At 39.6% G+C, this 72089-nt stretch overlaps 2 protein-coding genes and 2 pseudogenes across 2 annotated transcripts in view; 2 read left to right on the forward strand and 2 right to left on the reverse strand.

The window, feature by feature from the left end:
- The window catches only part of LOC121442769 (zinc finger protein 431-like), a 13166-nt gene extending 11612 nt beyond the window's left edge, over positions 1-1554 (forward strand). Inside the window, exon 4 of the mRNA XM_041644385.1 lies at positions 81-1554. Within this exon, the coding sequence (XP_041500319.1) occupies positions 81-1554 (1474 nt within the window). The remainder of the gene's footprint in view (positions 1-80) is intronic.
- An 8665-nt stretch (positions 1555-10219) lies between these two features.
- On the reverse strand, positions 10220-11496 carry LOC121442759 (annotated as a pseudogene).
- A 222-nt stretch (positions 11497-11718) lies between these two features.
- LOC121442770 (zinc finger protein 120-like) lies at positions 11719-40418 on the reverse strand. Its single transcript, XM_041644386.1, has 6 exons — positions 40412-40418; positions 33230-33356; positions 32969-33029; positions 31091-31812; positions 16554-16617; positions 11719-11866 (listed from the first exon to the last, which is right to left on the reverse strand). The coding sequence occupies exons 1-6, from the start codon at positions 40412-40414 to the stop codon at positions 11719-11721; spliced, it is 1125 nt and encodes a 374-aa protein (XP_041500320.1). The 5' UTR covers positions 40415-40418.
- Positions 40419-47275: 6857 nt separating this feature from the next.
- Positions 47276-58882, forward strand: LOC121442771 (annotated as a pseudogene).
- The last annotated feature ends 13207 nt before the right edge of the window (positions 58883-72089 follow it).

Here is a 72089-nt window from a genome sequence, read left to right on the forward strand (position 1 = left end):
TTAAAACATCAAATTGGAGAGAAATTTTCAGGATGTTCTCACTGTGATAAAGCCTTGTCTTATGACACTCACCTTCTAAGGAATGAAAAAACACATACCAGAGAAAAATGCTGTGAAATTAAGCAATGTGGTAAAGCCTTTGATTATCACAGTCATCATCAAATGCATGAAAGAACACACACTGGAGAGAAACCCTATGAATATAGTCAAGATGATAGAGACTTAGTTCTTTATGAAACTCATCACAGTCATAAAAGAACACAAAATAAAGAAAAATCAAATGAATTTAATCTGCTTGGTAAGGCGTTTGCTGATCACAGTCATCTTCAAAGGCATAAAAGAACACATACTGGAGAGAAACCCTATGAATGTAGTCAGTGTGGTAAATACTTTGCATGTCTGGATTGTTTTCAATTGCATGAAAGAACACATACTGGAGAAAAACCCAATGAATGTAATCAGTGTGGTAAGGCCTTTGCTCAACGTGGTAGTCTTCAAAAGCATAAAAAAACACATACTGGAGAGAAACCCTATGCATGTAATCAGTGTGGTAAGGACTTTGCTGAAAAGAGTACTCTTCAAAAGCATAAAAGAACACACACTGGAGAGAAACCCTATGAATGGAATCAGTGTGGTAAGGCATTTGCTCAACACAGTCATCTTCAAAGGCATAAAAAAAGACATACTGGAGGGAAACCCTATGCATGTAATCAGTGTGGTAAGGCCTTTGCTGAAAATAGTACTCTTCAAAAGCATAAAAGAGCACACACTGGAGAGAAACCCTATGGATGTAATCAGTGTGGTAAGGCCTTTGCTCAACGTGGTAATCTTCAAATGCATAAAAGAATACATACGGGAGAGAAACCCTATGAATGTAATCAGTGTGGTAAGGCCTTTTCACGTCATAGTTACCTTCAATACCATAAAAGAGCACATACTGGAAAGAAACCCTATGAATGTAATCAGTGTGGTAAGGCCTTTGCTCAACGTGGTAATCTTCAAATGCATAAAAGAATACATACGGGAGAGAAACCCTATGAATGTAATCAGTGTGCTAAGGCCTTTGCTGAAAATAGTACTCTTCAAAAGCATAAAAGAACACACACTGGAGAGAAACCCTATGAATGTAATCAGTGTGGTAAGGCCGTTGCACGTCATAGTTACTTTCAATACCATAAAAGAGCACATACTGGAGAGAAACCCTATGAATGTAATCAGTGTGGTAAGGCCTTTGCTCAACGTGGTACTCTTGAAATACATAAAAGAATACATACTGGAGAGGAACCCTATGAATGTAATCAGTGTGGTAAGGCCTTTGCACGTCACAGTCACCTTCAAAGGCATAAAAGAACACATACTGGAGAGAAACCCTATGAATGTAATCAGTGTGGTAAGGCCTTTGCACGTCACCGTCATCTTCAAAGGCATAAAAGAACACATACTGGAGAGAAACCCTATGAATGTAATCAGTGTGGTAAGGCCTTTGCACGTCACAGTCATCTTCAAAGGCATAAAAGAACACATACTGGAGAGAAACCCTTTGAATGTAATTAATGAGGTAAGGTCTTTTCTCACAACTGTGCTCTTCAAAATCATAAAAGAACACATAATGGAGAGAAACCCTATGAATGCCAGCAATGTGGTAAGGACTTTGCATGTCACAATCATCTTCAATTGCATAAAAGAACACATACTGGATAGATACATGTGAATGGAATCTGTCCTGAATCCTATTTCCCAATCATCTCCAAATATGTAAAATAAGACATCCTATAGAGAAACTCTGAGTTTAATATGTGTGTTCTTTAAAAACATGAGAAAAATCATACTGTAGTGATACTCTTTGAAAATCAGTGTCAGAATGTTTGTGCTTCATATAGGAGTAAGACTTTTTGTGTGTAATCAATCTGATTAAGTTTGTGGTGCATATTACCATAATCTTTGGACCTGAGGAAAAAACTGAGGGCTTATTGTAAATTATTCTTTAAACAAAAACAGTTATTGTATAGAAAAGAATTTTATAGTGTCAAAAATTTGTTCAAGCATCATGATACCTCTTATTATTTTAGTTTGAAGTAGCAAACTAATGGACAAACATTTTATGAAGCATTATTGGTTGGAGAAAGGGTATTCAAAGAAACATACATTGGTCCTGAAACCAGAGCCAAAAGAAAGTACCTTGTCTCTGAATCTAGAAGTAGTTAAAGAAACAACATCTCTCTGAAAACAGCCCAGCATTAAAAGGGGCCAGTAAACACACACTATTTGGCTCTCAAATCAGATCCATAAAAACAAACTCTATCCTTGTCCAACTGAGCACAAAAGCAACGAATCCCTCGGCATAAAATCAAGCCATCCCTGAGCTTTTTCAGGATCAGGGATTGAAATCCAGCAAAATCCCACCATCAAAATCTCCTTTGCTCTCTGTTATTAAGAAGTCCTATTTGAGCCATATGCTCATTCAGTATGCAGCTGTCCCTTCCACACTTTGCAGAGGTATTCATACTCATGTTTTCTTCCTTCTCAAATAAATCTGATTCAAGATTTATGTGAATACCTCTTTTACTGGAATGTTTCAGAAACTCCTGGAGTTGAGCCAATATACAATTGATGCCTCTGTTTGGGAACTAGTTCAGAAGATGACAGAGGAATTGGACATATACTATGAAATATTCCCTTGGGAATGGAGGAGATCAGCACCAGATATTTCTACTGGGAAACTTTCTTTTTTTTGGTTTTTGTTTTTTTTTTCTTCTGTTTTTTGAGACTGGGTTTCTCTGTAGCTTTGGGGCCTGTCCTTGAACTAGCTCTTGTAGACCAGGCTGGTCTCTAACTCACAGAGATAGATCCACCTGCCTCTGCCTCCCAAGTGCTGGGATTAAAGCTGTACACCACCACTGCCCAGCCTGGAAAACTTTCTTAGAAGAATTAATTTCTTTTACTTCAAGTCAATGTTCACTTTTTCTTTACATGAACCAATTTATTGTGTAAGTAAGCTGTACAATGATTCTCAGCTCCTCTTTTACAGAAATGAATGAATGTTTACAGGAGGAAAGTGTTCATGAGTGAAAAACTGTCTTAAAAGTTGTGTTCATTTTAGTTATGTGATGTTTGTGTGTGTCTCTTGTGTGTATTTGAATGTGCATTCTGTATCCACATAAAGATAATACCTTGGATATTATTGCAGAAGAAATTACTGGAAGCTGTCAAACATCTGACATTAGTTCTCACCTAGGCATGACTCTAGTGCCTCATATATTTTTAGTCTATTTATATCTTTTTGAAATCTGGAAATAGGAACACACTCTTAGAAAAAAGAAAGTTCAATTCATGACAACAATTGGTTAATTTCTTTCACAGTTTTCTTTAGCTTTAAGTAAAAATTTTTTATCATAACCTTGAAGGAAGTAAATTACATACCATGGTTAATCAAGACTGGTGGAGATCATTGCATTGTGGTTTCTACATTGAAATATTTGAAGTATGTACTAAAGTGAGCTATTTGTGTGGCAAATCCATTTAGTGAATTCTATTTTGTAGTCTTTATATTACTTCTATGGATTTTGTTCATCTTTTATTGTGCCTTTACCAAGTGATGGGTATTTTTTTGCTATAATGTATAGAATGGTAAACCCATCATACTTGTTTCCCATTGGTTATTGAAGTGTCAGGCCATGTGGGAACATACTTTTTGAGTAAATCTTTTGGGTTGTTTCTGGATTAGATTTTTATCTTTTCAGGAATTCCCTTCAGCTTTTGTTTGTTATTAATCCTAGCTTGGATATCAATAAAAATTCAGAGTTAATTTTGAACTCATGGTGCTCATATGTCTGCCCCCTGTATACAAGTCCAAGGGTCGATGATAAACTCCAAATGTGTGTGGTTTTTCAATAGAATTTGACAATATTCACATTAAAATGACTGATAAAATAAATAATAAGAAACATGAAATACCTTATGTGTATTCAAAGAAGTATTTTCATTCATGTTTTATAGATGTAATAAAGTAGTATAATCAGCAATCAACTGTTTATCTGACACCATAATTAATGTTCTTTTCTTTTAAATTTTTTTGATCTTTATTGAGCTCTACATTTTTTGCTGCTCCCCTCCTGCCTCCTCCCTTCCCTTCAATACTCTCACAAGGACCAATCCTCCCAATTTACTCTGGAGATCTTGTCTTTTTCTAATTCGCATGTTTATTAGAACTTTGTATGCCTCTTTAGTGTCCTCATCTTGTCTAAGTTCTCTGGTGCTGTGATTTGTAGGCTGGTTTTCTTTGCTTTATGATTAAAACCCACTTAATGACTAAGTACATGTGATAATTGTCTTCTGTGTCTGGGTCACCTCACTCAAAATGATGTTTTCTAGCTCCATCCATTTTTCTGGAAAGTTCAAGATGTAATCGAGGTTGGGATTCTAGTCTTGCCCATAAGAGTCCTTTCCCACTGAGTCATCTCATTGGTGCTCAAATTCTTCTAATTGAAGTTGAGTCTTATTTTCTTTTCAAATTGTAAATGCAATTTCATACAAGAATAGAGGACCATGGGAAAATTTGAATAGTCAGTCTGCTATGCATGTGAAAATATTCTTACCAGCACAGATTTTTTTAATTTCTTCACTCTGAGAACAAGACATGTATTTATATTTTCTCAAAACCAAAATTACATGCCAAAAAGTTGCATCATTTATTAAAGTTCATTGCCTCTAAGTCTGATAACCTGGCTTCCATATCTTGTTTACCCTAATACTCTTACAAATTTTTTCATATTTGCTGACTTCATCAGTTTTTATACACACTCCTACATCATCTCATTCACAAACAATTTTTAAACGAAAGGAAGTGTCTTTCAGTGTATTTGCAGTCAAATGACTCCCTAGGTTTAAGGACTAAAACTCACAAAGTGGAAGTAGATCATAGACCCCTGTTAATTTTCCTATCTGTGCTACATGCTCATCATGTTGCAGGTGTATTCACAAAAACACACTTCAAATATTTTTTTTAAAATATTTATTTATTTATTATGTATACAATATTCTGTCTGTATGCCTGAAGGCCAGAAGAGGGCGCCAGACCTCTTTACAGATGGTCGTGAGCCACCATGTGGTTGCTGGGAATTGAACTCAGGACCTTTGGAAGAGCAGGCAATGCTCTTAACCACTGAACAATCTCTCCAGCACCACTTCAAACATTTTTAAATGGATGGAATTGACAATGCAATAACAATGACTCATTTTGAACATATGAAATTATTTGGCCATTTAAATTATACAATTTGAAGAAATATTGTTATTTATCAATACAATGATGTTCCCTTTTAAGTCTTTCATTATGTTTTTTTTTTTTTTACTCAATAAGTCCTTTACAAACATTTCAGCTCAACATAGAGGTGCATGGCTCTAATCACAGAACACAGGAGTGTGGGTGGGTCCAATCTCAGTGAGTTTGACGCCAGCTTGTTCCACATAATGCATACCTGGCATCAATGGCTATGTGGACATATCCTATCTCAAAAAGATCACAAAAGACAAAGACTCCCAAATTATGGAAGTTCTCCTAATAAAATCTGCCTGGAGTCAGACTGATTTCAACCAACCTTTTAAATATTCCCTCACCTAACGAGAACTGTCTTAACAATGAAAATATGAAGCAATATACAAATTTCATTCACATTCCATCCATTGAATCTTTGACAACCATCTCGAGTGGACTTTATCCTTCAAGTGATGAGAGACAGAAGGAACAGTGTGACTACTCTCCCTTAAGAATTATGACACATGTGGGACCTGGAGAGTTGTCTCAGGAGTACTGCTCCTCTTGGGTACCCAAGTTTGACTCATAGCACCATATCTGATTGGACAGAACTCCCTGTAATTGGAGGTCCTGGAAATGGGTGCATTCTTCTGGCCTCTTAGGGTACAAAATGTACAAATACTGAAAAGATAGATCTGTATTTGATTCTATATTTTAAATAGGTTTTCTTCATGTGTCTGTTACCTTAAAAAGGAATGAAATTCAATCTAGATGTAGGAATTTGACCAGTGAGTGTAGCAAGTGTATCTCAGGTACTAGTGATGACCAGAAGACAGTGTCTACTCTCCTGGGACTGGAGGTACAGACAGTTGTGAGCTGTCTTATGGATGCTGAGTATCAAAGATTCTCTGGATGAGTCGCCAATGATCTAAGAGCTGAGCCTTCTTTTCAGCCTCCTGAACATGTCATTTATAACAGTAAGGTATAAAAGGCTGATCTAAGTTCATCTTAACTCATCCTTGGCCCAGAAGAAATAAAGGACTGATAGTATTGGAAACTAACTTAGTCTTTGTTCTTTTTTTGTCTTTGTTCTTAAAGAATTCCTGAGCCCAAATGTTACTCAACTGAGGGAAAAATACAAAACAAATAATCAGGAAACAAGCTGAAAATGTAAGTCTTTAAAAGATAGTTGGTGGCTGGGCGATGGTGGCACACTCCTTTAATCCCAGCAGTCGGGAGGCAGAGGCAGGCAGATCACTGTGAGTTCGAGACCAGCTTGGTCTACAGAGCTAGTTCCAGGACAGGCTCCAAAGCTACAGAGAAACCCTGCCTCGAAAAAAAAATCAAAAATAAATAAATAAATAAATAAAAATAGTTGGCTATTTAACCAAAGCAATTGGCCATAATTGGAACATAAAGACTGACTTCTCAGGTGTACTTTTGCTTGAGTTCATTCTACAAGGTTGTGAATGAATCATTCTTGGCTGGCCAGAAAAAGCAATCATGTTGTTATTTATTGGTGGCACCTACTAATGACAGTAAACACATCAATTTTATATTCAAAGTTCAAAATTTTCTCTTATCCTGATTTTTGTTTATAGACCATAATCAATCATCATGCATTTAAATAACTCAAAATTCTGAACTATCAAGAAAGAACTAAAAATGGGGAAAATACCATTCTGCAGTAGAAGTCAGCAATCATATCTCTGAACTCAGAACATTATGGTAAATTTCTGTATGATATAGTGCACAATAGCAAAGGAGATCAGTGTACTGACTAAGAAAGGACATTTCTGTGAAGGTGTTGAAGATAATTCCCAATAATGCTGTCTAGAAATTATTCAAGATGCAGTCATGTCGAGTTAAAGACCAAAGGTGGTCTTCAGCCACAAACACATGACCTTAACACCTGAGCGTGTCTGTCCTGGAGAATCAAGTCAGGGCTCCACACATTCTTTGATTTTTTTTTTTTTTTGCAGAAATACAGGTGTATAACCAGCAGGTTCATAACCTAGGCTCTCAGGTCAGCAAGAGAAAGAAGATACCGTATGAGTAAACTTGATGTCTCTTTATTTATTTATTTATTTATTTATTTATTGGGGATTTTCGAGACAGGGTTTCTCTGTGTCTTTGGAGCCTGTCCTGGAACTAGCTCTGTAGACCAGGCTGGTCTCGAACTCACAGAGATCTGCCTGCCTCGGCCTCCCAAGTTGATGTCTCTTTAAAGAACTCCCTGTTTTCTGCAAATGCTGATTTAGAAAGCCATCTGTAATAGGAGGCGAGCCTCTGATCACAGATCTCCAGCATAGCCCACCAAATAAAGGCAGTTACCGAGAAGCTGCATTTGTCTATGTAGTTTTGTGTTTAGATTCCTTTTCCAAGGTATTTCAGATTTTATCTGAAAATTTTGGCCACACATTGGAATGCCATTTTTATTTTTTTTACTTTAAAAATTATACCTTTAATTATAGAATATTGTTAGGATAATACAGCCATAGACAAGACACTAGGATAACTTACCAATACCAAAGGGATCCGCTCTCCACAACCACAGAACACAGGCACAGAGTGTCTGGGTATGTGCAGGAACAGCCAGGGGCCTGCAAACAGCAGGCATGCAAACAGTATTGGTGAAGTGTGACAAAGGCATGACTTCCACAGAGCTCAGCACTGGGAGTGGGCCGCGGATGACTGCAGGAGGGAGGGCACTCAGCTGGTGCAGACAGGTATGGGGAGATGGGAAGGCAATCAGAGACCCTCCCTGAGCCTTTCGTCTACAAGGCAAAAGCAGCAAATGGCACACTAGCAAAACCTTTAGGCTGGAGGTGGTGTTGCAGGGCTGGGGGGATGGGGACCGGGTAGAGAAAGGGGTAAAATGAAGTTGGATCAGAGGTGCTGTCTTCTAAAAGCTACTCCCAAGCAGACACTTACAATGACTCAACCAAGTCATTGGCTACATACAGATGCCATATCTGAGTTTAGTTACCAAGAATACATAAGTCACCTAACGGTTAAAATGTGAATACCCACAGCAGGCTAGATGTCGTACAGAATAGAAACCACGTGCCTGCCCCAAGTTCATGCTCAAATGGGAGGGGCCAATCGGAGTGCTTTTCATTTGGTAGCTTTTGAGGCTGTCACTAGTGAATGACACGGTAGGTGTCACCCAGCTTCACTCACAATGACTCTGTAGTGAAAGCACTAAATGCCAAATCCCAAAGAACTTCAACAAAAAATTTTTTTGTTTTTTCCAAGACAAGGACTCTCTGTGTAGCCCTGGCTGTCCTGGAACTCTATCCTGTAAACCAGGCTGGCCTTGAACTCACAGAGATCTGCCAGCCTCTGCCTTCCAAGTGCTGGGATTAAAGGCATGTGCCACCCCCAATCCCCACCCCTGCAAAAAAAAAAGGTTTCTTGAAAAAAAAAACATGTTAACATTTGCAAGTCTGCACTAAGCACCATAAAATGCACTGGGCCCCATCCCCTTCCATCCCCAGGGGACGGAGTAAGCACCAATATCAGGGCTACTCATAATTCCTGCCTGGGCTGAGATAAAGAGAACTGAGGTACTGGGCGACACTGGGCAACTCTCACTGTAACTCTTTGTACCTGGAGGCGGGAAACACACTCCTCTTTAGGCTTATTCATTTCTTCTGATGAGGCCAAAGAGGTTTCATCACAGGAGAAGATAACTCAGTCTGAGAAAGGGCAAAGGACCTAACTGTCCAGTCATTGTCTCACAACTGATGGACACATACGAGCAAGAGTTTAGTTCTGTACAAAACCAAGCCTTACAGGAGAGTGCACGCCTGCGCACCAGTGTTCAAATTCTTTCCCATAACACAAGAAAAGTAAAGGAATTCTCTCACATGGAGTATGCCTACAGTTCTATCTTATGGTCTACATCACGTAAGAACATGCTGATTCTTAGGAATTCGGTCTCTGCTATTAGAATACACACTTCACTATACATACACATTCCTTTAAGCGAGCTATGATAAAGACTGGGGCGTGGCCCTATCAAACCCTAGAGTTAGCAGTACAAGGGCGAGTGACCTAACTGTTAAAGTTAGATGGCAAAGGACACAGAAAGGACTGTCGCTCCCTGGGAAGGGCTCGGTGCTCCCTTCCCTGAAGGAGTCAACCCACTTCTACTCCTTCCATCATCACCTGCGGTCCTGTCCTTTCCTAAAGGCAGTTTCCACACTGCGATCTCTAAAGTGATTTCTGAAGACAATTCATAAACCTGATTAATGACAGCATCAATGGGTATCTCTTGCTAAGGTCACCACCATCCAAGGGCCCTTGGTCCTCAACCTTGTACCCTTCTCCTTTCACACTGTGTCTTCGGGTAGCTTTCAAAAGCGTGCAAGCTATATACAAGTGAGAAACAAGGGAAGTGATTCAGTCACTGCTTTCAGCGTGCAGAATCCTGTGCACAAGAAGGCAAGGTACCAATATGAGCTACTCAAGGAAAAAGCCCTTTGGAAGGGAAGTGCATGAGCCCGGCCACTGCGGTGTGTGAACAGTGGCTACCCAGGACAAGTCCGCATGCCTTCTTCCAGAGCAGCTGCGGCCACCCTAGTCCAGTTCTACATTCCCACTACAGTCTTTTGGGGCCAAAGATACGAGAGGAAAAAACAACTTTTTAAAAACCTACTCCATTTCCAGGACTAAGCATCCACCAGCATCTTGTCCTATGGTCTTCAGCTTTCAAGTTACTAGGAACGGGGGCTGCTTCTGATGAAGCGATTCTTGTAATAAAACCAGTGAAGAAAACTAACTATTTTGGAGAAGGGGAAAACTTCCCCAACGCTGTGGGTCGGAATTTCAAAGGGGTCGTATTCTACCATGTTTGAAAACGTGGCCAACAATAAGGAAAGTCAATCTAAAGGAAGCTCACTGATATCAAATCAAATATAACTACCTCCACGAGTCATTTCTTACTCAGGAATATAGGACTTAGTCGGTATGGACTCTGTTGTGTTTAATAAGAGCTGAGCTCCGGCTGAAACTCTTGTCACACTTGGTACATTCGTAAGGCTTCACTCCCCTGTGAACTCTTTGATGGGTGATGAGGTTGGAGCTTTGTGTAAACCCCTTTCCACACTGCACACACTCGTAGGGCTTTTCTCCCGTGTGAGTCCTCTGGTGCTTAATGAGATCTGACCTCTCCCCGAAGCTTCGCCAGCACTCGTTACACTCATAGGGCTTCTCCCCGGTGTGAATTTTCTGGTGTGTGATCAGATGGGAGCTGTGGCTGAAGCTTTTCCCACAGGCCATGCACTCGTAGGGCTTCTCTCCCCTGTGCCTCTGCTGGTGCTGGACCAAGTGCGAGATGCGGCTGAAGTTCTCCCCGCACTCGTTGCAGTGGTACGGCTTTTCCCCGGTGTGGATTGTCTGGTGCTGAATGAGGTGAGAGCTCCTTCCAAAGCTCTTCCCCCACTCGTTGCCGTCATAGGGTCGCTCGCCCGTGTGTGTTCTCTGATGCTGGATAAGGTGGGAGCTGCGGCTGAAGCCCTTGCCGCATTTGTAACACTTGTAGGGTCTGTGTCCCGTGTGCGCTTTTGGTGTCGATTGAGGTCTGAAATCTGACTGAAGGCCTCCCCACACTGAGAACTGTAGTAAAAAGAGCAGCGGGGCTGCGTTCCCAGCACCCCGGCAGCCTGCTTATGCCCCGAAATAATTACACGGACACTGTATTCTTTTAATCACTGCTTGGCCCATTTCTATCTAGCCTCTTCTAGGCTAACTCTCGCACCTGGACTAGCCCATTTCTAATATTCTATGTAGCACAGCTAGGTGCGCTTACCGGGAAGATTCTAGCCTACGTCCATCCTGGGTCTGAGCTTCATCACATCCATCTTCCCGGGAGCTGGGAGCATGGCGTCTCTCTGAGGCGTCTGCTCTTGAGAGGAGAGCTGTGGAGTCTGAGCTCACTTCCTCTTACTCCCTGCGTTCTGTTATGTTTACTCCTCTCACCTATCTTCTAACCAATGAGAGCCAAGCAGTTTCTTTTTATTTAACCAATGACCTTCCTCCATCAGAGAACATATGTGATAGCGGATGCCTGTGTGAACTTCTTTGTGGGCCAGCAGGTCAGTGACCTGCTGGAGAGGGTAGCTGACCCACTCCTCTGCAGTCAGCTCTCCCCACTGTCTTTCGGACCTGTCCCCACTTTCAAAGACTTCTTCGCTTTCCAGGTTCTTCTCAGCATCCCCAATAGGCTCTTCGGACATGGTCACAAACTCCACATCTTCACTAAGCTCTTCTTTCGGGTTTGTTTCGTTCTCGTTCCTGATCTGACAGTCCAGTGAGACAACATTTCCTTAATTCTCCTGCATCACGTCCCTGTAAAGGTCTCTTTGTGTAGGATCCAGAGGTCTCCATTCTTCCTGAGTGAGGTACATGGCCATATCTTCAAATGTCACAGGGGCCTGAAATCACACAATGCTTCCTCACTACTTAGCATCTAGGAGTTTAGTCCCAGCCTTTCTTCTTGAAATTAGAGACATGGTTAGAAATGTCGAGAAGGCATTGGCATTAAGTCTGATCTGGGACCCAGCCATGAGCAGGGTGGCTGCCATCTCAGGCTCAAACGTTCGTCTCCTGGGACAGAGAGCAGGAAAAGTAGCTAGTAGACAACGCTGAAGGAGAGGAAAAGCAGGGAGCGCTGCATGGCTAGAGGTCCTGCCCACTCCCTAGGGCTGGAGTTCAGGTCGCCACCAGGTATGCAGGAAGGGCCCAGGACTGGTCACTCTCCTCCTTCTCTGACCCCCGAGCGAGACCCGCTCTCCGCGTCTAGGTTAATACCAAGTACATGCAAGGCTAGAGTAAGGGAGGACAGCCCCTGGCTAGGTGCCCCCCAACTGGGGGTCAGGCGGATGCTATTAGACAGAGGCTTTCAACCCAGCCCTACAGAACGCCTCTGCTCTTCCCGAATGCCATTTTTAAACAGTCTTGTTGCGGGAGGTCCTCCCACTCCTCCAGCCTATCACCGCTGAGGTACCAGCCCACTGGGGCGTGGTTTCTCTCCCTTTAAAAAAGCGGCCACTTCCCTCTCCTCTCTCTCTTCACTTCCTGCTCCGCCTGTGACTAGACTCCTTTCCTGGTTGCGTAGAGGGCTGTTGCCTGGGACAGTGATCTGTAAGTTTTTTCCCCTTTAAATAAATACCACCCTAATAATCATAACCCCGAATTGGTGTGGCATTGTTTGTGACTTACGCCTTCACAGTCTTTTCTTTCCTACATACCAGTTCAAAGTAACTACATTAAGGCTTTTAATAATTGAAAATTCTTGACCAATATATCAGGCTTATTACTAACTACCTGTCACATTTTTAAGTTAACACATATTCTCCACATAGTAAAACATTTATTAGCGTGACACAATCTAGACATGCTCCCTCTGTCTCATGCCTATCTGCTGGCCAGTCATTGCTTTATTTAAGCAAATTGTGTGACAATTCTTCAGAGTATACAACAGAATAATCACCCCACCACAGATGTTCCTTGTACATGAGATTTGCTTTGCAAAATATTCAAAACCTGTCATGAAGCTGATATCTTTTTTACATCAGACCTACTCAAAGCTGAACATGTGTGTTACAAATATAAACCAGCATAAATAACCATAGAAAGACACAGTCAGAGCTAGCAATGAATTGTATGTACTATTGTATGAATTTGTATGTGCTATTGTACAACTGTGTGTGTATGTTTGGGCATTCTGTGTGTATATACTTGTGGAAATATAAGTATGTGATTGTATATATGTGTGTGTATATATTTGGAAGACAGAAGTGAATCTCTGGTTTCAGGCCTTTGATTTGATCAAACTTTTATTTTCTATTTCTTTTCAGATAGGGTCTCTGATTGCTTTGTAACTTTCCAAGTAGACTAGGCTAGCTGACCAACAAGCCCCAGGTACTCATTTGTCTCCATGTCCCTTTCCCATTACTAGTGTTAAAAGTCCTTGTGACTTTTTTCGTTTTCTCTTCAGCATGGATTCTTGGGCTCAAACTGAGTTCCTTCTTCTTACAAGAAAATCTCACCTGTCTTCTCAGGCCTCTCAACTACAGATATTCTGTCAGCATTGTTTAGTTTTGGTTTAGTTTGTCAGATAGTTCCATGTAGCCGTGAGATTGGACTCCAAGTGCTTTATCTCCCTACCTATCTATGTACCTATCAATCTGTCTTTCTAATTTTTTTGAGACAGTATCTCAAAGTGGAGCGCTCAAATTCTCCTACTCTAATTAATCAATAAATTCCAGGAATCTTCTTGTCTGCTTCTTCCCCTGACCTGGAATTACAGGCATAGGCATCCAGAACCTGACATTTTATTTGGGTGCTGGGAACCCAAAATCAGGTATCTAATTCTTGCACTACGGACTTTAACATCCCCCCATGCCCCACTGCGATCTCCTAGAAAGCAGATTATGAAAACAATGTGAACAGATGGATAGATGTTAGATAAACTGATGACACAGAATGGCTAGCAATTGTGAAGTCTAGCTTTAGTGCTTAGGAGTTCATTGCCATGGTTAGAGTTTGAAATTGAATTGAGCCCATAGTTCACATGCTTATTGACTTGTTTTTCCCAGATGGTGGTACCATTTGGGGTTAGTGTGATCTTTAGAGTATAGTTGGAGGAAGTAGGTCACTGGAGATGTGCCGTGCAAGTTATATATTTCCCTGGCCTTTCGTGTATTCCTTCTCTCTGCTTTCTAGTCCCCATGACATAAAGAAACTTCTCGGTAACCTTTCCAGTCATTGTGAATTTCTGCCTAATGGCACAGGACTAAACAACTGTGAACAGTTGTTCCCAGAAGAATGCCACACCTACACTGGGCCTTCTGCAAGAATAATCAATTGATTAGAACTTTTGTGATTCTGGAGAGGTTTGGATGATGTAGGTTTAGAGCATAATTATAGTTTATCTTAGATTATCTTTAGTCCCTTTAATAGTTATTTGTCTTAGCGTTCTATTTTCTGTACTAAGGGATTTTAAAGGACTTCTCAACAAAGTTATTGATTTGCAATATGCAGAAAAAGTAACTTTGGATATTGAAACCACATAATTAATACCAGATGATGTAGAATTGACTCCATTGTTTTTTCAGGTTCAAGATATAATCAGGAATAGGCTTTGTCTTATATATATATAGCACACATTAGATCCCATATGGGTCTGTCAGGTCCTCTAGCATAAGGAAATGTAGAAACTAAATAATTATTGTTTGGAAATGTGATGATGACATCAGAATTCATAAAAATATCATGTCAATAGCAGGATTGAAAAAGTTCTTTTCCAGGAGCTGGAGAGATGGCTCAGAGGTTAAGAGCATTGCCTGCTCTTCCAAAGGTCGTGATTTCAATTCCCAGCAACCACATGGTGGCTCACAACCATCTGGAATGAGGTCTGGTGCCCTCTTCTGGCCTGCCGGCATACACACAGACAGAACATTGTATACATAATAAATAAATAAATATTAAAAAAAAGAAAAAGTTCTTTTCTATTGCGTGGGAACAAGCTGTATAACAAACACCACTGTGTTTGAGAACTAACAGATGTCATGACTTTGTCTTTTTCTACTTCCCATGTATATTAGATTCATGTATGCCTCTTTAGGGTCCTCATGTTGTCTAGGTTCTCGGGAATTGTGAATTTTAGGCTTGTGTTTCTTCGCTTTATGTCTAAATGTTACTTATGAGTGAATACATACAATATTTCTTTCTGGGTCTGGGTTACCTCAATCAATATAGTGTGTTCTAGATCCATCCATTTGCCTGCAAATTTCAAGATGTCATTATTTTACTGTGAAGTACTCAGTTATGTAAATGTAGCCCCCTTTCCTTGTTCATTCTTGGGTCAAGGGACATATAAGTATTTTTCACTACCTGCTGCCTTGTGATTTGGATGTAGCGCTCTCAGCTCTTTCTTTAGTACCAAGTCTGCGTGCACACCACCATGCTACCTATTGAAGTGAGAAACCACAAAAGTGTATTTAACAATTTATTCAGGGTTCAAAGGAAAAATAAACTCAGAAATAGAGAACTAGGTAGATGCCACTGTTCTAGATGCTCCTGTCCTGTAATTCTCCCAAGAGCTATGATGACCAACAGCCAGGATTGCACCAGTTCTGACTAACAAAGAGAGAACATAAACTTCTACTCCCTTTTTTTGGTCATATTTACAGAGAAAAACATACCCATGGTAAGTCATGCCCAATTGTCATAGACTATCTAAAATATATCTCAGCTTGACCTTGAAAATATACCTAATATAACTACAAGATGGATTATAATTGATGACTACTAATTTATATTTCATGATATTCTAATTAGTTGATATAATAACTTTAAAGGCCTACACATTTGCATTGAATTGTTATATAAGGTATATAGGTACAATACTTTGATTGAGATTAAAAACAAATATATGTATATATATATATATAATTTTCTAACAAAACAACTGTAAATTTGTATCAATTTACAAAAATCTATATCAATATAAACTGAGATTACCCAAGCACCTCCCAAAAATAGACCATCCAAAGGAAATGCTTAACATTCCAACCATTTTAGATAGGATCACCTGCCAGCACACACTCACCAGGACACCCCTAGGCAAATGTCAACCAATCAGGGGTCCTGAACCTTAGAAACCCCTCACCCCCACCTTGACTACTATCAAAACCAAACTCTAACTCAGTTCAGAGCTCTCCAGTTATTCCAATACACAGGACATGCAGAGAGACCGAGTTTGCAAACTTGCATAAAATAAAGGCTCTTTGCTTTTATATATAGGACTTGATCTCCTTGTTGGCTTTTTGGAGACTGCATATTTGGGCATGACATATTTATGTATTTCAGCATACATATTTACCCACACTTAACAAGGATGAGGTTGGCAGGGAATTGTGGCAGGGATGGAATAAAGAAATAAAAAAAATGATGTATTTTCTTTTGATTAACAAATTTTAAAGATTAATTTTAAATTAAAAAGAGGGGCTAGATAGATGGCTCATCACTGGGTGTTTTCACAGAGGACCCTGATTCCATTCCTGGACCCTGCATGCTAGCACACCATTTGTTCTGATTCAAGTCCCAGGTATCTCATCCCTTCTTCTGCCCTCTGTAGGTACTGTGCATAGGCACATGCAAGCAAAACACTGTATAACTAAAGATTTCTTTAAGGTTAGAGAAAAGAAAAAATGAAATTCTCTACAGTGATGTCCTGACCCTGAGACAGACAGCAAGCCAGGTCTAGTTAAAATGGACTCCTTCTTACCTTGCATGGAAGCAGCTGTGGCCTTCTGTCTTGCCACCCTGCTCAGAGCAAAACCAGCTTTGCTCTGAGAGTAACAGAGATCATCATAACCGTTCATCCAAGAGCACTGTATAGAGGGCTTTTAGGTGACTTTTCCTTGAAGTTTTCTGGTTTTGTGTTCTCTATCTTTTGTGTCTGTGAGATATACGGTGTTGGTACAGTTATCTTTTAGATTGATCATCAAGATTGACAATCTACTTTTCACAATGTCATCTACTTGATTTTCAACTAAGACCTTATGGTAAAATATAAACATGCCAGAGTCAGTTCTTTCCATCATTTGTCTAATTTACGTATGTTCCTACAAGACTTCGTGCTAAGATTTCCTAAATATCTGTTTTTACATTGGAATCATGTTCACTAGTGGATTTGTTAATTTAGCATGCTTAAGAAAAGGGAGAACATATCATGAGTGTGTTCAGACATCCTAAGGAAAATCCCCATTCTTCCTTTGTTGAGGAAAAACACTGTTTTGAAAATAACTCCCTTGCACTTTGTGCCTCCAGCAAGAATAATTTTGTTTTCATTTCTTTTGTCTTGGCTGTAGAAATGGCTATTTTTGGTGGTCAAACTGACTACCTCTGGAATTAATCAATACACAAAGAATTAATTATACCTGAGGGAGATTTTACTTAAAGATTTTGGAATGGGAAAATCCTCCACTAATCTGGATAGCTTGAAATAATAGGACCCACCTTTAGCTGCTTGGTGGGCATGCACACCTTTAACACCTTGACACAGGAGCAAGAGGTGTGGGACCCTCACCCCTTCTTATCAAAGGGAAGAGAAGAAATTTCCTAGCAGAATGTTTTCTCAGGAAGATAGTGGAATTCCCCTCTCCCACCTGCAAGATTCCAAGCAGAAGGTCACCTAGGTCAGCCCAGCCAGCCACCTGGTACAGGCTGTTAAAGATGGCCTAACTCAAGGACAGTGGCCTTGCTCTAAGAACAAGGAGAAAGCTGACTTTACAGAATGGGAGGAAGCAAAAGTCCTTGTACCCATGCTAAGGCAACATCAAAGATTCTCTTTGTAGTTAAGGCTTTAAAAGCTTACCCCACAGAGGAGATACAACTCCTCTCTACCTTTCAGTAAGGGGGATGGAGATGAGTTCCAAACATGTTTGCATTATGCTGATTAAACCTTGCTTATTACAGACTGGACCTATCTGGTGGTCTCTCTCTGGTGGTCATAATCTGGGCACAACAAGAGGCACTGGGATTTTCTGAGTTTGAGACCAGTCTGGCCTACCGAATGAGTTCCACACCTACACAGAAAAATCCTGTCTTGAAATCACAAAAGCAAGAAAATCTGAATCAGCTGGGCGGTGGTGGCACACGCCTTTAATCCCAGCACTTGGGAGGCAGAGGCAGGCGGATCTCTGTGAGTTCTAGACCAGCCTGGTCTACAAGAGCTAGTTCCAGGAAAGGCTCCAAAACCACAGAGAAACCCTGTCTCGAAAAACCAAAAAAAAAAAAAAAAAAAAAAAAAAAGAAAATCTGAATCAAACAAGATTATGATCTAATTTTAACCTTCTCACCTTCTGGTAGCAGCAATTGCATATAAAGTATATTGAAGTAGAAAAGTCTCTTTTTTATCAACTTGCACTGGCTACCAAGCTCATTCCTTTAGTAGTACTAGAGACTACTTCTTTGAAATTTCGGTGAATACTTAAAATCATTTGAGACATCAAGCCTCATGGGCTGAACAACTACTGGATTCTTCACTTGATTTTTGGGAAAAGGCTGAGAAGCAATCTACGGAATTCTTTAATTGTCATTTTTAAGTAGCTATTTTTAGACAACCTGAAACACAGCTTGTGAAACATTCTACTAAGCCCACTTTTTTTTTTTTTTTTTTTTTTGGTTTTTTCGAGACAAGGTTTCTCTGTGGTTTTGGAGCCTGTCCTGGAACTAGCTCTGCAGACCAGGCTGGTCTCGAACTCACAGAGATCCGCCTGCCTCTGCCTCCCGAGTGCTGGGATTAAAGGCGTGCGCCACCACCGCCCGGCTAAATACATTTTTTAAAAAATGAATATTCCTAACATTTTGGAGGGTCCCGCCAAGCTAGGCCAGGCCCTTTCCACTTCACAGGCCATGTGTTGGAAGGCCCCTACTCTATAGTTTGAGCTCTCTACACCATGCTGACAACTGGCTTCTGGGCCACAGTGGCTGTGTCTTGATGAGTCCCTTTTCTTATCTATGCTATAGAGTTCTGGGGGACCCATTCATACTTATTTTTGTCGTTTTCGGATTCCCGCTGAAGTCATGAACTCACACCGGGAATTCGAGTCAGGTGGCAGTCAATCCCGTGGGATCAGGCTTGGCTGAGTTGGAGATCTGTCTGTCCTGGGACACCAGGCATCCAATATACAGTTGAGGACATGCTAAAATGGACGTAGGCCACGTGGTTGGGCATAGACTCTAAAATGGACACTTACAGTTCAAAGCCAGGTCTGTTGTTGCCCCTATGAGCCTCTTTCAAAGATCTTTTTAAATTGAGCTTGTCTGATACAAATAAACAGAGCTTACATATATATGTCCATGATTTTTGGCTTCTGCACTCTTGCCCCCCCTCCCCCACTTAGTAGCCAGTGTCTCTCAGCACCACAGTGCCAGAGGCACTGGCCCCTCTCCAACTCCCTGAAACCCACACTTCCCAACCCCTCCTGTGGAGCAACATTCTTTCCCCCTCCCTTTCCCAAGTCAGAGGTTCAAGGTCAATTTCAACCTTCCCCTCCCCCTCCCACCTCTCTGCACTCCTGGATCCCTTATGCACACTGGGCTAGTCTCTCCCCTGTTCCCTTTTCTCTTCCAAATCTATCAGGTAGAAAAGTAGCTGCTTTCCTTTTCTACTAATAATTCTGCTTCCTCAGTCAGAACCAGATATTAGGGAAAAAAAAGTTGAGGATGGTCCCCAAATTCCTATATGGGAATTGGTGAAAATGGCCTTTAAAGTTTTTAATGCCTGAGAGGAATCAGCTGAGTCTTCCCGACAGACAAAGCTACAACAATCTACAGGCCCAGGCCTTAGCAGCTGCCCTAAGATCACAGGAAGGGGGACAAGGGAAGCCAATCATAGGGCTGTATCAAGTGTGGCCTAAATGGTCTCGTGGCACGATATTGCACTACACCTGCTCCGAGGTTCTGCCCTATCTGCTAGCAACCTGGACACTGGAAATCACAATGCCACAATACAGACTTGTCCTTTATGCCAAGCCATGGAGGTCCGGCCTCATCACTCACTATCGGCAAGTGAAGCTGTGCCAGCCTTCAAATGTCTCAGCCTTGCAGAGGCTGCCCAGATTTGGTTTATCCCGTAACCTTCGCCTAGCCTAGGGTCATGATACAAGTCGCGGGTGAGTCCATTACTTTTATTCTCACTTGGGCCTTAAGTTTCCCTTACCAATTTTACGCTTTTACAGGATGGATAGGAGTGTTTTCAGTCTCCAGGGAAACAGCAGATGCGGTGGCTCAGGGTCATGGAGCTAGTGTCAGAAGCTCTCAACATCTCCTGGACAATGGGACTCATCAAACAACAACTAACCAAGCTCTTCACTGAACTCAGGTTATCTTGGCTCTCGCCTGAGGGCCACCCCACATTCCCCTACGGACCTGAGCTTTTTTGAGTTGCTTCATGGCAAGCCCTTTCTCCTTAACCATCACCTCCCAGTTCAAACTCCTCCACTGGTGGGGTACCTACTCTAAGGTACCTTCTCCATTCACATACTGGAAACAAACTAAATATCCCCCAACCAAAAAATGGACAAGGAAAATGTGGTACATTTATACAATGGAATACTACACAGCAGAAAATAACAATGTCTTGAATTTTGTGAGCAAATGCATCAAACTAGAAAACATCATTTTGAGTGAGGTAACCCAGATCCAGAAATAAAATTATCACACGCACTCACTCATAAGTGGTTTTTATGCATAAAACAAAGAAACACAGTCTACAAATCATAATTCCAGAGAGCCTCAACAACAATGAGGACCCTAAGAGAAATATACATGAGAAGTAGAAAAAGACAAATTCTGAGTAAATTGGGAGCATGGGGGTCTTGGGAGAGAGTCGAAGGGGAGGGGAGCAGAGAAAAATGCAGGGCTCAATAAAAATAGATTTAAAAAATGACCCTTCAATGCGTAGGCAAAATTTTCACATAAAATCTGAAATAACTTGGGAAAAGATTCTAAACACCCAAAAAGCATAGTCAAACACAGCTTCTTTGTAACTGCCTTTTTTGGTGGGCTGTGTTTGATAGCAGTGACCAGAGGCTTGTCCCCTTTAACAGAGGGCTTCCTGTCTCAGCATTGGTGACAGATAAGGCAGCTCTTTTAAGAGATCCTAATTTGGTGATTATGTGTCCTCTTTCTCCGCCTGACCTGAGGGCCCAGGCTATGATCCTGCTGGCTGCTCTCCCTGTATTTCTGTAATTGAAAGAATGTGTGGAGCCTGATTTGATTCTCTAAGACAGACTCTCTCTGGTGTGAAGGCCATTAATTTACAAGTGGCTGCTCTCCCTCTCTGGTCTTTTGTTCAATATGGCTGCCTCTTGAATAGTTTCTGGGCACCATTATGGGGAAGTACCTTCAAATCCTTTCCAGAAATGTCTTTTCTTAGTCAGTACACCGATCTATTTGGTTACATTCAGTATAACCTATTAAAATTTACCACAAAGTTCTGGGGCCAAAGATAGGATTGCTGACTTCTACTGTGGAATAGTATTTCTTTTTTTCTTTTTTTTAAAAATATTTATTTATTATGTATACAATATTCTGTCTGTATGCCTGAAGGCCAGAAGAGGGTGCCAGACCTCTTTACAGATGGTTGTGAGCCACCATGTGGTTGCTGGGAATTGAACTCAGGACCTTTGGAAGAGCAGGCAATGCTCTTAACCGCTGAGCCATCTCTCCAGCCCCTGGAATAGTATTTCTTGCACTTCTAATTTTGTGTCCAATTTATTGATAGTTCAAAATGATGAGTTAGTTAAATGCATGATGGATAAATAGTCTATAAATAAAAGAAAGGATAAAAGAAATTTTTGGCCGGGTGGTGGTGGCGCACGCCTTTAATCCCAGCACTCGGGAGGCAGAGGCAGGCGGATCTCTGTGGGTTCGAGGCCAGCCTGGTCTACAAGAGCTAGTGCCAGGACAGGCTCCAAAGCTACAGAGAAACCCTGTCTCAAAAAACTAAAAAAAAAAAAAAAAAAAAAAAAGAAATTTTTGATGTGTCAGCCTACAAAAGTGATTTCTTTACTGACACCGCAAGGTGGTGCCACCAATAAATGAAAACAATGTGGCTGTTCAGACTGGCCAATTATCAACCACCTACAACCTAGTGTGGCACATGAATGAATACGTGCATATATCCAAGAATATGTGCACATGAAAGAAATGATCTCACTGGTCTTCACAATGTGACATAAAGTGTACTTGTGCAGATAAAGACCTTCATTAAATTGAGGGAAGGGATTGAAGTAAGACAGCAAGATCTCCCAAAGGCTTACAAATCAGTTGGTAGTCTGAAATGACTGCATAAGAAAGCTTCCTTTGGAGTACTGCAGATGATTTAAAAGCAATCAGCTGGAACTTATTTGTTTCTTAAACATGTACCACCGGCAAATGTAATATCTTTGTACAAGTTCAGCAATGTGAGGGTTAAATCATGTCGGAACCAAACCCAAGGCCATTTTCTTGTGTTATCTTCTACTCGTTTGAATTGTGGAATATTATAGAGGTCACTGTTCATTTAATTCCAAAAGAATACTCTTGCTTCCCTCTAAGGAGAAATACTATTTGAGTAACTATTTAAGTAATATAAAAGCATGTGTAATGGTATTATGTATTGCTAGGCTAATTATATTTTAATCATTTATTAACTGATACATTAAAATATTAATTGTTTAAACAGTATACAAAGCATAAATGAAAGGATTACTGTTTAAGGTGGGTTATTTCAACAAAAGAAAACAAAGACTCAATGTATAAGATTAGCATATTTTTGTCAAACTATAATTATTGTCATTATTTAAATTCAAACAAAACAGGCATTCTGTTTCTTAACTTTGTTTTTACTTCATGTATAGTATAAATCATTGGCAAAAATTTCTCAAACTAACAAAATTAAGCAATTCCCTGCATTTTTACATTACAATAGCACATTTGCAGCTCATCTTTATAACAAACCTTGGGGGCTGGAGAGATGGCTCAGCGGTTAAGAGCATTGCCTGCTCTTCCAGAGGTCCTGAGTTCAATTCCCAGCAACCACATGGTGGCTCACAACCATCTGTAATGAGGTCTGGTGCCCTCTTCTGGTCTGTAGGCATACACACAGACAGAATATTGTATACATAATAAATAAATAAATAAATAAATATTTTAAAAAAAGAAACAAACCTTTCTACAAAAATCTTGATACTTTTGTTCTCCACATACTGACTAAATGAACATTAGAAAACTATTTAAAAGTGATTGCCGCAGCTAGATTTATTTTTTTCTGCCCCTCATTTTTCATTGCTGAAGCTCTCACTTCCATCTGATTTATGAGACTGCACTAGTTGATTAAAAGCAGATGGAAGAAATAGGTGGTTTGACATAGCCTAAGCTGTAATTACATTTTGTTTTATGATGAATGCAATACAGACTGTGACAGTACTTTAGGAGTGCCTGAGCTTTTTGACCATTGTTGTCATCATTCATTTTGGTTTAGCACAGTGACCTCATGCACAGCACTGTTCCTCTATATGCGAACATTTAGGTCATTTGTACATTTAAGCCACCACAGAAATACCTGCCATAAACATGAGAAGTATAGGAATACTTCTTCATTCTAATTTCAATAATATGCATAATATGCTGAGGAGATTGCTGTGATCTACAGTAATTTATGTCATTTTATGAGTACTCTGTATATTATGAAGACACATAAACACAGGAATATAAAGAGAATGTCTAGGCATTACAAGTCACTGTGTTTCCTATGGTAAAGGTGCTGGCCATGGGGGTGTATGTCCAAAAGCTCCAGAATACACACACTAAATATGTGTAATTTTCATCAACTCTAACAATACAACATGATGTCACTTAATTTTAGTTGATATCTGTGGGAAATCCCAACCTCCTGCTATCAGAGTCTATTTCCCATGATATTACACAATCTCATGTCACATTCAGATTCATTGTTAAATTGTGGAACGTGCATTATTTTCACTGTTTGTTTTCTCCATTACATAATACTGAGTGTAGAATCTTTTAGATGAAAATAAGAATGTATTCTTTGTCACTATCTTATACTGCAGTCTTCGTTCTATGTCTCTTTACACTATTTTCCAAATCCACACGCAAGAATGTTTAGAGTCCAGGGTGCATGATCAGCACATGAATGAACAGAACCACACTGTCTTATGAGCCATCAAACTCCCAGATCTGTCAGCTCAGCCAACCTGCTTTTCCTGTTCAGAAGGCAATGCACCACTACTTACCATGGCATGACTTATGGTCTCCCTCACATTTCCCCCAGAGCATCATAACTAGAGCACCATAAGAGGAGAAAGCAAGAATACCAAAATCTACTTCCCAATGGTGCCTCTTACAATCACCCTTCTGGGCCTCAGGAAAATAGCAGCTCCCCTACTAGATGAGCAGAGATCAAATGATTAGACTGCACAGGCTTTCCAGCTATGGCCTTAGACCCTAGGGGAAGACAGGAGTCTCATCAAGAAAGTTTGTATTTTAGTAGAAACTCTTGTCAGTCTCTCAGTGCACTTCCTGTTATTTTTCAAGATACAGTGTTCCTTGTGTGCATAATCTACTACACACTCAATGTTCAGTGCAGAATATCCTCTGCATAGTAACTCCTAAATCCTGATGCCAAACAAAGGTCATATTTAAACAGTAACTTCTGTTAAAGCAAAAAGAGGCCATGAATTAGAAAACAATGAAGAAGCTATGGAAGGGCTTAGAAGAAGGATGAAGCAGAGGGAAACTAAGCAATTGTTATCTCCAAAAACTTATTTTAAAAAGTTGAAATAGGGGGGCTGGAGAGATGGCTCAGTGGTTAAGAGCATTGCCTGCTCTTCCAAAGGTCCTGAGTTCAATTCCCGGCAACCACAAGGTGGCTCACAACCATTTGTAATGAGGTCTGATGCCCTCTTCTGGCCAGCAGACATAAACACAGACAGAATATTGTATACATAGCAAATAAATAAATAAATAAATATTTTTTTTAAAAAAAAGTTAAAATAGGTTTTATGGCCATGTGCCCTAGAGTTGAAACATTCATATTAGAGCACAAGTTTTAGCCATACATTTTCTCTCAAAATGTTCATCTTAAACCTGTAATATAAGAGTTCTTTTAGGCAGGCTCACAGCATTTTATCCAGGTCTATTTTGTTCACACTAGTGGACCTTCTGAAATTTGGTTCCATAATAAGTTCCATTCTTTACCTAAACTCTCAAGTCCCTGGTCTGTGTAATCTAGAAATGACAAGTCAGAACATTTATCAATTACAATATATTTTGTGTTTGTTCTAATAAATAAAGCTTGCCTGGAGATTAGAGGCTGGAGGTAACCACTATTGGATGACAGGATCTGACAGAAAGTGGTTCATGCTATTAATTCTAGCATTTGGGAGATAAAGACAGGAATATAAGGTGGGTGGAGACAGGATCTCATCCCCCATTTGGTCTGATGATTTGGAGAGGTAGAAAGTGAATTTGACTGCTGGTTGCTTCTCTCTTCTGACAGCTGTTCCCCAATATCTTCTCTGGGATTTTATTAACAATACTAATTAGGGCCATGCATCAAGCAATCATCTTAACTACTTATTTCTAAAGTGTACTACTTTCAAAAGATGGAAATATTTGTGCTCCTTTCTGTCTATAACTTTTTGTGCTTGGACTGCACATGGTTTAAAGTTGACCTTTAAATTCAGTTCTTACACAAGGGGGCACTCATTTACTGGTATATATTTTTTTCTAACTGACCAGATGAGGCACAGTGTTGAAGCAGTTGAAGGACTTTCTATCCGGTGCTGGGGAGCAGAAGGATAGTGAGTTCAATAAAATTCTCAACTGCATAGTGTAAGGCAAGCCTACTCTACAGGAGGCATTGCTCTAAACAGAAATAAATAATCAACATAACTTGTAAACACAAGAAAGAAATTCTTAATGACCTGGAAACAATGGGGGACAGAAAGAAATAAGAGATTAGAGCAAGGATAAATTTAAAGGAATTCAAATTTAAAAATTAAAACTCACAATTGTTTTTTTAAAAAAATATATAATTAAAAAAACATAGCTCTATTGACTTTCCAAAAGTTAAAATAATCCCTGCACTGAGGGAACGGCAGTAATAAGCTATTACTTCAGCCTGTGCTCATGTGTACCGTCAGCTGCTGAGACCTGTCAGCTGACACATGCAGTTACAGCGAATGGATGGAACAATGACAGCAAGGTTGAACACATCTGTATGAGAGTTCCTTCTTGCAAATTCCATATTCTTTGGCTCAATAAATCTTCTCACATTGTATACAGAAATCTGGTCTGACTTCATTTACATGACATGGATCAATACATGTTGGGAAAAAATAAAATCACATATCCATCATAATCATGTCTTCTTTCATAATGGTGACTCCACAACTGTTTGACTTCAGTGTTTCCCCTATAGTGTACACAGTAAACTATTCCACCTATTATGGTATGAAGGCAAAAATCATGCTCCACACACAAATCCTTTTTCTATTACTGAAATGGAAAGTTGACCATATGACTCAAATTTTTAATTGTATGACTAAGTGGTGAATGATTTGTTCAATCTAAAAATTTAGTTGGTTTAATCATGAGAACAAGGTCATTCCCCTGGGGAACAATGGAGTGGGATCAAGGGAACTTGATCCAAAATAAGAACTTTTGATTCAGAAACATTATTCTACAAACTGGAGATACTTATGTTCTAAAATTAATGCACCTTCCTCTGGATAAATTATTCCACAAAATTAAGTTTAATAAAAAAAAAATCTCTTTAAAAACTGCATGCACCTGGGGTGGTTAATTTTTAAAAGAGGAGCCAGCCTGGAAAAAAAATTTTGCATACCATATAAAATGTCATTTTTAAGTCTCTTTTGTGTTCAGACCCAAGGTTATACTCTGAACAATTTAAAAAGGAACAAGAGAACTTAGGCAGTGGTTGCACATGCCTTACTTCCAGCACTTTGGAAGCAGAGGCAGGTGGATCTCTGTGACTTCAAGGCCAGCCTGGTCTATAAGAGCTAGATCAGGACAGGATCTAAAGCTACAGAGAAATCCTGTCTTGAAAAACAAAACAAAACAAAACAAAAAACTAACAACAACAAAGAAAAAGGCACATCTAACCACTTAGGCAGATGGAGATTTACAGAGCAAAACTATCTTTTTGATCATGCATAATGATCAGAAATTCTAAAAGAACCAAGTCTAAGTTAGATTCTGGGACTGTCAATCTTTAGTTCTTCTGGGTCATGAAGGGTGATGAAAAGATAAACTTATTATATCAGCCTTTCCCACCTCACTATTATTAATGACATGCTCATGAGGCTGAAGACTCAGCATTTAGAACACTGGATACTCATCCACAGGGCCTAACATTGATACTACGTACCCACAGCTGTCTGTAACTCCAGACAGAGCATTAGACACCACCTTTTTATCACCACTGGTACCTGGGTTGTGGGGCTATAAACCAAACTCGGGTACCCAAGAGGAGCAGTACTTTGAGACAACTGTCCAGTTACCATATCTGTCATTATAATGTGGAAGGTGAAGGTGTCCCACTGTTCCTTCTGTGTCTTAGCACATAAATGCCCTCTAGATGGTTGTCAAAAGATTCAATGGATTGAATGTGAATGGAATATCTATATGCTTATGTTATTGTTATCAGTTTTTTTATGTGAGTAAAGATACTAAAAAGTTGGTTGAAATCAGTCTGAGTCCAGCCAGATTTTATTAGCAAAAGGTTATATTATTTGAGATAGGCTCTTTCTTTTAGAATTTTTGAGACAGGATACTTCCTCATAGCCATGGATGGCATGAATTTATGATGGGGAAGAAGCTGGCCTCACTATGATCAGGCCCACCAACACTCTGGTGTGCTATAATTATAGCCATACACCTGTAAGTCCAGTTGAAATATGTGTTTCTAAAGGACTTATCATTGAGTCAGAGAAAAAAATAATAAAATAAGATTTAAAAAGGAGCATCATTGTTTTGATGGATAGTAACTTTTCGCAAAATTCTATAATTTAAATGACCAAATCATTTCATATGTTCTCAATAACAGGTTATTTTCTTTGCATTGTTAATTACACCCATTTATAAATGTTTGAAGTGTGACTGTGTGAATACACCCGTGCCATGATGTGTATGTAGCACTGACAGGAACACCAACAGGGGTCTATGATCTACTTCTGCTTTGTGAGTTCTCGTGATTAAACCTTTGGAGTTATTTGACTGCACATGACCTCAATGGCACTTCTTGTGAAGTGAAGAAATATGAGAAAATTTGTTGAAGTATGGTGCATAACGCAGAGATAGAACCCAGGTCAGACATAGCAGCAATGAACTTTACTAAATGTGGCAATTTTCTGGTGTATAATTTTGGTTCTAAGAGTGTTATAAATAAATGCATAGTCCTCAAAACGAACAAATTTTCTTGTTGTAATATTTCTTCAAATTGAAATTGAGCACCACTGAAATGGCTCAGGGGGAAAGGACTGTTGTGTGTAAGACTAGAAACCTATCCTCAATTTCTATAGAACATCAAGCTGTGGTATTAGATACACAGTTGTTTGCTGATTCTCATACATTAGTACATCCATATCAGATAAATGAAAATCTTTGAATACACACATGAATTATTTAATGTTTCTTATAATTTCTTTTGTTAGTCATTTTAACATATACATTGTTAAATTCTCTTGAAAACCCAGCACATTGAAAGTTCATCATCTACCTCTGGACTAGTACTCAAGCAGAAGACAAATGAGCATCCTGAGTTCAAATGTATCCCTGAGTCATTACTGACATCCAAGGTAAGATGAACAACAAATAACAAAATCTCAAGGGAATTTGTGAAAAGATGAAAATCAAAACCAGAAACACAAACCACCACCCTTATGAGTAAATCATGATCAAACATGGCCTGGTATTTCATTAACCAATGGGAAAAATTATATGATGGAGGCTCCATTATATACATTACAGTAGAAAAATACCTATCACTAGGGACAGACAGAATAGAAGATAAACTAAAGTCATAGAAGTAATATAAGGGCTACAAAATAAACTTCACTAAATGGATTTGCCACATATACAGCACACGTTAGTGACTCCCTCAAATACTTTAAAATAGAAACCACAATACAATGATCTCCTCCATCTGTCTTGACTGAACGTGGTATGTAATTTACTTCTTTCAATGCTATGATAAAAAATATTTTTTCATGAAGCTGAAGAAATCGGTGATGTTTAATGTCATTAAAATTTTTTCATGAATAGGAATTTCTTCATGACTTCTTTCCTATTGCAGACTTAAAAGTGTTCTAAATAGAATTTAAACATTTATAGCACTAAGTCATGGTGAGGTGACTAAGAAATATTCATTCCCAAGACTAAGATCAGATTTTTAAAAGTTTGCTGTAATTCCTGGTATAAGAAGACCCAAAGTCTTAATTTTTTTTTTTCGAGACAGGGTTTCTCTGTGGTTTTGGAGCCTGTCCTGGAACTAGCTCTTGTAGACCAGGCTGGTCTTGAACTCACAGAGATTCGCCTGCCTCTGCCTCCCAAGTGCTGGGATTAAAGGCGTGCGCCACCACCACCCGGCCCAAAGTCTTAATTTTCTAAAGATACAAAATATCAATCCAAAAATTCTCTCTCTCATTCTCTCTCTCTCTCTCTCTCTCTCTCTCTCTCTCTCACACACACACACACACACACACACACACCACATAAAAACAATTAAAATATTTTTTTATATTTTTTCGAGACAGGGTTTGTCTGTAGCTTTTTTTTTTTTTGGTTCCTGTCCTGGAACTAGCTCTTCTAGACCAACCTGGCATCGAACTCACAGAGATCCGCCTGCCTCTGCCTCCCAAGTGCTGGGATTAAAGGCGTGCGCGACCATCGCCCGGCTTCATATAGGGTTTCTTAAAACCAGATCTCTTCTAAGGAGATTTTGAAGGTGGGAACTGGTCAGATTTCAATCCCTCTGCTTGAACAACCAGAGAGTTGGGCTGGATTTTGTGCTCAGAGATTGGTTGCTTTGGTGCTCATTTGAACAAGGGAAGAGTGTGTTTCTTTGGCTCTGGTTTGAGAGCCAAAGTGTGTTTCCTTCACTGGCTCTTTTTAACTTTTTGGCTCTGTTTTAGGGTGATGTTCTTATAACTAGCTCTAGATTCAGGGACAAAGTGTTTTCTCTTGGATCTCATTTCAATTACAGGGTGTGATTCTTTGACTGGCTGATTTTCCTGCCTGTAGGACTTCATAACTCCAAATAATATGTTTTTTCCATTAGTTTGCTGGTGCAAATAAACTAAAGTGTTATCATATTGAACAGATTATTGACACTATCAGCTTTTTTTCTACAGAATGAATGCTGTTAGTTATCTGACTGTAAATGTATAGGCTTAGGATCTTGAAAAACAATTTAGAATAAGCCCTCGGGTTGTTCTTCAGGTATCCAAAGGATATTGTAATTTGCAAAAGCTTTATCAGATTGATTACACACAAAAAGTTTTACTCCTGTATAAATTACAAAATATCACATTGAATTTATTCATAGAGTTTCACTGGAGTATGATTTTTGTAATGTTTTTGAAGTCTACATTCATCAAATTCACAGTTTCTATCCTGAATGGTTTAATGTATTTGGAGATTATTGTGACAAAGGATTTACCACACAGATCCAATTCATGGTTATTCTTCTGTATGTGTACAATCCTGCATTTGAAGATGAATAAGACATGAAAGGGCTTTATCACAGTGATTTCATTAATACTATTTCTTTTACTTTTAAGCCTTTGAAGATTACTGCAAAGGCATTACTACACTGAATACATCCATGGAGTTTCTCTCTTTTGTAGATTTGTTTATGTTTTTGAAGATCACTGTGCTGTGCAAAGCTCTTACCCCACTGATTACATTCAAAGAGTTCCTACCTAGGGTGAGATCTTTTATGCCTTTTAAGATTACTTAAAGCTGAAAATGCCTTACCACACTGATTACATTCATATGGTTTCTCTCCAGAATGTGTTCTTTTATGTTTTTGAAGACTACTGTGTTGGGCAAAGGCCTTACCACACTGACTACATTTACAGGGTTTATCTCCAGTATGTGTTCTTCCATGGGATTTAAGAGTATTATACTGAGCAAAGGTCTTACCACACTGATTACATTCATAGGGTTTCTCTCCAGTATGTGTTCTTTTATGGTTTTGAAGATTACTCTGATCTACAAATGTCTTACCACAATAATTACAATCATATGGTTTCTCTCCAGTATGTGATCTTTTATGTGTTTGAAGATTACTGTGTTGAGCAAAGGCCTTACCACACTGATTACATTCATAGGGTTTCTCTCCAGTATGTGTTCTTTCATGGTATTGAAGAGCAGTGTGCCATGCAAAGGCCTTACCACACTGATTACATTGATAGGGTTTCTCTCCAGTATGTGTTCTTTTATGGATTTGAACATTACTCTGACCTGCAAAGGCCTTACCACACTGATTACATTCATAGGGTTTCTCTCCAGTATGTGTTCTTTCATGGTATTGAAGAGCAGTGTGCCATGCAAAGGCCTTACCACACTGATTACATTGATAGGGTTTCTCTCCAGTATGTGTTCTTTTATGGATTTGAACATTACTCTGACCTGCAAAGGCCTTACCACACTGATTACATTCATATGGTTTCTCTCCAGTGTGTGTTCTTCCATGGTATTGAAGACCAGTGTACCATGCAAAGGCCTTACCACACTGATTACATTGATAGGGTTTCTCTCCAGTGTGTGTTCTTTTATGGTTTTGAAGATGACTCTGAGCTGCAAAGGCATTCCCACACTGATTACATTCATGGGATTTCTCTCCAGTATGTGTTCTTTCATTCCATTTAAGGTGACTGGCATGTGTGAAGGCTTCAGAACATTGAATATCTACTGAAAGTTTTTCTCCAGCTTGAATTCTTTCAATCCTGCAAAGATAATTGGCACATATAAAAACTTCACCATATTCAATACGCTGTTGTGGCTACACATTTGTATGAATTAATTTTATAATATGTTCCAATTATAAAGAGGATTCAGATACTAAGTTTTTATAACTGTGTCTAAACTCATGTTTTGCTCTTTAATTAGGCACTGTTTTGTCACTTGGAAGATACCTCCAATGGTCAATTCCTTTCTTTTATGGCTTACCTTTATACCTTCACAGAATCCAGAATCTTTTTTCTATATGATAATATATATATATATATATATATATATATATATATATATATGAAGAGAACTGGATAAACCCAGAGCTTTTATTTTCATAACTTCTCCTATACTGTGAATCATATTGCATATGCTATGTGGACTAGAACACTCAGAATTATTTGCACATTTCTAGAACTTATAGGGCTTTTTTGCAGTTTGAATTTGTTCATGTATTAACAATGAGGGTGGAAAACCAGTTACTTGTATACTTAATTAAAATTCAACAAGTATACTCAACATGGGGACTACCAGTTATCTAATTGTTCTTAGAGAGTGGTATCCTACATCTCTCCATATCCCTGTGCTAATACACTTGTATCAAGAGCAATGTATGGTATCCATAGTAAAGAAGAATTACAAATAAGAGATTTCCACATTGAATTCTCAGGGTTTGACCTGCTGTTCCTCACAATCTTGTGGTATAGATATCAAGGTTACTCGAAAACAACTGCCACTTGACTCAGCTCTAACTGCTTCTCTCACTAAAGTTAGTACAGTCACAAGAAATTACAAGTAATAAAAGATTTACTATGGGCTATTGGCTTAGTACAAAGTTTTACAGATATACTTATAATCTCTTCAATGTGTATACTTTTGTATTATGAGTAGCAAGAAAGAAATTTATTTGCAGATCTACAACAAAGCTCTCATGGTGCTATGCCTCAAAAGATGTTATCTTTTTAGCTATTGTTTTCTTGACTTCTTTCTTAAAAGAATGTCATTCAAATGCAATTCACATATATGAAATAGGGATTTGTGAGAATTTGATAAAACTGTACATGTTATCAGTATTGCTTTAAACTAAAACTTTTAAGACACATAAAAATTTCATCAGAGGCACATTGTTATCTGCTTGTATATGAAAATTACCTTTCAGGTCTTCTAGAAAATTGACAATGCTCTTCACTGTTAGGGTCTTCCCAATTACATCCTAAAATATAATGCCAGTAAATGTATGTTATATTATTGAAAATTGTGCAGTATTTAAGCTGTTATATGAAGGGACCCTTAGAACTATGTCTGCTCTATTCAACTAATTCTTATTCTTTCTAAATAAAATTACAGAATAACATCATTAACCAAGAAAAAATTATCCCCTTATTTTGAATCATGAAGGAAATTTAATTTCACCTATAGTAGCGAGGTTCCTGTAGGTCTCCAGCATCACATCTTTGTAGAGATTCTTCTGGGCAGGATCCAGCAAATTCCACTCTTCCTGACTGAAGCTGATATGCACATCATCATAGGTCACTGCCCTCTAAAATATTACATTCATGTGTATAAGAGAAGCATGATGGTGACAACATTGTAAATGCATACTTCTTTAACACTATAGTCATAAAATTCTGATGTTCCCCACTATTATTCCATGACAGAGACAGACACTTTTTTTAAAAAAAATATTTATTTACTTATTATGTATACAACATTCTGTCTATGTGTATGCCTGCAGGCCAGAAGAGGGCACCAGACCTCATTACAGATGGTTGTGATCCACCATGTTGTTGCTGGGAATTGAACTCAGTACCATTTGGAAGAACAGGCAATGCTCTTAACCTCTGAGCCATCTCTCCAGCTCCGAAGCAGACACTTTAGAAGGAAATTGAATAGAAGGGTCATGTCTGTTATTTTTGTACCCTTTGAATGGGATATCACCAACAAAAGAACTGTCTATTAATAAAGATAGTCAAGGAAACGGATCAACAGGAATCACGCAGAAAAATTGTATGAAGAAAATTGTATGAAGAAATACTAATTACAAAATAGAAAAAAATACGGTGGACAAACTGGGTATGTTGACTCATGCCTTTAAGCAAAACACTCATAAAGCAGAGGTGTGTAGATTTGTCTCTGAGATGAGTGCCAGCCAAGTCTATGAAATCATGTCCAGGACAGGTGGAAGTACACATTAAGACCCTGTCTCCATTGCAAAAATCAGTGAAACAGGGCTGTAAAGATGGCTTGGCAGTTTGGAGCACTGATCCTTCTTGCAGAGGTCCTGGGTTCAGTTCCCAGCAACCATATGGTGGCTCACAACCATCTGCAATGAGATCTGGTGCCCTCTTCTGGCCTGCAGGCAGACATATAGGCAGAACATTGTATATATATAATAATTAAATAAACCTTAAAAAATCAGTGAAATAAACAAATCACACAGAAAGAATTTAGAGCTGTGTACTGAAGTTCCTACAAAGAATTATACATTCACTCCAGTTCTGTGTTCATCTTCCAGACAGCTGAAGTGTCCTATTTTAAACTGCAATACCACAAACATTTTATGAAAAGGTACTTTATGTTTAAAATAATTATAAATGGAGAGATGAAAACATTAGCAATATAAATGTTGGGCATAACAAATTAACATAGTTCTGGAAATATGGCTGAGTACTACTGAGCTCTTCCTGGTCTTGAAAGAGGTGGGCACAATTGTCAGTACTTACATGGGGACCACAATTATTTATTATTCTAAGTTCAGGATTTCTGAGAAGCTTTGATCACTCTGATGACCAAGTACCCATATGGTACATATCCATGCAGACCCATAAAATAGTCAAATTGAGTGAAAAATTAAAAGCAAGCTAATCAAGCAGGAAGAAGTTCATGCACCGGCAATTCACTGACTCAGGATGCTCAGGCAGTATTAATGTCATGAATACATGGCATCCTGGGGATCAGAATGAAACCCTCTGTCAAATATAAAATTTAAGATATGTAAGAAGCTGAGCACAGCAGCATATGCTTGACATTTAAAAAGCCTACATTCAGGGTCATCATCCAACAACATAAAAACAAAGCCATGAATGAAGCCCCCCTCATTTTACTTTGAGGAATTTGGAGCCACACATCAAAGGTTACTCAGACAAGCAAACAAAACAATTAAAACTACAGGCTACAAAACTCCTTAGCCCTGAACAGCAACTGTTTCTTCTTTATTTTCTGTGATTTACAGATCAAGCCTATAATGATGATAAAAGCATTTCAGTGTAAGTGGGAAGTTGGCTGATTAATTCCAACTACAACACAGTAGACATAAAAGTCAGAAAATTAGTTAAGGATATTGAGACTCATCACATACAATGAGGAATTTCATCTTGAAAAGCCTTTTTTACTGAAGGTTTATAGGAAATTGAAAGGCCAGCAAGGAGAGAAACATGATCTTTTCTGGGAAATGTTCATTAAATTAAATGCATAGACTGGACCAAGAGAGTGACCCAGGAGAGCAGACCAAAAGAGCAGGCCAAGACAGAGGGCAAAGACACACCTCAGAGGTGTGGCTTTCTGAAACACAGAGTAGGCCAAGAACAGGTCTCAAAAACAAACTGGGTGGTGGCGCACGCCTTTAATCCCAGGCAGAGGCAGGCGGATCTCTGTGAGTTTGAGACCAGCTTGGTCTACAAGAGCTAGTTCCAAGACAGGCTCCAAAACCACAGTAAAACCCTGTCTCAAAAAAACCAAAAAAAAAAAAAAGAAAGAAAATGATTTCTAGTGTAACTTTGTGAGGATGATGAGGAAATGAAAATCCCCTTAAAGAAATTGAGGAAAACATAAGCAAAAGAATGGAAGACATCAATAAATTTCTCAAAGGGGCTGGAGAGATGGCTCAGAGGTTAAGAGCATTGCCTGCTCTTCCAAAGGACCCGAGTTCGATTCCCAGCAACCACATGGTGGCTCACAACCATCTGTAATGAGGGCTGGTGTCCTCTTCTGTCCTACAGACATATATGCAAACAGAATAGTGTGTCCATAATAAATAAATAAATAAATAAATAAATAAATTTCTCAAAGAAACCCAAGAAACCAAGAAAAAAAAAACAATATTTGATTGAAACAAGCAAATCTAGACTTGAAGACTGAAATAGAAGCAATAAAGAAACCACAGACAAAGGGAATGCTGTATATGGAAAATCTGGGTAAACAAATGGGATCCACAGTGAGAAGTGTAACAAACAGAATACAAGAGATAGAAGAGAGAATGTCAGGTGCTGAAGATTCTATAGAAGAAATCAAATCATTGGTCAAAGAAAACAATAAATCCAAAAATTCCTTACACAAAACATTATTTCTGGGACACCATGAAAAATCCAAACCTAAGAATAATAGGAATAGAAGAAAGAGAAGAACACTAACTCCAAAGCACAGAAAATATATTTAACAACAAAAAAAAATCATAGAAGGAAATGTTTCCAGCCCAAAAAAGGATACACCTATGACGGTATAAGAAGCTTAGGGAATACCAGATAGACTGGACAAAAAAAGTACCCCCAACATATAATGATCAAAATGCAAAACAGAAAATGAAGAAAGACTATTAAGAGCTGCAAAGCATAATGGCCAAGTACAATATGAAGCAGACATATCAGAATAACACCCAAATTCTTCATGGAAACTTTGAAAGCATGAAGGCCCTGGACAGATGTGCTGAGGACACTAAGAGACCATGGACACTACTCTACCCACCAAAGCTTCCAACCAGACTACTATACCCAGCAAAGCTTTCAACCACAATCAATGGAGAAAACAATGTATTCCATGACAAAACCAGATTTAAACAATACTTATCCTAACAAGTCCAGTCATACAGAAAGTACTAGAGGGACTTACCAAGGAAGCTAACTGTAAACACAGGAAACAGATAACCTTACATCTGCAAACACCAAAGAAGGCAAACATACAAACACTACTACTGAAACATAGCTGGAACTAGCAATCACTGGTCATTTATATCTCTTACTATCAATAGACCCAATTTGACTATAAAAAGGCACAAGCTGGGTTGGAGAGTTGGCTCAGAGGTTAAGAGCATTGCCTGCTCTTCCAAAGGTCCTGAGTTCAATTCCCAGCAACAACAGGGTGGCTTACAACCATCTGTAATGAGGTCTGGTGCCCTCTTCTAGCCTGCAGGCATACACACAGACAGAATATTGTATACATAATAAATAAATAAATATTTTTTTTAAAGGCACAAGCTTAGAGAATGGATCCGAAAGCAGGATCCATCACTTTGCTATATAAAGAAAACAAACCTAACCCTCAAAGACAAACATTGCCTAAGAGTAAAGTGTTGAGAAAAGTTTTTCAAATCATATGGACATAAGCAACACACAAGTATAGGTATCATAATAGTGAACAAAACAGACTGCAAAGTAAAGTCAATCAGAAAGATGGACACTTCATATTCATAACAGGAACCATCCTGAGCATCTATGCCCCGAATATAAGAACACCCACACATGTAAAAGAAACATTCCTAAAGCTTAAAATGCACATCAAATCCCACATCTTACTAGTAGGAGACTTCAACACCCTACTCTCCCCAATGAACAGGTCAATTAAACAGAAACATAACAGAAAAATGAGACAACTAACAGATTTCTTGACTTAAATGGACTCAACAGACATCTACAGAATATTCCACCCAAGCGCAAAATATAATTTCTTCTCAGCACCTCGTAGTATCTTCTCTAAAACGGACCACGATCATGGTAACAAGGCAACCCTTGACACACACACACACACACAAAATTGGAATAACCCCCTGGGTTTTATCAGATCACTATGTTTTAATGTTATAATTTAACAACAACACTAATCACAAAATTGAATAGTGGAAATTGAATAGTGCTCTATTAAACTACCCCTGGGTCAAGGAAGAAATAAACATATACTACAAAAAAAAAAAAAAGCTGGGGCTGGAGATATGGCTCAGTGGTTAAGAGCACTGACTGCTCTTCCAGAGGACCCGGGTTCAATTCCCAGCACCCACATGGCAGCTCACAACTGTCTGAAGATCCAGTTGAAGGGGATCTGACACCGTCACACCAATGCACATAAAATAAAGTTAAATAAAGCATAAAAATAAAAAATAAAAAAAAAAGCTGTTCTCCACAAAATTGAAAAGGTTAAACACATTTGGACAGGGTTAGTCAGCAAAATAAAATCAACCTAATGACAGCAGACAACTTATCCATCTGCTTTTGGCCAACTTTGATGAGACCTGATTTTGAAAATCGGGAGTTCCTGTCTACCACTATAATCCATCAATCTGTCCTTGAAACAGTGTCAGTTTTTCTTTTGCAATGGAGAAATTGTAGAAACTATGAACACTGTGGCTCCTGCCCCACTCACAAATCCAGGACAATTGGTGGAGTCAATGGTACCACTTCAGTTGCCACCACCATTGCAACCTCAGCTCATTCAACCACAATTGTGACAGATCCTCTTGCTATTATATAAACAGAATGTGATTGCAAACGGCCTGAAATTGGACAAAAGCAAATCTAGACATGCATGTTTCAGGGTTTAGTAGTATATTTCATTTTTCATAGAGATAATCCACATTCAAAATGATGAGACATTTTCTCTTTGAACAATGTGTATTACCTGTTAACTTACACTGCAAACCTAAAAATGTGGGAAGCATGACTGGAGAGGCCTAATTTTTATAAACAAATAATAGTTATAAAAATGCAAAGCTGCTGCTGCATACAGTACTATTGCAATCAGTCTATCAATCCTGTGATGATTTCTGTCATATTATATTGTGAATAAAATTGTTCTATAGAAATTAAATGATTTAAAACTCATATATGAAATGTTTAATGTTTCTGCCTGCTTTGTGGCTGGTTTTGTTATTTGATGTGCTAATTTGGGAACTTAATTCACATTCATGCAGTCTGTATAGATAACTAAAGCCCAGTTAAGTATTTTGTAATTTCAGGCTCCTATGTGGTTTGAAAGAAAGAAAGAAAATACATGTAACATATTTCACATTTCTGCACTTTCACCTTCTATGTAAATCTGTGGAAGATTTGATGAGGAGTAAATGAACCTATTTCTTCTACTCACATACCAAGGACACACTTGTGGTTAAAGTGAGTTGATAATGTGGTGTAAGGATGATTGTCCCCAACTCATTTCTTTGTGATCTCTAATGAAAAATACATTTTGTATATGGTTAATTCTGTAAACAGATGCATGTTTACAAGATCTATAATGGTCTTGTAATCTTAATCTAGTATATTTTAGATATTTTAACTTTTCCCTCTTGGGAAATACATTTAGTATAGTGTAGAAAAATACTTCATGACATTTTCATATAAGGTTAGGTAACTTTTCATACATAAACATGAAATTTGTTGTAGATAATTCTTTAAATGAAACATTTAATCTAGAAATCCAATTTAATATATTCCCCGAATCTATTTTTATATGACCAGTGAGAATATATCCCCAAAAATTCATTGCTAATCCAGCAATAAAAATAATTTGAGTACTGATAAATTTCTTGGAGTACATATATATAAAATCACAAAACTTGTATTCATTCTCTTCTGTGATATGTTGTTCTATAGTCCAGAATAGCTTTTGCACCATTTTTTAAACCAGTTTTCCCCTTTGATGTTGGTACCAGAGTTGCTATAAATGACTACTGCTTTAGGGGTTAAATATTTTGTTAGTGGAGATACAACCAAAACACTAAATTATGATAAAACTTTCTGACTGGATAATAGGTATATGTCACCTGGTGGCATATTGCAAATGTGGAAAAACTGTGTTTTCCTCAAATAGAAAACTGGAAGGTTAAGCGACATCAGGCCTTAAAGTAGGTTAGGAACCTGTAGAGCCTCCTTGAAAAGCTTGTTAGAGGTTTTTTTTTTTTTTTTTCATATGGGGATGTGCCTGGTGTCTGGTTTTAAATCAGTGGTGGCGTGGTGGCTTCTCTGTAGTAGTTTGGAGCTAAATATCTGGACAATCCAGTTGAACAAAGTGTGCCCTAGCATCCTAATCTCTAACAGCCCTGATTAAAACACATTTATTTTCTGGGTGATTTAGAGGCAGTCCTCCCTCAGCTAATTCTACTTTGTGAGACTGAACTATTTCCAAGGCATTGGAAACTCTTCTACGTTGCGGCTTAGAAGTGCAGCGCTGCCCAACAGGTGAGATGCCTTGATACCGTCCACATAGTTAAACACAAATGGAGATTGTGTGCAAAGGTTAATGGCAAAGTGCTCAATTTCAAGAAGATACTGGAGAAACTAGGCTTCTCTAAGTATGACATATTGAAGCTGACAAGAAAAAACATTTGTACACACAGTGCCCTGCTTCCAATTCTCTAAACAAATCAAGCCCAAGGAGCAAAGTTATACAGAGGCCTGTTCCTAGGTCTAAGAATTAACAAAGACCGCATGGGACTTCACAGCACAGGGAATCTGGCGGCAGGTACCCACACAGATCCCAGGAGGACGCACCATGCTGTCTCCCGCACCTCACCCTCGGCTCCTCCCCATCTGGAGACAGCATTCCCTCGCTCACCATGTTGTGGTTCCTCAGGTCGCCAAAGCTCTCAGCTCATCAATTTCCAGCACACGAAACCACTGAAAACAGCGTCTCTGCGAAGCCGACTTGGAACTTGGCTTCCCGGAAGAGCCCTGCACTGTTGCTGACTGGCAGGTCACCTGGACGGCCTGATTGGCTAGTGCAGTCTGAGTGACAAGCACACTGTCCACAGGGCTACAGTGTGCTTAAATACTCAGTACAGTGGTTCCTGACCATTCCTCTCACCCCATTCAAAGATCTTTTCTAGATAGGCCAAGGTAAGCATTTCAATAGCACTAGCCCTTGGCTACAAAACCAGACAATGTCACAATCTTTTTTTTTTTGTTGTTGTTTTTTTTGTTTTTTTTTTTTTTGTTTTGTTTTGTTTTTTCCAGACAGGGTTTCTCTGTGGCTTTGGAGCCTGTCCTGGAACTAGCTCTTGTAGACCAGGCTGGTCTCAAACTCACAGAGATCCACCTGCCTCTGCTTCCCGAGTACTGGGATTAAAGGCGTGCGCCACCATCGCCTGGCTGACAATGTCACAATCATGTACTCCATAGGAACTTTCCCTTTTTCCTCCAGGACACAATGTGGCTAGCTGGCTTGTACTATGCACTGTGCTTATCTAGGTTGGTGGAGTGATTTCCTGTCCCAGAGTGAAAAATATTAACAGCTGAAGAGAATTTTAAGGTCACGAAAGAAGATGATTGTCATGGTGTTGAAAGTGAGCACTGCCACCAAGCAGCTAAAGGTGGTCCTATCATCTCAAATTATACAGATTAATGGAGGTTTTCCCATTTAAAACCCTTTAGTAAAATCTCTCTCAGGCATAATCAATTTTTAGGTAATCCCAGAGGTAGTCAGTTTTACTACCCAAAATCACGATCTCAACAGCCAAGAGAGAAGAAATGAGAAAATATACTTGCCTGCAGGAGGCACAAAGTGCATGGGAGTTATTTTCAAAACAGTGTTTTTCGCCGGGCGGTGGTGGCGCACGCCTTTAATCCCAGCACTCGGGAGGCAGAGGCAGGCGGATCTCTGTGAGTTCGAGACCAGCCTGGTCTACAGAGCGTGTTCCAGGACAGGCTCCAAAGCCACAGAGAAACCCTGTCTCGAAAAAAAAAAAAAAAAAACAGTGTTTTTCCTCAACAAAGGAAGCATCGGGATTTTACTTAGGGAGTCTGAACATGCTCATGTAATGTTCTCTCTTTCTTTAAGCATGCTCACTTAACAAATCCACTTCTGAACATGATCACATTGTAAAAACAGATATTTTGGGGGCATTCTTACCTCAAAGTCATGTAGGAACATAAGTTATCACTGGTGCTTTAAATCTTAGCCATTCTGACTATTCTAAGATGCTATGTCAGAGTCATTTTGATTTACATTTTCATGATTACTAAGGATGTGGAACATTTCCTTAAGTGTCTCTTAGACTCTTGAGAATCTGCTGTTGAAATTTCTCTATTTAGATTTGTATCCTACTTTTATTTGGAATATTTGGAATTTGATGTCTAATATCTTGAGTAGTTTATATATTTTGGAGATCAGTCTTTTGTCTGCTCTGGGGTTGGGAAGATCTTTACCCATTCATTGTGATGCCTTTTTATCTTATTGACTGTGTCCTTTGCATTACAGAATTTTCTCAGTTTCAGAAGGTCCCGTTTGTTTATTGGTACTCTCAGTGTCTGTGCAATTGATGCTATATTTAGACAGTAGTTTCCTATGCCCATGCTCTGAAGGCTACTTCTTGCCAGAAGCAAAGGCCTGTATTTTGAGATCTGCGTTTTTGTTACAGCCATCTTAAGCTCACAAATTAAGAAAAATATCTACCTCTATCCCCTCTGCAGGGTCCAGGAAATCAACCTGGTATCTTATCTCCTAGCAGAGACCTGCAGGCACCAGGCTCTGGAACCTATTAGCATTTTCCTTGGTTAGTCAACAATCACAGACCCTCAGTATATACTTATCAGCTAGGGATGTCTCCAGACATGAATTCCAGCAGACCTGAGTTTCCTGACACCCTTCCCTTCCCCCTTTGCCTGTTTGCTATATAACAGCATCTGAGAAAGAATAAACAGAATGGCTTGATCAAAAAATCCTGTCTTGCTGTCATTTCTCATGTCTCTTGTCTCCTTTCATTCCTCTCCACTAGGTTTATCAGGGACCCCCGTTCGTATCCCGCAGGCTGGGATAACTTCCCACTTTCTCCTCTACTGTATTCACCGTGGCCAGATCCGTATTGAGTTATTTAATCCATTTGGACTTGAGTTTGTGCGTGGGGAGAGATATGGATCTACTTGCATTCTTTTTCATTTTGATATCCACTTATTCCAGCACCATTTGTTGAAGATGCTTTCATTTTTCCATTGTATAGTTTTAGCTTCTTTGTCAAAAATTAAGTGTTCAGGGCTGGAGAGATGGCTCAGTGGTTAAGAGCACTGCCTGCTCTTCCAAAGGTCCTGAGTTCAATCCCCAGCAACCACATGGTGGCTCACAACCACCTGTAATGAGATCTGGTGCCCTCTTCTGGCCTGTATACTTAATAAATAAATAAATCTTTAAAAAAAATCAGGTGTTCATAGGTCTGTGGATTCATATCTGAACCTTTGTTTTGATTCCATTGGTCAACCTGTCTACTTCTATGCCAATACAATCTGTTTTCATTACTGTAGCTCTATAATCCAGGTTTATGTTAGGAATGGTGATACTTCCAGAAGTTCCATTACTGTACAGGATATTTTGGTTATCTTTGGTGTTTTATTTTACACTGTTTTGTTTTCTGATTTGAATTTGAGTAGTGTGCTTTCAAGGTCTGTGAAGAATCATGTTGAAATGTTTTAAATTATTTGTGGCTATTGTAAATGGTGATGCTCCTCTGATTTCTTTCTCAGCGTCTTTATTATTTGTTTTTTGTTGTTGTTGTTGTTGTTGTTGTTTTTGTTTTGGGGTTTTTTTTTGAGACATGCTTTCTCTGTGGCTTTGGAGCCTGTCCTGGAACTAGCTCTGTAGACCAGGCTGGTCTCGAACTCACAGAGATCCAGCTGCCTCTGCCTACTGAGTGCTGGGATTAAGGGCGTGTGCCACCATCGCCCAGCTCTTCTATATTATTTGTATATAGGAGGGCTACTCATTTTTTGAGCTCATCTTGTTTCCTGTCACCTTACTTAAGTTATTTATGGGTTGTAGGAATTCCCTGATAGAGTTTCTGGCATCACTTATGTATACTATCATATCATCTGTGAATAGCAAAAGCTCAACGTTTTCCTTTCCAGTTTGGATTCCCATGATCTTCTTTAGTTTTCTTTTGCATATGTAGTATCCATATCAAACTCCTGTGTGCATACACTAGGCAGCTTTTTTTGGGGGGGGAGGGAGGGTTTCGAGACAGCGTTTCTCCATAGCTTTTTTGTTCCTGTCCTGGAACTAGCTCTTGTACACCAGAATGGCCTCGAACTCACAGAGATCCGCCTGTCTCTGCCTCCCGAGTGCTGGGATTAAAGGCGTGCGCCACCACTGCCCGGCTCTAGGCCCATTTTAAAAGCTGGATGAGCCATCTTCCTCCCTCTCTCTACACACTGACTTCTGAGGCCTGTGCACACCCCTTCTAATAAACTCCGAAGAGTGTTCGCTGTGTGTTCTCTGTTTCTTTCTTGTTAAGAAAAAAACCCAAGAAGGCGCAGCTCTGCCAGCACAAAGAAGTCCAATTAAGTGAAATGAAACCAAATCAAAATGCCCATTATTTTATTAAATACAGTGCTCTCCGGTGGCTGAGCACATGTGGGGGAGACAGGACAACGGGGAGCCCATGCAAACCCAGAACAATGTGTTTCTCCTCTAGGAACCCACCTAAAGGCACTGTGGGAGTGGTCCCGACCTCTCCACAGGGACAGGTCAGGACCTGGAATGCTGGGATTTAGAGTCCAGGATAATGCAATTCCCAGACCAGAGGGGCTGGGATGGATGCCAGGGGCTGGAGGCTAAGGTCCAGACTTAACACTTCTCACTTGTACCAAGTAATTTCTGTGACCCACTGTCAAATGTTCAGTTTTTCTTTTTTTTTAATATTTATTTATTTATTATGTATACAATATTCTGTCTGTATGCCTGAAGGCCAGAAGAGGGTGCCAGACCTCTTTACAGATGGTTGTGAGCCACCATGTGGTTGCTGGGAATTGAACTCAGGACCTTTGGAAGAGCAGGCAATGCTCTTAACCACTGAGCCATCTCTCCAGCCCCCAAGTTTTTCTCAGTGAATTGAATTAATGGCATGTGCTTGCATATTTTTGATTGATATTTATTGAGCTCTACATTTTTCTCTGCTCCTCTTCCTGTCTCTCCCCTCCCCCCTTCAGTCGTCCCCTAAGATCCTCATGCTCCTAATTTACTCAGGAGATCTTGTCTTTTTCTACTTTCTAATTCCCATGTAGATTAGATCTATGTAAGGCACTCTTCGCATCCATATTGTTGTCTAAGTTCTCTGAATTTGTGGTTTGTAGGCTGGATTTCTTTGCTTTATGTTTGAAAACCACCTATGAGTGAGTACATGTGATAATTGTCTTCCTATACCTGGGTATGTTATTCAGGTTTCTTCTTTTCCTGGGTTGTGTAATTTTTTTGTTTGTAGACTATATAGCAGCTGTGGCCTTCTGCCTAGTCAGACTGCTCAGAGCAAAAACAGCTTTCTCTGAGATTAATAGAGATCATCATAACTGTTCCTCCAGAAGCATTGTATATAGGGCTGTTAGGTAACTTTTCCTTGAAGTTTTCTGATTTTGTGTCCCCTTCTTTTGTGTTTGTGAAAATTATGGTGTTGGCAAAGTTATATTTTAGAATAAGCATCAAGATTGATAGTCGACTTTTCACAGTGTCATCCTCTTGATTTTTAAGCGAGACCTTAATGGTACAGTATGAACATGCCAGAGACATTTCTTTCCATCATTTGTCTAATATACATTTGTTCCTACATAATATTGAGGTTAGAATATCCCTAAATGTCTTTGCTATTACACTGTGATAAGTGGATTTGTTAACTGAGCATGCTTAAGGAAAGGGAGAACATTGCATGAGCATATTCAGACTCCCTAAGTAAAATCTCCATGTTTTATTTGTTGAGGAAAAACACTGTTTGATAACAACTCCCAAGCTCTTTGTGCCTACCGCAGGCAAGGTTTTTTTTTGTTTTTTTTTTTTTTTGTTTTTTTTTTTTATTTCTTCTGTCTTGGCTGTTGAAATGTCTGGCTATTTTTGGTAGTAAAAATGACTACCTCTGGGATCATCCAATACACAAAGAATTGATTATATCTGAGAGAGATTTTACTTAAAGGTTTTTGAAATGAGAAAATCCTCCATTAATCTGTATAATTTGAGATGATAGGTCCCACCTTAAGCTTCTTGGTGTTTCTGCACACTTAACCAGTGAGCCATCTCCACCACCCATGTCTGTGAACAGTTTTAACACCATCACTCATGAGCAGAGGTAGTGGGATTCTCTACATTTGAGACCAGTCTGGACTACAGAATGAGTTCTACAAATACACAGAAAAATCCTGTCTTGAAATCACAAAAACAAAACAGAACAAAACAAACAAAGAAAAAACCCAAAAAACTGAATAAAACAAAGACTATGACCCAACTTTAATCAGCATCTTACATTCTGGCAGCAGCAGTCACGTATAAAGTATTTTGAAGAAGAAATTTTTTTTTTTTTTTTTTTTTTTTTGCCTCTGTGCTCTGGCACTGGCTACCAAACTCATCCCTTTACTAGCATTAGTCATTGTAATTTTGGTTAATACTTAAAACCAGCTGAGTCACAGATCCTTGTGGGCAGAACAACTACTGGATCCTTCTCTTGATCTTAGACAAAAGGCTGAGAAGCAAGCTATTGGATTCCTCAATTGCCATTGGTATGCAGCTGTTCTTAAGTTAAGTGGACCACAGCTTGCGAGACATTCTAAGAAGACTACTTTTTACATCCATGGTGAGAATCATTCTACCTGTCTTGGTCATGTAGAGAATCTTAAATACTGCAGCTGTATATTTTATTCACCTGACTATAGAGGAAGAAGTGCTGGCTAACAATAGTGCTCATGAAGACATTCTTTCTAGCTCCATTATTCTCTACATATTCAAATTTCCATGAACACTACCCTTTTTATTATTATTCATTTGCCTGGAGTTTGCTTCGAATTTCAGGAATAAAACCCATAAACAATGGAGTCATCATACAGCTTTCCGATGGGAAAAAGACCAATCATCTTGATTGAGACCTGGTTCCTGCTTTTCTCTTTTCTGTTGTGTGAAATCCCTGTGAAAACCATGTAAAAAGTACCTCCAGTTCATCTGGCCTCAGAGTGAAGCCACAGAACAAATATTTCATTTTGTAACTTTAAAACTCTCTTTAGTTGTTAGTATTCTAGGCATCCTTACATCTGTGGGACAGGAAATTGCTCCACCCGCCTAGCACAGTGTACCGTAAAAGTCACACAGTGTGCTGGAAGAAAAAGGGAAAGTTCCAAGGAGTGCAAGAAGATGACATTGATTGCTTTAGTAGCCAGGGGCCAGTGCTATTAAATGCATGTATTCTTAGATCTGGAGAAGTTCTCTGTTGGGGTGAATGGAATGGAGAGGAGCCAGTATTCTGTCTCTTTAAGCACACTATATCCCATGGGCGGTGCTGTAGCCAGTCAGGACTCACTAGCCAATCAGCACTCCAGGTGACCTGCCAGTAAGAAGCAGTGCAGGTCTCTTCTGGGCAGCTGCCTTCAGTCTTGGCTTTGAAGAGGAGCTGGCACCAGTGGATTCCTGTTCTCCGGTGCAGTTACTGTTGCAGGGAGACGATGAGCTGAGAACTTTGGCAAAATGGAGAAGCACAACATGGTGAGTGAGGTAATGCTGTCTTCTGATGGGGAGGAGCAGAGGGCGAGGTGCAGAAAACACTATGCTGTTACCTCCATGGGTCTGGTTGGGAACCCGCCGCCATATTCCCTGTATTGTGAAGTCCCTCATGGTCTCTGCTAACTCCTGGAGCTAGGGGCAGGCCTCTGAATAACTTTGCTCTGTAGCTTCATCTCCTTAGAGTATTGGGAGCAGAAAGCTGCGTGCACAAACACTTTCCTAGGCAACTTCAACAGGGTTCCTGCATTCATGAAAACAAGTTGCCAAACTCAGAGAAGCCTCGTTTCTCCAGTATCTTCTTGATATCGAGCACTTTGCATTTAAGCTTTAAATATAATCTGAATTTATATTTAAATTTGTGGACGTTATCAAAGGCATCTCACATGTCATGTAGCTCTCCACTACTGTGTCAAAATGGAGAAGAGTAAAATTGGTGATACAATAGATTGACCAATGCTTCTGAAATAATTAAGTCTCACAAAGTAGAATTTATCAGAGGGAGAAATGTGTCTAAATCAGCCAAACTGTGAGTCTATGCTAATGAGGGCTGGTAGAGATTAGAATGCCCAGGTATACATTGTTTATCAGGAGTGTCCAGATATTTGACTCCAAACCATTTCAAAGAAGCCATTACTGAGTTAAAAATAAAATGTCACTGCTGGGTGGTGGTGGTGCACACCTTTAATTCCAATACTCTTGAGGCAGAGGCCGGTGGATTTCTTTGAGTTCAAGGCCAGCCTGACCTACAAGAGCTAGTTCCAGGACAGGCTCCAAAGCCAGAGAGAAACCCTGTCTCAAAACACAAAAAACAAAAAAAATCACTACACCCAACTAAATATCAAAGAATAGACCTGATAACTAGCTGCTCTAGGAGACATTACAGGTCACAACCAACCTTAAGACCTGGCATGCCATAAAGTTCCAGTTTTCTTTTTGAGAGAGGCATAGTTCTGTCAGAAGACTAATATAACCGGGTGACATATGTTTGAAATGTAAAACACTATTGTGTGAATGACTCGCCTGATCAATCAAGGCTTTCCTTTAGGACCTCAGGCGGGGAGGAGGGACATTCTTGCTGACCTAGTAACAGCCTGGGACATAAGCCTGTGAGTTTCCCTAAGGACCTGATGTATTGATACTAAAACAGAGCTCATTCTCTAAAACCAGGACTGTGCATTGGAGGGCCCATAATGGTCTGGTGTCCAGGCCTTTGTGGAGGGGTTGCTTCAGATCTTGACAACTCAACCTTTCCCAAAATATGGAGCTATGGTTCTCAGTACCAAGGCCATTCTGGATGTAGCAAAGATTTCAAAATACCCTGTATACCCTTTGAGTAGAATTGTTGGACTAGCCTCTTCCTAAATTTGTCTCATTGTATCATAGTTTCTGCTGACTTCATGTAATTCTTTCATTTCCCCCTAGGAAGTAATAGACCAGGCTGGCTTTGAACTCACAGAGAGGCACAGGGTTCTTCTCCCTGTGTCTTGGGATTAAAGGTATAGGCCACCACCACCTGGCAAGATGCTATTTTTCTTTTTTCTTTTTTTTTTTTTTTTTTTTTGGTTTTTCAAGTTTCTCTGTAGCTTTGGAGCCCGTCCTGGAACAAGCTTTTATGGACTAGGCTGGCCTTGAACTCACAGAGATCTCCTGGCAGGATTTCAAGGCATGCCCCACCACTGCTCAGCTAAGATGCTATTTTTCTTAAGAAGCTTACTAGGCTGGGACATATCTTCAGCAACACCTCCCCACCTTATCTTTTTTATCTTTTACTTGTCCAGTCCAGTCTTTCTCCTCCCTTGTGATCTTCACCTTAGAACCCTGTCAGTGAAGAATGACCTGCTGTAACAGGTCATGGGCATACTTAAGAAAATATTCTGAGAATATTTTTGCCTATATATTTAGACTGGCAAGTTACCTGTTTCTATTTCAATTGTTCAGAGTATAATCTGGACCATTATCCTAAGGGATACTTATGTCTAACAGCATATATTGAATGCACAATCTATGTAACTTCTGTCTCTTGAGCATTGGACAGAGATCAATGCATAACATCATTAAAGATACTTTTCTTTATTAATCTCCTAAGTGTATGATGTGATTTCTCAGTGGGAAGGCATATTAATTCTAGAAGAGCTGCATTTCTGTCCCGAGAGAAATTTTGCTTCTGAGACAACTTCTGTTATATTGACTTAGGTGGCTTTGGTCCCTCTTTGTTGCTTTCCTGGGAAACCTTGAGTGTCCTCTATCTTACACCCTCAAAGTGCTTAAGTGACTATACCAATTCACAGTATTAAAATTATATATTTGCTGGGCAGTGGTGATGCATGCCTTTAATCCAAGCACTGGAGAGGCAGATGTATGCAGAATCTGTGAGTTTGAAGCCTGGCTGGTCTACAAGAGCTAGTTCCAGGACAGTCACCAAAGCTACAGAGATACCTTGTCTCAAAAAAAAAAACCAGTAAAGTAAAATAATGCATTTGAGGCATGTAGTTGACTGCCCAATGCAGTCGCAGGAAAAGGATTTGCATATGGAGCATTTCTTCTGTCCTCAGATCACAATAGGAAGAATAGATTATTGTGTGCACTGCAGGGGGCACAGCATAGGCATTCAGCTGTTGGAGCCACCACTATGTTAAAGGGCCTGACTGTGGTAGCAGGAGTGGTTTGTAATTGCCCAAAATGTGTAAATTAATGTCATGTGAATGAACACAGACCAGATTGTGTGGGTGTCCAGATTAGGAAGGTTATCTTGAGTGAAGGAACATTGAATTTGCAATTAGATAACTATCCTCTGCAGATATGATCGATTTTACCATGTTAAATTTTACCATGTTAAAGTAAAAGCCTTTCCTTCTTGTTTAAACAGAAAAAGGGGAAATGATGGAGGAAGGTCATTGATTAATAATGAAACTTCCTTGGCCCCATTTGAGGCCAGCTGCCGCCGGCAGCTCCTTCAATCATCTCCAAATACATAATATGAGCCTACCTGTGGAGAAACGCTGAAGTTAATGTCTTTAGTCTTTAAAAACATGAGAAAACATCATACTGTAGTGAAACTCTATAAATTAATTCAGTGTCATATTGTTTTGTGCTTCATATGAGAGTAAGACTTTGTGTGTAATCAATCTGATAAAGCTTGTGCATATTGTCATAATCCTTTGGACCAGAGGAAAAAGCTAGGGGCTCATTTTAAATTATTCTTTAAGATCTAAAGCCACTTACAGTCAGTTAAGCAAAAGCAGCTATTGTGTAGAGAAAAATTTGATAGTGTCCACAATCTGTTTAAGCATCATGATACCTCTTTTTATTCTAGTTTAAACCAGGATTGTATTTCATAAAACCTTTTATGAAGTATTATGAGTTACAGCAAGGGTATTCTAACATTGGGCCTGAAACCAGAGCCAAAGCAAAGCACTTTATCTCTGAATCTAGAACTAGGTAAAAAAAAAAAAAAGTCTCCCTGAAAACAGACAAAACATTAAAAAAGGGCCTGTGAAAGAAACCCAATTTGGCTCTCAAACCAGAACCATAAAATCATAAAATTCAATGATGTTTTTAATCCCAAAGGATACCATTAACTGAAACATGAGAGGCTTGAAGAGTCAAATCTCTCATACGTTTAATTTTATGTTTTGTTTAAACGTTGCATTAGAAGTTGGGGTATAATTATGGTTATCAGAAGGTTGGGAATGGTCATGAGGAAGGTAGATAGAGGTGGTTACAAGGAATATTTTTTGAAAAAGATGGCTAGAATTAATATATTATGGAAACATCACCGTTAACCATAGACAGATATAATATAAAATATTATGGAATAACTTAATAAAGAAGTGAAAGGACTGTAGGAAATGAACATTAAATCTTTGAAGAAAACAACCGAAGAAGACACCACAGAATGGGAAGATGTCCCTTGCCCTTGTTAGGTAGAATTCAAGATAGTAAAAATGAAAACCTTTCCAAAAGCAATCTACAGGTTCAATACCATTCCCATGTAAATATCAGAAAAATTCTTCACAGACCTCAAAATAAAAATACTCAACTTCATATAGTAAAGAAAAAAATGCAGGATATCCAAAACAACTGTATACAAAAAATAATTTCTGGAGTCATCACATTCCCTGACTTAAGTCTACTACAGAGCTACAGTACTGAAAAGAGCCTGGTATTGGCACAAAAACAGACAGGAGGACCAATGGAACTGATTCTAAGAATCGGATATCAATCCACTCACCTACTACACCTGAATTTTGTCAAAGAACCAAAAAAATATATGATGGAAAAAGAAAGCATATTCAACATGGTGCTGGCATAACTGAATATCAGTGTGGGGAAGAATGAAAGTAGATCCACATCTATCACCATGAATAAAACTCAAGTCCAAATGGATCAAAGACCATAACAGAAAGCCAAACACACTAAACCACATAAAAGACATAGGAAGTATACTTGAACACACTCGCAAAAGAGACCAATTTCAAATTATAACCCCAGCAGCACAGACACTGAGAGAAATAATTAATAAATGAGACCTTTTGTAACAAATGTTTCTGTGAACCAAAGACATGATCAGAAATACAAAAAAGGCAGTCTATAGTATGGGAAAAGATCTTCACCTACCCCACATTGGACAGAGGACTGATCTTTAAAACATACAAAGAAATAAATGAAATAGTCATCAAAAGAATAAATAATCCAATATTAAATGGAGTACAGACATAAAGAACTTTCAACATAGGAATCTTAAATTACTGAGAGACACTTAGTGATATTTCCAAACTCCTTAGCCATTAGAGAAATGAAAATCAGAACAACTCTGAAGTTCCCTCATATCTGTAATAATAGCCAAAATCAAAAACATTGGTGACAACTTAAGCTGGAGAGGATGTGGGGTTAAGGGAACACTCCTCCATTGCTGATGGGAGTGCAAACTGAGTCAGCCACTTTGATATGGTGTTTTCTCAGAAAATTAGAAAGCCAACTGCCTGGTTGTGAGGCATGCCTTTAATCCCTGCACTTGGGAGGCAGAGACAGGCCCCTCTGACTTCAAGGCCAGCCTGGTCTACAAGAGCTAGTTTCAGGACAGGCTCCAAATCTACAGAGAAACCGTGTCTTGGAAAACCAAAAATTATAAAGAAAGAAAATTAGGAAACAACCCATCTTAAAACCCAGCAATACCACTTTGGATATGTACCTAATGGATGCTCAGGCATACTACAAGGACAAGTGGTCAACTATGTTCACAGCAACATTATTTGTTCACAGCCAGAACCTGAAAACATCCCTTCCACTGAAGTATGGACAAAGAAATTAACATGGATAAAGACAATTACATCTTCAAATTTATGGATCTAGAAAACATAAGAGTGAGTTAACCCAGACCCAGAGAGAAAAATATAAATGTACTCACTCCTAAGTGGCATTTAAATATAAAACAGAGGACAACCAGTCTACAATTCTCAAAGAACATAGACAACAAAATGGAAACAAAGAGATATACATAAATCTATTCTATATAGACCTAGACAAAGACAAGATCTTAGTAAATTGGGAACATGTGGATCATGGGAAATTTGGAGGGGAGAGGAAGGGAGAGTAGTTGAATAAAAAGTCAGTTAAAAAATCTTTGGTAAACAGCAGTTCATGGGTGAATTATACAAAGTACAAAATGAATAGCTGAAATTTGCTTAATTTTGTAGCTGAATAAAATAATTCCTCTTTCCAAGGCAAACTGATTTATGACATTTAAGTAAATGCAATCCACACATATTTTCCAAAAGAAAATTGAAGGTGTATACCATATCTCCCCATGTTTCCAAACCTATGATCAAACTCACATGAGAGAGAGAAGTGTTTGGTTTTACTTAATATAGCTGCATTCAAGCCGGGCAATGGTGGCGCACGCCTTTAATCCCAGCACTAGGGAGGCAGAGGCAGGCGGATCTCTGTGAGTTCGAGGCCAGCCTGGTCTACAAGAGCTAGTTCCAGGACAGGCTCCAAAGCCACAAAGAAACCCTGTCTCGAAAAACCAAAAAAAAAAAAAATATATATATATAGCTGCATTCATTCTAAATTCACCATTAAACACTGAGTTCATGTTTTAATTATGAGTTTTGAAGGTTGTACAAGTCAGAGTGACAGACCCTGACCTATGTGAGTACTAATTGAATCTTTAACTTTTGAAAATACCAAGTTAGAGTGTAAGAATATCTTGGAATTTTATAGGTCAGATGAGCACCTACCGGCAATGGATCTTTTCTTTTAAAAAAAATATTTTTATGGTTTATTTAACTTTATTTTTATGTGTGAAGGTGTCAGATCCCCTGCAACTGGATCTTCAGACAGTTGTGAGCTACCATGTGAATGCTGCGAATTGAACACAGGTCCTCTGGAAGAGCAGTCAGTGCTCTTAACCACTGAGCCATATCTCCAGCCCCAGGGCAATGGATCTTGTATCCAATAAATCTAGCAGCCAGAATCAAGAGCTGAATTGAAGAAAGTGACCAAACACTTTTCAGATTGATTTATAATGTAGGAGACCATGCCCAAGTGGATTGGTATCTTACAGGGTATTGACTCAGGAAGCTCTCCCAGCACCTAACCCTTTTGCTTAAATAAGAAATTCCAAACTTGGCTGGGTGGTGGTGGCACATGCCTTTAATCCCAGCACTCAGGAGGCAGAGGCAGGCGGATTTCTGTGAGTTCAAGAACAGCCTGGTCTACAGGAGCTAGTTCCAGGACAGGCTCCAAAACCACAGAGAAACCCTGTCTCGAAAAAAAAAAAAAGAAATTCCAAACTCAATACAAAACTATGTATACAAGAAACAGATGTGAGGGCCTGGAGAGATGGCTCAGAGGTTAAGAGCATTGCGTGCTCTTCCAAAGGTCCTGAGTTCAATTCCCAGCAACCACATGGTGGCTCACAACCATCTGTAATGGGGTCTGGTGCCCTCTTCTGGCCTGCAGGCATATACACAGACAGAATATTGTATACATAATAAATAAATAAATAAATAAATAAATAAATAAATAAATAAATATAAAAAAGAAACAGATGTGAAATATAAAGTTAGAGTTATAAGCATAATCAATATTAAGGAAGGAATATATACTAATGTTTTGATAAGCATTCTCTCCTAAGGAATTCATGTCTTGTAGTAGAAATGGCTTGGCTAGATCACAAGAGGATGATTAGTAAGTATGATTATCTTCAACCCCATCAAAGGCCTGAGAAGAGCATTAAATTACTTGAGTAGGCAGGTAGTGAAGTCCAGCAGCCCACAAAAAGTGTAGTAGATGACAGAGACAACTGACTGCCTGAGCAATCAACTAAAGTCTCATTACAATGTTGAAGATTAAGACTTCCTATCAGAATATAAAAAATCTTTAATCAACTATGCAGTAAAGCAGGAAAATGATCTCAAAATATAAACCATGTATAAGTATCTTGATCACAGGTAGAATTATATAATGCAATATGATAAATATCTCATAAAATTGTGTCAATACACAAAATGTTTTAAACAGAGGTAGAATCATACATAGATACAATCTGACAACGTAACTGCATAGGTGTTACAAACATTCTAAACAAAAATAGAAATATTCTATATGATAAGTATAACTTGAATTTGTATCTATAAAAAAAGTCTATACCAATGAAAATTATCCATAAATAGTAGTTCATAAGTATTCCTTCTATTACAAACTATTATTATTTGTGTGAGTAAGTAATCTACCTATTATCCCATTCAGATTTCCCTCTTTTTTTGAGATCTCTGGGTATACATAATTTCACCCAACCCTATATGAGTAATAATCAACTCTTAAATGTTGTCCCTGACCACGAAGACAAACTTTGTTGGGACAGGGGATGGCACCTTCTAGAATTGCTTCCAGATGTCTTGGGGGTGATGTTCTTTCTATGTGATATTATAAAAGTAAAATGATTTCTAAGTATTTGATCGGGTTGTTCTGAAGTTCTTATTTGGAATTGTGGCCAGAACATTGTAAGAAGGTGCACCATATCTGCAGCTTGTACCCATAAGTCGGTCTCATAGTGCTATTAGCATCATGCTTTCATATCAATCAGGTAGAGACATTGGGGAGCTCCAATGTCTTCTTCTTGGAAGCTGTTCATTGTTGAAAATATAAACATTATTCATGTAGACATATTTTCAGTGAAATATATAGAAAAAATGGGCATGAAGGAAAGTAAAATGTTCCTTTAAAATCTATCTTCTTTCTGTCCCATACCAGAAGGCTGTTGATATGAGACACAAGTTTTGAATTTTTCTTTTAACATTGTGCTTGCATTTAGAGAAGGATTGACACTGTCTAATTCTAAAACCATTTCTGATTCTGAAGTAGAGATGTAAATACAAAGGAGACATCTTCTAAAGCTGTAGCCCATGCAAAGCACCTAACAGATTATCTCTTTGGGGTTGGGCTCACTCACAGGCCAGTAGCTGTCCCCTTCCTGAGACAAAAAGCATGCGGCGTGTGGCAAACAGAACCAGAAGAGACAGATCAGCTACAAGTGTAGGAAAAATGAAAATATTCCAGATAGTGAGAACAGTGCAAGCCATGGCTTAGAGGCTGCAGCAAACTCAGCAGAACCTTTAGAGCCATTCATCCCTGTGCCAGTAGAGCAGTAACAACACACATCTGCCCTAAGCCAGAAACTGGAAGGAAAACACACTGTGTTTTGACCGTCTTCCAAATAATTCCAGTATGTGAGTAAGTTTTAGGACCTCTGAGCCAGGCTACCAGCTCTAAAATGCTGTTTGCAGGGCTCTTCTTGGGCATAGGACCAGAGGTGAAGTGGATGTAAATTCAGATAAGTTTGTAAGTGCATAATCTACATTGTTTTTGGAGAGTCACCAATAAACATTAGCCATTTAGAGGTTTCAAGAAGTCCTGCAATAAAGACCTTTATTTCTCATTCACCTTTGGATCTCTGTGATTCTGCCTATTCATACTTCCATAAATACCCTCTTAGGGATATTATCCTCACTATTCACATGGATGCGATGTAACCTACAGAAAATTAGAAGACTGTCCCAAAGTCACAGAACCTGTATCCATGTTGGAAAAGACCTTAACAATTTTTCTGACCAGCCTGGTCTACAAGAGCTAGTTCCAGGACAGGCTCCAAAACCACAGAGAAACCCTGTCTCGAAAAACCAAAAAAAAAAAAAAAAAAAAAAAAAAATTCTGTTCCCAATACCCTGCATCCTCTGTCCTTCCACTCTACTGTGTATCCAGGCATAACTCTGTGTTATGTAGTGCCGAAATCTCGGTGGAGACCTCCAAATGACGCACCCCGCTCCCCTGTGTCTGCGCTCTGTGCGCTGGCATGCAGTTCACAAGCTTTGGGCAAGGGTGCTCGAGGTTAAAATACACAGACACACCAGACAGAGAGACAGTGACACAGATCATCCTTGAATTCCCCAAGAATGCCCCCTTGATTGTGTTCAGGAGCAGATTATATAGAGATAGCCATGCCTCAGCCAAATGCACCAAAAACCATCCTCCTGCCATCAGGAACTCCTGAAGGTCTCATGGTCAGAGCAGCTGTAGGAACTCAGATCAGGAGATTACAAGAAATTCAGGATCTGGGGTCTCACCGAGCTGGAAGGTGGAGGCGCAGTGGGGCGGAGCAGTGGGCTCCGACTCCATCAGGATGGGGTATATTTCATCCAGGCCGGTTGGCCCAGGCTGGGACAGAGGTCCAGGCCAACAGGCCTTGTGGCAGTTGTGCTGAGCTTCTGCGACCTGAGGCCCAATGCTGGAAGTTGGCCTAGTGTTCTTGCCTCATCAGTCCTCGAGGCTGGTCCCGGGGTTTGCATGTGTCGCAGCCCCTCAGTGGCCACTGCTTGGAGTCGCCACAGCTCACAGTCCACTGCAACATTTCAGGAGGTCTCGAGGATTCAAACCCCATGAATATCAAATCCTTAGGCTTTTTTTGTCTTTGGAGACAAAAACAGAACCTCTTTTCCAAAACATCAAATTCTTAAGCCCATATTTTAAAGTCAAGATACTTTTCTTAGCAGTTCTTAGAATCAAATGTCTTTCTCCAGTCCAGAACACAAAAGACAACACAATCCACATATCATACATCTGTACACATTTATCTTTTTAAGCTATAAACATTATCTATTCCCAATACATATGTCCCCTCCGGCTGGGGAAAACCCTGTTTGCTTACCTCTCTTTCTTGGTTGGTTCCACTTGCTGCCAAACTGAGCAAAGGATGTCAAGATAAACACATATACCCCAATCCACCCTCACCTTCTGAGGGTGACCTCTCAGCGTTCCCTAGTTCCCAATATCTCGGCTAGGACCTCCTATTGATGAAATCTCGGTGGAAGACCTCCAATTGCTGCACACCCAGTAACTGAGCTTCGAGCAAGGGGCTGGAGGTTAAAATACACAGACAGAGAGACAGCAACTTGGTCATCCTTGAATTCCCCAAGAACGCCCCCTTTATTGTGTCCAGGGGCAGATTATATAGAGATAGCCACACCCCAGCCAAACCCACCAAAAACCATCAGGAACTCCTGAAGGTCTTGTGCTCAGAGCAGTTGTAGGCACTCAGATCAGGGGATTACAAGAAATTTAGGATCTGGGGTCTCACTGCTACCAACAATGTAGCTCAGAAGCAGGACAAAAGTCTCTGAGTTTATCTTGAAGGAATTTTCTGACTACTCATCCCTGAAGCACCTACTCTTCTGTGCTCAGTTATGTACCTGGTGACCCTGCTCGGAACACTGCCTTCATGGCTGTGTGCATGTGGGATCTCTGTCTACCCACACTCATATACAATTTCTGAGTAATATTTCCATTTAGAGTATCTTCTACACATCTACTTTTGTGCCTCTGATGCTGTTCCACCTTCTCTCATCCCAGAAGACCATCTTCTCTAATGGCTGTGACATCCAGATGCATCTGAGACATTCCACAGGCTCCACAGAATGCCTGCTGCTTGTCATCATGGCCTGTGATCACTACCTTGCTATTTGACAGCAACGCAGGTACCCCATGCACATGAACCACACGTTTTTCTCGATGCCTCCAAGAGTCTTCTGGGTACTCTACCTCTTCAGGTTGGTGACAGAAACAGTCATTGCCATGAGAGTGCCATTGTATTGCCACCAAGTATTCAGACACTTCACCTGCAAGGTCCTGGATGTGCTGAAGCTGGCCTGTGGTGACACATCAGTCAGCAATGACTTTGTCCTTGTGGGTGCTATCCTTCTGCTGCCTCTACTCAAGTACCACATTTGCCTTTCTGACATGCCAATCCTGGTCACCTTCCTGAAGGTGTCCTCAGCCAGTAGGCCCTGCAAATGCTTTTCCACTTGCTTGGAGTACCTTGCTGTGGTCCTATTTTTCTATAGCATCATCATGTTCATGTACATGAAGCCTTTAAACATAAAGGGCTGTATCTCTAACATGGTCTTCACAGTCCTCAGCATTGTGCTCACACCCATAAAGCAGGCAGTGATCTGCAAAGATAGGGATCTTGACTTTCTCTCTATCTCATCAAATGCCAATACCAATGCAGAGTAGATTATAGAACTCTGGGAACCTCCACTGCAGAGACACAGCCTAAGTCTTACTAAAATTGTCAGCGTGACTCCCCAATTCTTCCCCTGTCCTGAACTTGCCTGAGCTAGTACCCAGCACCTTAATCTGATCTAATCTCAAGACTTCAGCCTTGGCCAGGAAGTGGTGGTGCATAACTTTAATCCCAGCACTCGGGAGGCAGAGGCAGGCAGATCTCTGGGAGTTTGAGGCCAGCCTGGTCTACAAGAGCTAGTTCCAGGACAGGCACCAAAGCTACAGAGAAACCCTCTCTCGAAAAAAAAAAAAAGGACTTCAGCCTTGGTTAGGTTCCTTCATTCACATCTATAATATCAGCATTTATTAAGTTAAGGCAGATTGATGGTTAAATTAATGTCCTCTTGTGCTACATAGTATGACCAGTACCATGAAAATAAATAGATACTAGACATTGGTATTGCCCTTCTTAATGTGTCCTCAGTGGGGAGCTGGGAGTACCATTTTACTATTTAAGAGTGCATCATTTCCTGACTGACAGTCACAAATGGCTCCTCACTGCTCTCAAGATGAAAAAGATGCTCATTAGCAGGACATCACAGCTGCCTGCCTGCATGCCTAGATCCCAGTCTTCTCCTACACTTTCACAGTCACACACAATTGACAAATGTGTGTTTCGATCTTCCCTAAACTCCCTACCTCACAAACACTTGTGTTCTCCTTGTGAGGCAGTTATTTTCAGCTCTCATTCAAGAGCAGTTGAACCCTCTTTTCCTTTAGGCTCAAAGCCATTTTCTCCTCTCATTATCTCCCTCCTGTGTCCTTGGTTTCTAATATTTTGTTTTGCTCATTCCTTCTTTATTTCCTTTTTTTTCCATTCAAATATTTACACTTCCTTCCCTCCTCCCAATCCCCTCCCACTCCCCAATCTACCTCCTCCCTCCCTCTCCCTGCTTGATAGAGGGCAGGGAACACTGTCATGTGGGAAGTCCAAGGCCCTCCCCACTACATCCAGGCCTAGGGAGCTGTGCATCCAAATAGACTAGGGTCCCAAAAAGCCAGAACATGCCATAAAACAAGTCCCAGTGCCTTTAACAATGGCTTCTCAGTCAGCCCCCATTGTCAGCCGCATTCAGAGAGTCCGGTTTGATCATGTGCTCATTCAGACCCGGTCCAGCTGGATTTGGTGAGCTCCCATTAGAATAGGCACCCTGTCTCAGTGGGTGGACCAATCCCTTGCAGTCCTGACTTCTTTGCTCATGTTCTCCCTCCTTCTGCCCTTCAACTGGACCTCAGGAGCTCAGTCCGTTGTTCTGATGAGGGTCTCTGTCTCTATCTCCATCCATCGTGGCCCAAGGAAGATTCTATGGGTGATATTCGAGATCAGTGTGATAGTCTGATCTCACATCAATGTGACAGTGGGGCAAGGACAGTTCAGGCACCTTTGCCTTTGCTGTCCAAGGACCTAGCTGGGGACATCCCCATGGACACCTGGGATCCCTCTAGAGGCAAGTCTCTTGCCAACCCTAAAATGCATTCCTTAGTGTAGCCATCTTCTTCCCTGCTCCTATATCGGCCCTTCCTCCATCTCCACCCTCCCCCTCCCCCAAGCTCTTGCCAGTCCTTCCCTTCTCCCTTCTCTCTTCCACTTTCCCCTTCCCCCAACTTCACTCCCACCCCTGCCCTCACCCCCATGCTCACAACTATTGCCCAGAAGACTTTTTTGCTTCCAATTTCCAGGAGGACCTATATATGTTTTTCTTTGGGTTCACCTTGTTATTTGGCTTCTCTAGGCTTGTGAACCATAGGCTTTGTATATCCTTTGTTTATGGCTAGAGTCCACAAATGAGTGAGTACATACCAAATTCATTTTTTTGGGTCTGAGTTATCTCACTCAGGATAGTGTTTTCGATTTCCATCCATTTGCATGCAAAATTCAAGATGTCATTTTTTTTTTACCACTAAGTAAGTAGTACTCTAATATATATATATTCCATACTTTCTTTTCTTTTTTTTTTTTTTTTTGGTTTTTCGAGACAGGGTTTCTCTGTGGTTTTGGAGCCTGTCCTGGAACTAGCTCTTCTAGACCAGGTTGGTCTCGAACTCACAGAGATCCGCCTGCCTCTGCCTCCCGAGTGCTGGGATTAAAGGCGTGCGCCACCACCGCCCGGCTTCCATACTTTCTTTATCCATTCTTCCATTGAGGAGCAGCTAGGTTATTTCCAGGTTCTGGTTATTAAAAACAGTGCTGCTATAAACATAGTCAAACAAATGCTTTTGTAGTATGTCTGGGCATCTCTTGGGTATATTCCCAAGAGTGGTATTGCTGGTGAGGTAGGCTGATTCTGAATTTCCTGAGAAACCACCACACTGATTTCCAAAATGGTTGCACAAGTTTGCATTCCCACCAGCAGTGGATGAGTGAGCGTTCCCCTTACTCCATATCCTTTCAAACCAAGGCTATCATTAGTGTTCATTATATATTTTGGAGATTAGTCCTTTGTCTAATATGGGGTTGGTGAAGATCTTCTCCCATCCTTTCTGACAGGTGTAAGATGGTATCTCAAAGTTGTTTTGATTTGCATTTCCGTAATCACTACGGAAGTTGAACATGACCTTAAGTGTCATTTGGCCATTTGAACTTCTTCTGTTGAGAATTCTCTGTTCAGTTCAGCACCCCATTTTTAAATTGGGTTAATTAGAATTTTAGTTTCTAGTATTTTTTTTTTTTTGGTTTTTCGAGACAGGATTCCTCTGTGGCATGGAGCCTGTCCTGGAACTAGCTCTGTAGACCAGGCTGGTCTTGAACTCACAGAGATCTGCCTGCCTCTGCCTCCCGAGTGCTGGTATTAAAGGCATGCGCCACCATCGCCCAGCTAGTGTCTAGTTTCTTGAGTTCATTATATATTTTGGAGATCAGTCCTTTGTCTAATATGGGGTTGGTGAAGATCTTCTCCCATCCAGTAGGATGCTTTTTTGTCTTAATGAGAGTATCATTTGCTTTACAGAAGCTTCTCAGTTTCTGGAGGTCCCATTTATTCATTGTTGCTCTCATTGTCTGTGCTAATGGGGTTTCTAATATTTTTATGACCCGATGATATTTTTAGGAATGTATTTTTTTATTGATTTTTTTTGAGTTCTACATTGCTCTTTACTCCCCTTCCTGTCTTTTCCCTACCCTCTTTAACACTCCCTCATTGTCCGTATGCTGCCAATTTAGTCAGGAGATCCTGTCTTCCTCTACTTCCCATGTACATTATATCATGTAAGTCCCTCCTAATGTCCTCATTGTGGTCTAAGTTCTCTGGGATTGTGGTTTGTAGGCTAGTTTTCTTTGCTTTATTTTTAAAAACCACCTATAAGTGAGTATATGTGGCAGTTTTCATTCTGTGTCTTGGTTACCTCACTCAAAATAATGTTTTCTAGCTATATCCATTTCCTGCAATATTCAACCTGTCATTATTTTTTTTTTTTGCTGTGTAGTACTCCATTGTGTAAATGTACCACATTTTCCTTATCTGTTTTTTGGTCAAAGAGCATTTAGGTTGTTTCCAGGTTCTGGCTATGACAAACAAAGCTGCTATGAACATAGTTGAGCACATGTCCTTGTGCATTTTTGAGCATCCTTTGGTTATATACCCAAAAGTGGTATTATTGGGTCTTGAGGAAGGTTGTTTCCTAATTTTCTGTGAAATCACAACACTGATATCCAAAGAGGTTGTACCCCTTGAATTCCCACCAGCAATGCAGAAGTGTTCCCTTTTCCCCACAATCTCTCCAGCATAAGTTGTGATCAGTATTTTTGATCTTGGCCATTCTTACAGGTGTAAGACAGAATCTCAGAGTTGTTTTGCTATTTTCTGATGTCTAAAGATGTTGAACATTTCCTTAAGTGTCTTTCAGCCCTTTTAGATTCCTCTGCTGAGAGTTCTCTGTTTAGGTCTGTGCTCCATTTTTTAAAATTAGATTATTTGTTCTTTTGATGACCAATTTCTTGAGTTCTTTGTCTACTTTGGAGATCAGACCTCTGATATGGGGTTAGTGATGATCTTTTCCCATTCTGTAGGCTGTTGTTTTGTCCTGTTGACCATCTCCTTTGCTTTGCAGAAGATTTTCAGTTTCAGGAGGTCTAATTTATTAATTGTTTCTATCAGTGTCTGTGATGCTGGGATTATATTTAGGAAGTGGTCTCCTGTGCCCTTGTGTTCATGTGTACTTCCCACTTTCTCTTCTATAAATTTCAGTGAGGCTGGCTCCATGTTGAGGTCTTTGATCCATTTGGAGTTGAGTTTTGTGCATGGTGATAGATATGGGTCTATTTTTATTTTCTACATGTTGATATCCAGTCATTCCAGCATCATTTGTTATATAGGCTTTCTTTTTTTCCATTTGACATTTTTTGCTTTGTCAGAAATCAGGTGTTCAAAGGTGTATGGATTAATATCTGGTTCTTTGATTTGGTTCATTCATCTTCTGTCTGTTCTTTTGCCAATACCAGGCTGTTTTCAGGATTGTAGCTCTGTAGTAAAGTTTGAAGTCAGGAATTGTGATGCCTCCAGATGTTCTTTTATTGTACAGGATTGTTTTGGCTATCCTGGGATATTTTCTTTTCCATATGAAGTTGAGTACCTTTCTTTCGAGGTCTGTGAAGAATTTTTCTGGAATTTTGATGGTCAGTGCATTGAATCTGTAGAGTGCTTTTGTAGTAAGATTGCCATTTTTACTATGTTTATTTTGTCTAGCAAAAAGTATGGAAGATCTTTCCACTTTCTGTTTTCTTCTTAATTTCTTTCTTCAAAGATTCAAAGTTCTTGTTATACAAGTCTTCCACTTGTTTGGTTAGAGTTACTTTGAAATATTTTATGCTACTTTTGGTTATTGTGAAGAGTGTTGTTTCTCTGATTTCTTTTCCAGCCCTTTTATTATCTTTGTATAGGAGGGATATTGTTTTTTTTTCTGATCCAGTATTGTGCTACATTACTGAAAGTGTTTATGATTTGTAGAAGTTCCTTGGTAGAATTTTGGAATCGCTTATGTAAACTATCATACCATCAACAAACAGTGAGCGTTTGGCTTTTTCTTTTCTGATTTATAGTCAATTGATCTCCTTTTGGTGTCTTATTGCCCTACCTAGGACCTCAAGAACTATATTGAATAGATATAAAGAGAGTGGACAATCTTGTCTTGTTCTTGATTTCAGTGGAATAGCTGGGTGTTTCTCTACATTTAGTTTGATGTTGGCTGTTGGCTTGCTGAGTATTGCATTTATTATGTTTATGTTTAGGTATATTCCTTTTATCATGAAGGGATGTTGTATTTTATCTAATGCTTTTTCGTTATCTAATGAGATGATCATGTGCTTTTTATTTTTCAGTTTGTTTATATGATGGATAATGTTGACAGATTTTTGTTTGTTGAACCATTCTTGCATCTCTTGGATGTAGCCAACTTGATCATGTTGGATGAATGATCTGATGTGTTCTTGGATTTGATTTGCCAGTATTTTTTTTTTTTTTTTTTGTATTTTTGGATCAATGTTCACGAGTGAGATTGGTCTGTAATTTTCTTTATAATGTCTTTCTGTGGTTTGAGTGTCAGGGTAATTGTAGCCTCAAAAAAAAGGGTTTGGCATTGTTCCTTCTGTTTCTATCATGTGAAATAACTCAAGGAGTATTGGTATTAGTTTCTCTTTGAAAGTCTTGTATAATTCTGAGCTGAAACCATCTGGTCCTGGGCTTTTTTTGGTTGGGAGTCTTTTGGAGGCTGTTTCTATTTATTCATCAGTTATAGGTGTGTTTAATTTTTATCTGGTGTTGATTTAATTTTGGTAAGTGATATTTATCCAGAAAGTTGTCTATTTCCTTTAAGTTTTCCAATTTTGTGGCGTTTTCAAAATATGACCTGATGATTCTCTGTATTTCCTCCATGTCTGTTGTTATGCCCCCCTTTTCATTTCTGATTTTGTTCATTTGCATATTTTCTCTCTGCCTTTTGGTCAATTTGTATAAAGTTTTGTCTATTTTGCTGATTTTCTATAAGAACCTACTCTTTGTTTCAGTGATTCTTTGTATTGTTTTTTTCTGTTTCTATTTTGTTGATTTCAGCTCTTAATTTGATTTTTCCTGCTGTCTTGATTTCTTAGGTGAGTTTACTACTTTTTGTTCAAAAGTTTTCAAAGGTTTTATTAATTCACTAATGTGGGATTTTTCTGTCTTCTATATGCAGGCATTTAGTGCTATGAACTTTTCTCTTAACTCTACTTTCATTGTGTCCCATAAATTTGGATATGTTGTGTGGTCATTTTCATTGAATTTTAGAAATTCTTTAATTTCTTCTTTTTTTTTTCTTTCTTGACCCATTGATAATTCTGGTTAGCATTGTTTAATTTCCATGTTTGTGGATTTGATGAAATTAGTATGCTGTTGACTTCTAGTTTTTAACCAGATGATCTGATAAAGTACATAGGGGTATTCCGATTTTTTTTGTATTTGTTGAGGTTTGTCTTGTTACTGAGTATGTGGTTGATTTTTGAGTAAGTTCCATCAGGTATGGAGAAGAAAATATATTCTTTTCTGTTTGAAAGGAATATTCTATCAAAGTCTGTTCAGTACATTTGAGTCATAACATCTGTTAGATACCTTATTTCTCTGTTAATTTTTTGTCTGAATGACCTGTCCAGTGGTGAGAGGGGAACATTGAAGTTTCCACTATTAGTATGTGGGGTTTTATGTATGTTTTAAGTTTTAGAAGTGTTTCTTTTACAAATGAGCGTGGCCTTATATTTGGGACATTGATGATCCGTAATGAGATTTCTCTTGATAGATTTTTCTTATGACTAATATGAAATAACCTTCTTGTCTCTTCTGAACAATTTTAGCTTGAAGTCTATCTTGTTAGATATTAGGATATCTACAGCCACTTGTTTCTTAGGTCAATTTGATTGAATACTTTTTCCAACCCTTTACTCTGAGACAATGTCTGTCTTTGAGGTTGAGATGTGTTTCTTTTATGCAGGAGGAGGATGAATTCTTTATTTGTATCCAATCTGTTTGCCTGTGTCTTTATATAGGTGAGTTGACTCCATTTATATTAAGAGATATTAGTGACCAGTGATTGGGCTGGAGAGATGCTCAGTGGTTAAGAGCATTGCCTGCTCTTCCAAAGGTCCTGAATTCAATTCCCAGCAACCACATGGTGGCTCACAACCATCTGTAATGAAGTCTGGTGCCCTCTTCTAGCCTGCAAACTTACACACAGACAGAATATTGTATACATAATAAATAAATAAATATTTTTAAAAGAATGACCAGTGATTGCTATCTCCTATTAATTTAGTATTCATTGTTGGTGATGTTAATTCGTGCCTTTTTCCCTTCTTTTGGATTTACTGCTATGAGACCATCAATTGTCTGTGTTTTTCTTGGTTAACCTAACTTTCTTCAGTTTTCCTTTTAGTATTTTGTGTATGGCTGAGTTTATGGCTAGGTACTGGTTAAATCTAGTTTTGTCCTGGAATATCTTGTTTTTTTTTTTTTTTTTTTTTTTTTTTTTTTTTTTTTTAAAGACTTATTTATTTATTATGTATACAACATTCTCCCTCCACATATGTCCACACACCAGAAGAGGGCACCAGATCTCGTTACAGATGGTTGTGAGCCTCCATGTGGTTGCTGGGAATTGAACTCAGGACCTCTGGAAGAGCAGCCAGTGCTCTAAACCGCTGAGCCATCTCTCCAGCCCCTGGAATATCTTGTTTTGTCCTTCTCTGGTGATTGAAAGTTTTACTGGGTATAGTAGTCTGGGCTGGCATCCGTGGTCTCTTAATATCTGCATAATGCTTGACCATGACCTTCTGGCTTTTATTGTCTTCAATGAGAAGTCAGGTGTAATTCTGATAGGTCTGCCTTAAATGGTACTTGGCCTTTTTCGTTTACAGCTCTTAATGTTCTTTCTTTACTCTGTATGTTTAGTGTTTTGATTATTATGTGGTGAGAGGACCCAAAAAGATGAATATGGTATGTACTACCTCATTAGTGGATTCTAGCCATGAACAAAGGTCATTGAGCCTACAGTTCATGATCCTAGAGAAGCTAAATAACAAGGTGAACCCAAAGAAAAACATATAGATCCTCCTGGAAATTGGAAGCAGACAAGATCACCAGGCAAAAGTTTGGAGCATGGGGATGGGGTTGGAGTGGAGGGAAGGGGAGAGGGGAAGAAAGAAGGGAGAAGGGGAGGATTAGAGAGATTTTGGGGGACTGGGAGGGTTTAGATGGAGGAAGGGTGGATATGGGAGCAGGGAAGAAGATATCTTAATTAAGGGAGCCATTTTAGGGTTGGCAAGAGACTTGGCTCTAGAGGGCTTCCCAGGTGTCCAAAGGGATGTCCCTAGCTAGGTCCTTGAACAGTAAAGGAAAGGGTGCCTGAACTGGCCTTGTCCTATAGCCACACTGATGAATATCTTGAATATCATCATAGAACCTTCATCGGGTGATGGATGGAGATAAGACAGAGACCCACATTGGAGCACTAGACTGAGCCACCAAGGCACAGATGAAGAGCAGAAAGAGGGAGAATATAAGAAAGGAAGGCGTCCATCCATGGAGACTCTGGAACCTATCTACTAGGAGCTCATTAAGGCCAGCTGGACTGGGTCTGGACAAGCATGTTATCAAACTGGACTCTCTGGATGTGGCTGACAATGAGGGTGGACTGATAAGCCAATGATAATGACACTGGATTTTGATTCTACTGCATGTACTGGCTTTATGGAAGCATAGTCTGTTTGGATGCACACCTTCCTAGGATGGAGAGGGGGGCCTTGGACTTCCCACAAGAAAGGGCATCCTGACTTCTCTTAGGAATGGATAGCGAGGGGGAGAGGGAGTGGGAGGGAAATGGGAGGATGGGAGGAGGTGGAATTTTAAATCAATCAATACATTTAAATAAATACAAAAATACAATGCTCTCAGGGCTGGAGAGATTGCTCAGTGGTTAAGAGCATTCCATGCTCTCCCAAAGGTTCTTAGTTCAATTCCCAGCAACCACATGGTGGCTCACAACAATCTATAAAGAGGTCTGGTGCCCTCTTCTGGCCTACAGGCATACACACAACAGAATATTGTATATATAATAAATAAATAAGGGGCTGGAGAAATGGCTCAGCGGTTAAGAGCACTGACTGCTCTTCCAGAGGACCCGGGTTCAATTCCCAGCACCCACATGGCAGCTCACAACTGTCTGAAAATCCAGTTCCAAGGGATCTGACACCCTCACACCAATGCACATAAAATAAAGATAAATAAATCATAAAAAAATTTAAAAAAAAATAAATAAATATTTTTTTAAAAAAATGCAATGCTCCATCAATCTTAAAAAAAAACACAACAAAATTTAGTTAATTACTTAAGAACAGCACATCCCCATACAGGTTTGTTTTGGGCAGACTATCAAGGAACATAGAGCTTGCAGACAGCTGTGAGCCATGAGGTTACAGAACAAAGCTTGGTTCAGGCATTTGCTGATCTAAAATGCAAGCTGGAACAGCCCCTCCTCCCAGAGTCAGATCTCAGCCTAATCAGAGTAGGGTTGGCAGAAGCCAGAGAAGCTGGAAGCTGCAGAGGAATTTCAGCCAAAAGCCACAAGAAGCAATAAGTCAGCCACTTAGTAGGAGGGACTAAGCCACTTGGGCATAGGAGGAAGGAAATTGTAAAGTTGTCTTCCAGGAGGCCAACACAATGGTGCACAGCTGTGTGCCAGAGGGGAGGTGGTTAAGTTGCAGAGAGGTAGTTCAGCTGTGTGTGGTGGGAGAGGGCTGCAGGAGAGACCCAGAAATAGTGAGGATTCTGGCCATATGGTCACCAATTTGTTGTTGTACAAAGAGTTCCTAAATAGTCCAGAATAGAGATAACAAAGGTTTACTCATCTGGAAATGAACTAAAAGAAAGAATACTAGTCCATAGCCTTCTGTGAGCAATGGGAATGGGAACCAAATCCAACAGCCAAGAGGCTTTGTCTGCATTTATCGTACATGAGATGATGCCCAAGGTATCTTAAAGGCTATTGACTGCAGGAGTTCCCCAGCACAGGCTACCTGTGTTGCACATATATTTTGCACCACAGTAGATGGCAGTAGCATCTCTACCCATCCAAGAAATCTCCTCAAGCCCACAGTCTTCCCTCTTCCTCACCCTTTTCTAGGATGGCAAATAGTATAGGTAAATCCCATATTCTATCCCACATATGACCTTCTCCCAACTATTTTAGTCATCCCTGTCAATATTTCATACTTTTATGTTTGACCCTCTCTGTCTATCTTTCCACATGGCTGAGCTTGCATCACCATCTCCATCACTTACACCCTCATGGAGCCCATCTGTTTGGAACAAGGTGTCCCCTGCTTTCTTAAAAAGAATACCATCATTTCTTTGGTGCAAGGTCATATTTTTTTAGAAATACCTAACATTACTAAAAAGGTGAAAAGAAGAGTAGCTATCTGTAACCACATTGCCCTGAAAGAAAGCAACTATTAGTATCTCACCACAATTTTCCAGAATTTTCTAGACCTAAACATATATCCATAGGACAATAATTAAAAAAAATAAGATTAGGACAAAAGTTAATGCAATGTTTTATGGTCTGCATATTTCCCCTCCCATTGATGATATCATGATAATTTTCTATAATCCAATATTTCTTTAAAAATGTTTTCTATCTTTTGCATTTCACCATTGTACTCCACAGAAATTTATTTAAAAATTTCTGTTCTACTTGAACATCAAGTTTGCAATTTTTTTGTAACTTGGATTAATGTATTTTGTGCTGTAAGTAAAATTTGTACATATTAATCATTAACTGTACCAGATTTTGCCTTTTTTTTTGGTTTTTCAGGACAGGGTTTCTCTGTAGCTTTGGAGTCTGTCCTGGAACTAGCTCTTGTAGACCAGGCTGGTCTCGAACTCACAGAGATCTGGCTGTCTCTGCCTCCCGAGTGCTGCAAATTTTTCTTTTATTCTTGTGTGTGTGTGTGTGTGTGCACCTGTGGGTGTATGTACATGTGAATGTGTCTCATGTTTCCCAGGCTGATCTTAAGCTTTCTTTGTGTTTGAGGAGTGCCTTTAACTTCTGATCTCCTTGTTTCTGTCTCCTAAGTGCTGGGATTGTAGGTATGTAACACCATGATATAGCTGTGCGCTTCATTTTTTCTTCAACTAGATTCCTAGTACTGGCAGTGTAGGATTAACAGATCTGACGTTTAAGGACCCTGTTTTCCAATTACTATATAAGAGGTTCATATTGATTTGTTACCCCTCCAACTCTTTATTTAACAATCTGCACAAGATCAAGAAAAGCTGGTACACTAAGTGTTTAAGGGAAGATAATATCCTGTCAGAGATTGAATTAAAAGTAGCATAGCCAGACTGATGCCAGCCCTGACTCATGCATGCTCAGAAGATGTCTCTGAGCCCTGGTAACTTCCCTTTCACCTCTGTATCAACGTCAGTGGCAGATCCAGTCCTGCATTGCTACAAATGCCTTGGGAAGAGCCCTATTTAGGAACCACCACTTGGGTAATATTGAATCCTTGGTTACACCACAGGAAAATATTCCAGCAAAAGCCAAAGAGACATTGAGGGGGAAGTGTGTACACAGAAGATTAGGTACTAAATAAAGAGAGACACTGTGCTTAGGTGTCTTTACAAAAGATACAGAAAGAGGGCGCTGGGACCGAATCTGAACCGGGAGGACATAGGGGTGGCCGGTAGCTCCTTTGTTCCCATAGCCTGCCGCAGCGAGCGGGGTGGGCCCTTTGTTCACGAGCTAACCAAGCAGCGCAGAGTTTCGATCTGGGCACCGAGTGAAACATCATTGTGGTGAGTGAGTGCTGCGGCAGCTGGGATCATACCTCAGCCCGCCCACACTTCCTGGCCATCCTACAGGGGCTATACTGCCCAAACCCCCTCTCTCTTCCTATCCCACTCAGCTTACATCCAGATCCCCACACCCCCTGTCTCCCTCCCTCCTTTGGGGCATAGCGCCTCCCTGCCCAGCCTGCTAGGGCGCTGGGACCGAATCTGAACCGGGAGGACATAGGGGTGGCCGGTAGCTCCTTTGTTCCCATAGCCTGGCCGCAGTGAGCAGGGTGGGCCCTTTGTTCGCAAGCTAACCAAGCAGCGTGGAGTTTCATTCTGGGCACCGAGTGAAACATCATTGTGGAGAAACATCTCTGGGGAGTGACATCACTGGGAAGGTACATCAGTGGGCAAGAAGACCTGATCCTATAAAAGAAGATCCAAAGGGGAGTATTGGGAGGAAGAGATGGGCAGACGCCAATGCAGGAATTCTCCCAACAATCTGAAAAACAACACGAAACCACCAGAAGCCAGTGACCCCACAACAGGAGGACATGAACACCTTAATCAAGAAGAAGTAGAAAAAACTGACTTCATGAAAGTGATTGACACCCTTAAACAGCATATAAAAAACACCCTTATAGAAATGGATGAGAAGTATAATAGAAAGTTCGAGGAATTGAGTAAATCAGTGAATGATACCCTAGGAAACCAAGGAAAAACAATCAAGCAGATAAAGGAAACAGTTCATGACTTGAAAACTGAAATGGAGGCAAAGAAGAAAACACAAACAGAGGGCTGACTGGACATGGAAAATCTAGGTAAACGAATAGAGACTACAGAATCAAGTATAACCAGCAGAATACAAGAGATAGAAGAAAGAATCTCAGATTCTGAGGATAACATAGAGAAAATAAACACTCTGATCGAAGAAAACAGCAAGTCCAACAAACTCTCATCACAAAACATTCAGGAAATATGGGACACAATAAAAAGACCAAACCTAAGAATAATTGGAGTAGAAGAAGGAGAAGAAGTGCAGCTCAACGGTACAGAAAATATACTTAATAAAATTATAGAAGAAAACTTTCCCAACCTGAAGACAGATGTACCTATGAAGGTTCAAGAAGCATACAGAACACCAAATAGGCTGGATCAAAAGAAAACATCCCCTCACCATATAATAATCAAAACACAAAATATACAGAATAAAGAAAGAATATTAAGAGCCGCAAAGGAAAAAGGCCAAGTTACTTATAAAGGTAAACCTATCAGACTTACACCTGACTTCTCTATGGAAACCATGAAAGCCAGAAGGTCCTGGATAGATGTTCTCCAAAAACTAAGAGACCACGGATGCAAGC

Source organism: Microtus oregoni, unplaced genomic scaffold (genome assembly GCF_018167655.1).
Source record: "Microtus oregoni isolate MIOR12 unplaced genomic scaffold, Mior012 000095F_ref0000231, whole genome shotgun sequence".
NCBI classification, from domain to species: Eukaryota; Metazoa; Chordata; class Mammalia; order Rodentia; family Cricetidae; genus Microtus; species Microtus oregoni.

Bases quoted from the DNA above. Each gene is read 5' to 3' on its own strand.
- LOC121442770 (XM_041644386.1), bottom strand. The intron at 33,030-33,229 runs GTGAAATTAAAT...ATTATATTTTAG, and splicing joins CAGGAACCTCGCTACTATAG to GATGTAATTGGGAAGACCCT. The intron at 11,867-16,553 runs GTAAGAAGGAGT...TCTCTGTCCCAG, and splicing joins CACAGCTGCTTCCATGCAAG to GAGACGAACGTTTGAGCCTG.